This window comes from Urocitellus parryii, chromosome X (genome assembly GCF_045843805.1).
Source record: "Urocitellus parryii isolate mUroPar1 chromosome X, mUroPar1.hap1, whole genome shotgun sequence".
Classification (NCBI taxonomy): Eukaryota; Metazoa; Chordata; class Mammalia; order Rodentia; family Sciuridae; genus Urocitellus; species Urocitellus parryii.
In genome coordinates this window covers 34,097,874-34,169,962 of record NC_135547.1, presented here as the reverse complement: position 1 = coordinate 34,169,962, position 72,089 = coordinate 34,097,874, and the positions used below count along the sequence as shown (strand labels likewise).

The window sequence follows — 72,089 nt, the reverse complement described above, 5'->3', positions numbered from 1 at the left end:
AACTATGTAAGTACAGAATATAGACAGATATGTGCACAGAAATTTTGAGATTAGACTGCACTCCTAGTTAACAATAAGTTGAAATAGAACCAGATATTTTGAGAAGCATGTGGTTTCATAAGATAATTATAACTATACATTTTATTGTTAATACATATTTTTCCAATTATTTAAATAATCTATATTCTTTAATTCATAGGATGATTAAAATATATCTATTTGTTTATTTAATAGGAGTCTATTTTCTTCCAATCATTTTTCAATAGAAAACACATAATTTATACCTTTTTTACATGCATTTATCTGACACTATGCTTTTTTGGTTACAAATGTTTAAGATAAATATATTTTACTAGAAAAAATTTTCTTTCAAGAGATAATACAACCATCAAGTAATCTCTAATTCTCAAATTATTGTACAAAATTTTATAAGATTATAAACAAATATGATTCTGTCAACAGAAATGTCCAAGGGCTTTAACTATATTTTCATTGAGATATTTCTTCTTATCAAGGTACAATAATTTGCTTAGATGGTAAGATTTACAGAAATTCTTCCAAAGTGTAATTAAGAAATATTCTAAAAGGAGAAGATACTTCTACAGAGAGGAAGCACACATTGGAGGTCCTACGAAGAAGAAAGAAATCATCTTTGGGTAAAACATAAGTCTTTATATTCTAGACTTTAATGATAAAGGGATCTTCCTAAATAGGGAAATATTTATATCATTATCTAGACAGATTATTTAGAAAGTTAAAACAATTGAGAAACATTTTTATGTATAACTGTACTGGCTATATATATAGACTAATCAATTCTAGGATATTTCAGGCTATTTCCTTGACTTTGTTATGCTGATGTAAACTAAGATTTTTGTCTACATTCTGACATGACAGAGCTTATTAAAATATTAAGCTTATACCTTATAATTGTTGCTGTTTGAACAAGGACCAATTTTTAATGAATCGAATTCATACATCCTTAGTCAAACAATAAATGACTTAAATTCCAAAATTGACACTTCTCCTTGGAGGCTAAAATTGATTGATTAAGACATCAGTAATGATTACTGCTGATTCTTATATATTACTTCTGTTTGTTGGATGTTTGTGGGATTTGGGAGAATACTCTATTAGGACTGGTTGTCCTCCAAATTAAAGTCAAATGTTAGTTTTGAACAATAAATGTTACAAACTTTGTGGGAAATTTATTGTATTACATAAATTCTCTGATTGAATTTATAATCCATGAAACATTGTAAGACTTGTATATTGCTCCCTACACTGGGAAGTAACTTTAATCATATTTTTTAACACACAATTAAGAGTCACCTATTTAAAGATATGAGGATATTTTGAGACCTTGTCTCAGAAAGAGATTGAGAGTTCTTTTTAAATTGTCCGTTTGCATGTAACATCAAAATTGATCAACTAGTCTATGTACTAAAAAATTACAATGATCAATAAAAGGTATGTCATTTTCTTTTTAAATATTTAATTTCTAATTGTAGTTGGACACAATACCTTTATTTTATTTATTTATTTTTATGTGGTGCTGAGGATCGAACCCAGGGCCTTGTACATGCTAGGTGAGCACTCCACAACTGAGCCACAACCCCAGCCCCTGTCATTTTCATATGTAGCCTCAGCTACTATTAACAGAGATGGCTTTAAAAAATCACCTACTGGAAAGAAAGATCAAAGGGAACCTCTCAAACTTAATATAGACCAGAACAAATTCAGGGAGATTTTTGAGAAACCCAAATTCACATGTATTGTAATATTTCAAAATTTATGCCAGATGTCTAACCTTACACCTAGAGAGATATTATGCTACTACTTAGCTAAACTTTATAATTGAGGGCCACCTTAAAAACAGTTTTAAAGGAGGTTTACCTTAACCATGTCCCAATAATACAGAATAGGAACAAACCTGATAATCTGTCTAGAGCACACACAGCTCCCCAAAACAGATATCCAACAGGTAAGCAGAATCTCTAAAAACTAATTTTAGTAAGCCTTTACAAAAATCCTGTTTTGATAGAGAGATTCAAAAGACTGTATAGCACCCTGGATTTATAGGGGGCCACCCATTTTCAAAAGATAAGTTTATCATCCAGTTAGCCCTAGAATTTCCAAGGGATTTACAAAGGTTAATATAGTCCTAGCCAAGTTTGAATGTTACACCATAGTCAAATGGAGACCAAATGAAGAAAAGGAAAGACAAACATACAGGCAGAAAGAGATTAAAATGCTAATCTTACCCCCCCCAAAATAAACTTCCTGGTTAAAAATTTTACTCCTGTTCTAAGTTTTAAACAGATTTTGGAAGCCTCTAAACATTGAAACAGGGCCTTATTTCAAGTCTTGTCAACAGTTTGTCACTGAGGAAAATAACCCTAAAAATTGTTACCCCTAAAATATTAGCCAGACAGCCATAAATTAATCAGCTGGATAGCCAATAACTTCTTTCTTTTTTTTAAAACTTTATTTATTTATTCATATGTGGTGCTGAGGATCAAACCCAGGGCCTCGAATATGGTACGTGAGTGTTCTACCCCTAAGCCACAACCCCAGCCCAATAGTAACTTATTTCAATAAGAAATTTAATATTAGGGGCTGGGATTGTGGCTCAGCAGTAGTGCACTCGTCTGTCTAGCATGTGTGAGGCCCTGGGTTTGATCCTCAGCACCACCTAAAAATAAATAAACAAAATAAAGATATTGTGTCCAACTACTTCTAAAAAAATATTAAAAAAAAAAAGAAATTTGGGCTGGGGCTGTGGCTCAGCGGTACCGCACTTGCCTGGCATGTGTGAGGCACTGGATTAGATTCTGAGCACCACATATAAATAAATAAATAAAAATAAAGATCTATCAACAATTAAAAAAAAAAAAGAAATTTGGGCTGGGGCTGTGGCTCAGCGGTACCGCACTTGCCTGGCATGTGTGAGGCACTGGATTAGATTCTGAGCACCACATATAAATAAATAAATAAAAATAAAGATCTATCAACAATTAAAAAAAAAAAAGAAATTTAACATGATAGATCTTTTCTCACCTTTAATGAGATGATGCCCTACATACATTGATATTTTTAAAATTGGTAAAGCCATGAATTATACATAATTATTAGAGTTAATTTTACTACATTAAATAATGTTATTAAAGATGCTCATACAACTGTTTCTTTATATACAAAGATTGTTTTGACATAAAATCCCTAAAAATGTTATTGCTATCTCAATGTCATATAAAATTCTAAATTAGATCGCTGTCTTAAACAAAACTGTTGACTTGTCTTTACCCATTAATATTTGAGATGCTAACTCACCCTAATTAGGTCAACACTAAGTTTGATAATAATAACAACAGTTTTTCATAGATTGGTAAATAAAAGACTATTCATTTTTCTATTTCATTTTTTGTATTAATGGTAAAAAACAAAATATCTTCTCTAGACTTATTTAACTTGTATACTTCCTATTCTGGATATATGTTTATATATTTCTGATGCCCCTAGTAAAGTCCACAGCTGCTAAGTTAAAAACTCTGTCACTAGCCTTACCCCAAATTAAGATAATTATTTAAGTAAATCTAGAGCTAATTTCAAAGTACAAAGTTTTCATATATAATTTATTATATTTTCCATTTTTGATAATTCTATTAAAGTAAAAATCAAGTCATACAATTAATAAAAACTAAGTTTCTATTTACCATAGCCCCTTTAAGTGATTTTTGCCCAAATTCAAGACCAACTAAAGATGTTAAATCTTTTCTTATTATTTAAATACTTGATTTTAGCCTGCGACCCGCGCTGGCTTCATGAAAGAAAGTTCCAATCGTGAGAAACCGCTAGGGAGTAAAGAGACAAGACTCTAATTAGCTCCAGCCTCCAGCCACCTAATGCGGTAGCGGTAGCGAGGTTTACTGAAGAGGAGGGAGAGAGGGAGAGGGAGAGAGAGGAAGAGAGAGGGAGAGAGAGGGAGAGAGAGGGAGAGAGAGGAGAGAGAGAGAGAGAGAGAGAGAGAGAGAGAGAGAGAGAGAGAGAGAGAGAGAGAGAGAGAAAGAGAGAGAGAGAGAGAGAACGAGAATTTTATTGGGGAACAAAAAATAATTCTGAGGAAAATCCCATCCAATGAAGATTAAGGGGGGCAGCATCCCAAGGTCAGGGTGACTTGGGTCTTCTGGGTAATGGCCAGACAGGCCTCTGTACTGACAAGTCCTCGGACCTGGAGAAGGGTGGAGAAAGCTCTGACACAGCTGTGCCTAAGCGCCTCTCACCCAGCCAGGGAGGTAACTCAAACCACATGCGAGGATGGCCTCCCACACTTGGTATTCTATAATTTAAACTAATGATATTATGACTTATGCCAGCCTTTCATTCAGTGTTAATAAATTTAAAAGCAGGAAAATAGGACCCCATACGCACACCCTAGATCTTACAAAATATTTAAGATTTTTTCCCTTAAATTGTGATATTGAGAGTCTTACTGCTGTTGAACATGATTCGATAACTTAAATCAGATTTCAAAGGAGAGTTTAAACTTGTCATCATGAAAATGACTGAAAAAACTGGTACAGGAAGGTAAATTTCCAGCTGCAGAGTTTACAACCATGCAGCTTCATGAGTTTACCAGGTAAGTAAAAATTATGAAGAGACTCTGTGGATCTACTTCTCAGATCCACCTTTAATGAGCCTTGCAGTGTGGACTGGAAAGGCCACCCATAAAACTAGAGTGATTATACTGACTGTAATGGTCAGTTATACCTATATGTTGATCTTATGGTAAACAAGCTGTCTGGGAGTATCTTTTGAGAAAAAGATAGCATATGAGAAACCTAAACCAGCCAATCATGCTGGTCCTTAGAAATTAAGACTATATACCAAGACAATTGTCAAAATAGATTGTTGAAATAGATTTCTCCTATACAGGCCAGTTATTTACATAAAATATCTACCAATGTATTATTGCCCTAATCATTCTATAATAGAAATTGGCACTTTTCCTAAGTGGATTGGTTGTGCAAATGTCTTGCCAGTATAACAAAAGGTGTCTAGAAATAGTGGATATATTTTAGGCTGGTATCCTAGAATTACAAGAGGATGCCATAATTCCTAGAAACTTTAACCCTTCCTGAGATAGCATCCAAAAGGATGTTTGATGTTTGACTTCTGCCTTCAGAAGTTTTACATTAATAAAAGACCTATAAGACTCCTTAAATGTGAGAATTGAGAGAAAGGATGATTAAATATCCTGTAACCTATAAAATATGCAACTTGCCTAACTTTATCATTAGTTATAGTACAGAAAAAGGACATTGATTCTTCATCAACGTTCCTTTGTCCTATTGCCAGCTAGTATGCTTAAAGTTAACGGTTAGGCTTTGAAACAGGTGCATGCCATTAACCAGACCTAGGCAACTCTTGATCTTATGATCCTTCTATAATAAATAAATATTAATAAATAATAATATTATTCATTGTTTCTACAATTACAGCCTGTGGGAGGCCACTCTGAATGATTCGCATCTTCCGTCTTGGAGCAGAGAGGCTTTGACCGTCGCTGCATCTCGCAGTAACTTGGACACTGCCACTGTCCCGAAGTTTGAGGACATGTCTTCAGATGTAGACATCACCCTACAGCCCTTGGGTTGAATTACACTAACAACTCCCTTGTAACCCCGCCTCTTTTACCATTTTTGGATGGAACTTTCTAAGAATGAGGGTCCTCCCAATAAAAGCCTACTTCTGAACGGTGTTCTCTCTCTCTCTCTCCAGCCTCTGGTGACTTTCCTCGCTCTCCCATTTGGGGAGCTTGAGGCTGAGTGTGGAGGAGCCGTCCTGAAGCTTGTTTTAAGGTAAAGTGTATGTCTGCATTTTATTTGGTGTCCCTGGAAATTCACACGAGTGACCTTCAGTTCAGCTGCCCCCGCGGGCCAGGGGTAGCAACAGCCTTTATGGCTATGTTTTAAAACTTATGACAGCATGCAAATTTTCTTAATAATTTGACTTAAATTACTCCCAAGATCCTTCATAGATAAGTGCTGATAGAAGGACTGGAACTAAGTTAAATGCTCTAGAAGCCACTATAAAGAATAATGCAGATAAGCCCTCTGCTGTATGGTTTGAGGAAAGGCTTAAAAGCCATGCCAATTAAATATGTCTGTGTTACTAGGGCCAAACACAATGCTTCCCAATAAAATTGGGAAAAGATTAAGAATCTTCTGATGAGTATTTGGCAGAGTAATAATAATAACCTGATCTTTTAAAGTTAATTAAATGACTTTAATCCTAAAAAAAGTTCAAACATTCTATATGATATATTATTCAAATAATATTTTTGTGTGTGTGTGTGTGTGTGTGTGTGTGTGTGGTGCTGGGGATTAAACCCAGGGCCCAGGGCCTTTTGCATGTGAGACAAGCACTCTACCAACTGAGCTATATCTCCAGCCCAAATAATATGTTTTCTACTAATTCCTTTTGTGTCTCAGTAGTAGGTCAAGAAGACCTCGAACCAATAATCCAGTGACTGGAAGATATAATTCTCCAATTGCTTTTTTATATTAAGAAAGTGGAAATATGTCGGGAGCGCTCTGGAAATACACGTCCGTAAGTCCTGAGCAAGAACTACTGAACAATTATTGCGCCCCACAATAACTTGGGCTTTATGTACACAGGATAATGAGGTGTGGCTCCAGGAGTAGGCATCACCCATTGGGGTTGAGTTATACTCACCTGTTCCTCTGTAATCCTATCCCTTTGCCCTTTTTTGGGAATGTTCCAAGGAACCTCCCCTTGCGTGTCCCCTGTATAAGAATAAAGAATTCCAGTGGCTCTCTCTCTTTCCATGGACCCCTAAGTTTAGAGAGCCTTCCCCGGATTTTGAAAAGGTACTTTTGTGTGTTTGAGAGCTTTCTTCACCATTTTCTTAAGTTACTGGTGTTAGGTTGGTGGTGTCGATTTAGAACAAAGCAGCCCGCATGGGAAAGGAACATCAATCAGATGCCAGCAGAAAAGCCTGTCAATCAGCTAGATCTCCTAACACCTGTCAATCATCAGGACCCCCTGGCCAATCCTGGAGTTCAGCCAACTCCCCTGACCAACTCCAATGGGACAAGGGACCCTAAAAACACCTTTTCCTGTCCCAAGCCCTTCCCTTCCTGATATGTTACTCAAATAATATGTTATTTGTCAAGCTTCCACGTGGTTTCTCCTCAGACCCTTCTCCTGTCCACTCTGTCTGATGGAGTTCCGCGTGGGAGTGTATCTCAATAAAGCCTCTTTAGGCGGCCTTTTTCAATCTGCCTCTTTTGGTCACTGCCTGCCTCGCCTGATCTGGCAATTGGAATAGTTAAATTTGTGAACCCAGTATAGGTCACCAGCTAGGATAGATGGCCACAATATGGCATCCCCTGTGTGTTCATAATGGCAGAACTGGTGTGGTGCTGGAATCCTTGTTGGTGCACCTTGAACAAAGGTTGTCTTTTTTTTTTTTTTCAGCAGAGGGCAGAGGGAGTGGGCCTGTGGGAAGGGTATGTTAGCATTCGTTGAGCAATACTGCCATCCAGAGGAACTTTTGAGCAGGCCCTCCAAAATGGTGGTGGCCATGATGGCACCACCGTGGACTGCGTCCAGACTGCCTAAAAAAGGGAATGTGACTCTGGGCAGGTCCATGAAAGGTGTCTTGGAGATTCCTCAGGTTATGGATTCTAGGCAGAAGCCATAGGAAGATGAACCAAAGCCACAGGGGTTTGGGCAAGCGCCAAAGGCAGGCAGCCATTGTGGCAAGTGGGTGGGACACCTGAAGTCCAGGCTCAGGAATCCTGTAGCAGCCAAGAGGGGGAAACTCCCAAGAGCTCTGAACAATGTAGGAACACCATCGTTTGGCTTCCCTGAACCCAGACTCCCTTTGTGAAGCACTATTTCCCAGAAAGAAAACTAGGAGAGCTGGAGGACTGGCAAATGAGTTTCTATTGATGATAGTATTGTATCAAGAATGACAACCCCCCCCCCAAAAAAAAAATGAACAAATCAGATTAAATAAAAAAGTTAAAAAAAGGAATGACAGCCCACCCTTTCCCCTAGGTGTACTCCTTCTGCCTCCCAGGGACTCCTTAATACCTCCCCACTCTTCCACCCACCCTTGACCCCAGCATCTGTGCTCAACACCCCTTGGATGGAGGAACACATCTCAATACAGGCCACCACCACAGGCACAAAATATTTTCAGGGCTGTAAAAGGTCTATGTGTCAGAGGGAGGGGGTCAAGACATGAGACCATGACCTTTAGTGTAATGGTGGGCCCCTGGTCCCACTGGGGAAGAGAATTCCTGCTTCTTCTAACAGAAGGGTATACGAGGCAAACAGTCCAGGCACAGGATCCATCCAACCCCTATGCAAAGATCCCTCACAGAGGTGGCCTTCATAGGACTCCAGAGTATGGGTTTCTGGTGTCAGACCCACTGCCAATCACAATGGCTGTTTGTCTCTGCCCACTGCCTGCCTCTGGTGATTCCATAGCCCCAAATGGCCAAGGGTCACCTCCCTTGCCTCCTAAGGCCATTACACCTGCACATTCCTCCCTGCCCTTTCCTGACTCAGACCCACCTTGCAAGCCACTCCCTCCTAACCCATCCCCAAGAATCCCACTAGTATTGGTAGGATAGGCAAATGAGTTCCTCTTGATGGCAGTATTGCTTCACTAATGTTAAACTGTCTTTCCACTAGGTCCTTTCCCTCTCCCATTTGTTGAGCAAAAAAAAAAAAAAAAAAAAAAAAAAAAAAGCAAATTATTGTCCAAGTGGTTTCTAACATGATGGCAGCTAGCTACCATAGCCACCCCGGAGAAGCATAAGCCCATTCTGTCATTTTTCCCACACTGCAAGGTAGAAACAAACCTAAGGGCTGTTTGAGCAGGCCCTCTACACTTCACCTGCTTTCAAAACAAGAAGGGAGATCTACCCTAGCCTTGCATCTGACCTCCAACTTTCCTGACTATACCTTCTAGCACACGAAGTTTCGGGGAGACTGTAGGGAAAGGCTGGTCGCAGGAATCAGAGCTTGCAGTTGGAACCAAAGTTATCATGTGCCTTCTAGGTAAACATTGTGACTCACATGGAGCATGAGGGGCCATTTCCTCCCTGGGCTTAAGGGTGGCCTACAGACACACAAAAGCCAAATGTGTGGTGAAAACATGGTGGTTCTCTAGGGATGGTCAAGGGTAGGTTACAGGGGAGAGTACCACGTGCCCCTCAAGATATCCACTGCCATCTAACACTGGGCCTAGACTCACTAAGACCCTATACAACTCCCATCAGAAAGAGTACATGGGTGAACATATAGAGGCTTGACAGGCCTCCTGTTTGAAGATCAGGAGCCCTGGAGTAGACAGTTGAAGCAAATGCATGCTAGTGTCCCAACAGACCCCCTCAGTTTATATTCTCAAGAATGCTTCAGAAAACATCAAGTGGACTTTGACAGCCCACTTCTTGTGCCTGACACATAAAGCTAGGAGTACAATTAACACCTCTCTTCTCATCCCTTTTGTACTTCTCGAGTTTTCTTCCAGCCAAAGACTCTCTTTCTGCTTTCTTCCTTTCCTGGGACCAGACCAGGATCCCTTCACACCTAAGGAGGACACAGATCCTAGAAGGTTCAGACTTTAGAATAGACTGACACCCATTGAGGCCAACCCCAGGGAAGCCAGAGCTGATGTCCATATCACCAATGCCAATGCCACCACAGGACCCCTCCTGCACTTTACCTCCTTCCTCCAGCCTTCATCAAGTCACATTTTGACTTGGTCTTTTTTCTTCCTGGAAGGGCCAAACCCAGCATGGGAGCCATGGGCCATGGAGCCAACACATGTGTCCATCAAGCCAGAGTCTGTTTTCCTCCTCAGGATATGTGCCATGGGAAAAATAGCTAAGCCTGACATACACATCCCAGTGGATCTCCATTTAGGATGCATGGGTCACCCCACAACAACCCTTCGGGTCCTGTCTCCTTGGGTCCCACCAGAGAATCCAAGTATGCCCCTTACATTGAGGGGTCAGACTCTATAAGCTAACTTTCTCCTTCTACTGTCCACTCCTAAGAAAGAACACTACCCAACCTGTTGCCTCAAGAATGTCCTATGAGAGGTCCACAAAGAGTTGCAAAATCTCAGGTGCAGGGACCACTGACAAGGGACAATGTGCAAATATGCTCCCTCCTAGGACTCACTCCCCCCACCCAACAAGCAACACAAAGATCCTGGCAGCCAGGAGGAAATCCACGCGGCCGACCAGGTCGGATAAGGCCAGGGGAAAGGGCCACAGTCGGGCACGCTTGCACGCGCAGGGGTGCTGTCCAAGATGAGGAGGCCTGTGGATATAGAACGGGCACACCGGGCGTCCACTTGAGCTCCCGAAAAGGCGGGGGCGCGCAGGTGAAAGGCGCCACTGCCCGCCGCCCACGGCAGCGGGCCCCCCGAGGAAGCCCATCCCAAGTGTCACAAACGGGGCCCTCGCGGAGGGTGGAGCCCGAGCTTCCCTCTGGACCTTTCCTGCCTGCCTTCCCACTTTGAGGGCAGAGGGGCAGAGGAGGGCCGCCCTCCCCATCACTGCTGCCCAGCTTTCTCCCCTCCCCTGTGGCCCACCTGGCACCGCACAGAACCAGGCTGGCACCCAGGGGCTGGGCTCCCGGTGACACCCGGGCCAGGCTTCCTGGGGGCCCCTGGGTCTCTCCCCCAAGGTGACTGGGAGGGAGAAGTCCAACTAGCAGTCCCTGACCTGTGTGCTATCGCACAGGGCCTGCGGTGGGCAGGGGAACCGGTGGGGAATCGCCTCTGGTGCCACTGGCGCTCCCTCTGTGGACCCTGAGGAGATGAGCCCGCACTCGCCACGCATCTCCGGCCGCCCTGTCACCCCTTGGACCCGGGTGGGCATTCCTGCATGGTGGTGGGGAGGAGGGCCTGCAGGCTGGCTCTCTGCCCCAAGGGGACCTATTTCCTTCCTGCCTGCTCAGGCTAACCCACCCAAACTCCACGACCAACGGAGACCCCATGGGGGACGCCCTAATGCCTGCTGACCTGCCCGACCGACCCCCCCCCCCCCAACACACACACACACAGACACACACTCAGACCCCAGCTGACTTTCTCGAATCCCCTCCAGACCCACGCCTCTGATCCACTGGCCTGATCCCCTCAGCCACCAGGCCTCAAGGATGTAGGGGGTGGGAGGGGCTTAGGGGGTGGGGTCGCCCGGGATGGCCTGGAGGTTGGGTGGCGGTTGGTGGTCTCAGGGTTGCGGTTTGCGCCCTGGGGACGGCGGTGGCAGGGCCCAGGCTGAGGACCAGAGCCCGCCACACCCGCCCTCCCTCCCGCCTGAAAGGACACGCCCCGTCCCGAAGCCAGAAAGGGCTGCCCGGCCCCCAGGCCCGCACCCCTGGGATTCGTGGGACCCTCGGGAGAGGAGCAACCCGGATCCCTCACACAGGGAGCCGCCCCGGGACTCCTGATCCTGGGACTCCCGAGCGAGCGGCACCCGCCAGCCACAATGGCTGACCGCCTCCGTGGGCTGCCTGCCCTGGCGCTGGCGGTTGCGCTTGCGCAGTCCCCGGCGGCCACGGGGGCTCCTTCCTCCTGGCTTCTGCCTGGCCTCCAGAGCTGGAGGGACCTCCCAGGGAGGCCTTCCAAGCCCCTGCCCTGAGCCCAGTGTTCGTCGCTCCCCTCGATAGCCGGGGTCCCCGAGCGCCCCTTCCCCACTCGCCAGTTACCAAGATGGCACCCGCCATACTGGCGGGAAGGCAAACGGGTGCCTCTTGATGGCAGTGTTGCTCCACGAATGCCACCTGCCCTCGCTGCGGTCTGCTCCCTCCGCCCTTTGCTGAGTAAAAAACGCCAACCTGCTTCTGAGGGGAGGACAACATGGACTCTTAACATGGCGGCAGCGGCTCTGCCATCTTGTCCGCCCTGGGGAAGCCAGATTTCCCGGGTCGGTCTCCATCCCACATCCTGGGCTCCTGGGCTCCGGGGCTCTGACCCACAAGGCAGGGACCCGAGGGGATGCCCTCTGCCACGGCCTGTGGGAAAAGAAGGGAATGGATTCTCCCCCCCACCACACACACCCCAGCCAGTAGCCCTGACCCGCTGCAGTGGCCACACCTTCTGGCCTGGCACGCACTGCTTGGGAGAGTCCTCCAGGAAAGGCTGGGCTGAGGGCACTGCCCCCCCCTCCCCGCCCCTTGCTGCCAAGGCCAATGCCCGCCCTGGGTGGCTGGGGAGTTGGGGCTTGGAAGCATCATGAATGGCACACTCACAGGGCACACTCCACTCGGGGCCCTGTTCCAGCGTGCGCTCAAGGACAGACACAGACAACCACAGGAGTCAAGTCTGGGCTGACACGGTGGTACCCGGACCCATTTGCTCACACAGGCCCCCCACCCACCCAACTCCCAAACCCTGCCAGGGGTAGGTCCCTTGGGAGGATACCCAGATGCACTTTGATGGCAGACACAGACACAGACACACACACACAGTTCTCCTTGCCAAGTGGACTGGTCTCAGTGGGCGTCCCTCGCCAACTCCCACCAGGTATGCCTGGCTGGAAACCTAAGGGCCTCCCTCCTGTTTGCACACCCTGAACCCTGGGGAGGACAGCAGAATCCCACTTTGTGACTTCTTACCACCACCATCATCACCACCACCACCACCACCACCACCACCCCCCCATGTGCAGCTGTTGCTCCCACATCAAGTGCTACTGCCTGGAGCACTGTATCACTGGGAGTGCCCCCCATCGGGTGCTGAACACATAGGGACCCAACCTCTCTGCCCAGAGAGTAGCCTGGAAGAAGTATCCTGTGGAGAGTAGAAGCACATTATATATAGGCACCTGCCTGCCGGGCCTATTCCTGAGCTCAGACACACACACCCCCCCAAATCTCTCCCAGAAACCGCCCTTTCTATCTATGTATAGTCCTTCACTCTCTCCCCTCCCTCTCTCTCTGTTTCAGTTTCTCACTCTCTCCCCCCCCTACCTCTATCCTCTGCTCCCTCTGATTTCTCCATACCTTTCTCTATGATACTTCTCTCCTGAGATTCTCCTGGTCTTTCTGGATTTCTTCCCTTCCAGGGACCAGACCAGGACCCCTTCACCTCTAAGCAGGACACAGGCAGGGAAGGATCAGAGAGGCATTTAGAAGAGACAGCGAGGACCCTGGGTGCCAATCCAGGGAACCCGGATCCCACATTTCTGTTTTCCAAGCCAGTGCCAAGGCCAGCTTAGCACAACTGCTTGCACCTCTTCCTCTTTCCCCCAGCACCCCCCCATTTGGCCCCAAGTCACTGTTGAATTGGTCTTGTTCCTCCTGGGAAAGCCCACCCCCGGCACTGGAGCCATGGGGTCATGGTGTCAAAGCCTATGTCCACCCAGGGGGAGTCTGCTCTAGGAAAAACACACACTCCAGGTACCCGCATCCCAGTGGGTCCCAGTGGATCGTCCTCACTGGATGCCAGAGACACCCCACATCTCCCCTCGGGGCCCTCTTCTGTTACCTTGGCTCCCACCAGAGAACCCCAGCTTCCCTCTGGAGGGTTCGGACTCCACAAGGTCACTTCCTCGGTCTACTGTCCACCGCCGAGTCACTCACAAACACACACACACACACACACACACACACACACACACACACAAACACACACAAAGGCTCCTTGCCACCCGGCCCGCTCTCAGTGGGGGTCTCTCCCCAACTCCCATGAGGTGTGCCTGGCTGGACACCTAAAGGCCTCTTTGGACATCCCGATCCCTGGGGTGGACAGCGGAAGAGGATACGACTCTGTGACTTCTTACCACCACCACCTCCACCACCAGCACCAGCACCACCACAGCTCTTCATGTGCAGCTGTGGCTCCCGCCATCAAGTCCACAAACAAGAGTACAACACACCCGAACTTGTGTCCTCCAGAGAGTCCAGAGAGGTCCCTTGGCGCTCCCAGAGTTGCACCACCCTTGGGTGGGGGGGACCTACAGGGGCAAGGCGCAACTCTGCTCCCTCCTAGGAATCACTCCCCACCACTCCTCAAGCACCCACGCAAAGATCTCGGCAGCCAGGAGGAAACCCACCCTGCTGGCCAGACCTAGGTCCGCCCAGGTCGGAGAAGGCCAGGGGAAAGGGCCACAGTCGGGCACGCTTGCACGCGCCGGGGTGCTGTCCAAGATGAGGAGGCCTGTGGCTATAGAACGGGCACACCGGGCGTCCACTTGAGCTCCCGAAAAGGCGGGGGCGCGCAGGTGAAAGGCGCCACTGCCCGCCGCCCACGGCAGCGGGCCCCCCGAGGAAGCCCATCCCAAGTGTCACAAACGGGGCCCTCGCGGAGGGTGGAGCCCGAGCTTCCCTCTGGACCTTTCCTGCCTGCCTTCCCACTTTGAGGGCAGAGGGGCAGAGGAGGGCCGCCCTCCCCATCACTGCTGCCCAGCTTTCTCCCCTCCCCTGTGGCCCACCTGGCACCGCACAGAACCAGGCTGGCACCCAGGGGCTGGGCTCCCGGTGACACCCGGGCCAGGCTTCCTGGGGGCCCCTGGGTCTCTCCCCCAAGGTGACTGGGAGGGAGAAGTCCAACTAGCAGTCCCTGACCTGTGTGCTATCGCACAGGCCTGCGGTGGGCAGGGGAACCGGTGGGGAATCGCCTCTGGTGCCACTGGCGCTCCCTCTGTGGACCCTGAGGAGATGAGCCCGCACTCGCCACGCATCTCCGGCCGCCCTGTCACCCCTTGGACCCGGGTGGGCATTCCTGCATGGTGGTGGGGAGGAGGGCCTGCAGGCTGGCTCTCTGCCCCAAGGGGACCTATTTCCTTCCTGCCTGCTCAGGCTAACCCACCCAAACTCCACGACCAACGGAGACCCCATGGGGGACGCCCTAATGCCTGCTGACCTGCCCGACCGACCCCCCCCCCCACACACACACACACAGACACACACTCAGACCCCAGCTGACTTTCTCGAATCCCCTCCAGACCCACGCCTCTGATCCACTGGCCTGATCCCCTCAGCCACCAGGCCTCAAGGATGTAGGGGGTGGGAGGGGGCTTAGGGGGTGGGGTCGCCCGGGATGGCCTGGAGGTTGGGTGGCGGTTGGTGGTCTCAGGGTTTGCGGTTTGCGCCCTGGGGACGGCGGTGGCAGGGCCCAGGCTGAGGACCAGAGCCCGCCACACCCGCCCTCCCTCCCGCCTGAAAGGACACGCCCCGTCCCGAAGCCAGAAAGGGCTGCCCGGCCCCCAGGCCCGCACCCCTGGGATTCGTGGGACCCCTCGGGAGAGGAGCAACCCGGATCCCTCACACAGGGAGCCGCCCCGGGACTCCTGATCCTGGGACTCCCGAGCGAGCGGCACCCGCCAGCCACAATGGCTGACCGCCTCCGTGGGCTGCCTGCCCTGGCGCTGGCGGTTGCGCTTGCGCAGTCCCCGGCGGCCACGGGGGCTCCTTCCTCCTGGCTTCTGCCTGGCCTCCAGAGCTGGAGGGACCTCCCAGGGAGGCCTTCCAAGCCCCTGCCCTGAGCCCAGTGTTCGTCGCTCCCCTCGATAGCCGGGGTCCCCGAGCGCCCCTTCCCCACTCGCCAGTTACCAAGATGGCACCCGCCATACTGGCGGGAAGGCAAACGGGTGCCTCTTGATGGCAGTGTTGCTCCACGAATGCCACCTGCCCTCGCTGCGGTCTGCTCCCTCCGCCCTTTGCTGAGTAAAAAACGCCAACCTGCTTCTGAGGGGAGGACAACATGGACTCTTAACATGGCGGCAGCGGCTCTGCCATCTTGTCCGCCCTGGGGAAGCCAGATTTCCCGGGTCGGTCTCCATCCCACATCCTGGGCTCCTGGGCTCCGGGGCTCTGACCCACAAGGCAGGGACCCGAGGGGATGCCCTCTGCCACGGCCTGTGGGAAAAGAAGGGAATGGATTCTCCCCCCCACCACACACACCCCAGCCAGTAGCCCTGACCCGCTGCAGTGGCCACACCTTCTGGCCTGGCACGCACTGCTTGGGAGAGTCCTCCAGGAAAGGCTGGGCTGAGGGCACTGCCCCCCCCTCCCCGCCCCTTGCTGCCAAGGCCAATGCCCGCCCTGGGTGGCTGGGGAGTTGGGGCTTGGAAGCATCATGAATGGCACACTCACAGGGCACACTCCACTCGGGGCCCTGTTCCAGCGTGCGCTCAAGGACAGACACAGACAACCACAGGAGTCAAGTCTGGGCTGACACGGTGGTACCCGGACCCATTTGCTCACACAGGCCCCCCACCCACCCAACTCCCAAACCCTGCCAGGGGTAGGTCCCTTGGGAGGATACCCAGATGCACTTTGATGGCAGACACAGACACAGACACACACACACAGTTCTCCTTGCCAAGTGGACTGGTCTCAGTGGGCGTCCCTCGCCAACTCCCACCAGGTATGCCTGGCTGGAAACCTAAGGGCCTCCCTCCTGTTTGCACACCCTGAACCCTGGGGAGGACAGCAGAATCCCACTTTGTGACTTCTTACCACCACCATCATCACCACCACCACCACCACCACCACCACCCCCCCCATGTGCAGCTGTTGCTCCCACATCAAGTGCTACTGCCTGGAGCACTGTATCACTGGGAGTGCCCCCCATCGGGTGCTGAACACATAGGACCCAACCTCTCTGCCCAGAGAGTAGCCTGGAAGAAGTATCCTGTGGAGAGTAGAAGCACATTATATATAGGCACCTGCCTGCCGGGCCTATTCCTGAGCTCAGACACACACACCCCCCCAAATCTCTCCCAGAAACCGCCCTTTCTATCTATGTATAGTCCTTCACTCTCTCCCCTCCCTCTCTCTCTGTTTCAGTTTCTCACTCTCTCCCCCCCCTACCTCTATCCTCTGCTCCCTCTGATTTCTCCATACCTTTCTCTATGATACTTCTCTCCTGAGATTCTCCTGGTCTTTCTGGATTTCTTCCCTTCCAGGGACCAGACCAGGACCCCTTCACCTCTAAGCAGGACACAGGCAGGGAAGGATCAGAGAGGCATTTAGAAGAGACAGCGAGGACCCTGGGTGACCAATCCAGGGAACCCGGATCCCACATTTCTGTTTTCCAAGCCAGTGCCAAGGCCAGCTTAGCACAACTGCTTGCACCTCTTCCTCTTTCCCCCAGCACCCCCCCATTTGGCCCCAAGTCACTGTTGAATTGGTCTTGTTCCTCCTGGGAAAGCCCACCCCCGGCACTGGAGCCATGGGGTCATGGTGTCAAAGCCTATGTCCACCCAGGGGGAGTCTGCTCTAGGAAAAACACACACTCCAGGTACCCGCATCCCAGTGGGTCCCAGTGGATCGTCCTCACTGGATGCCAGAGACACCCCACATCTCCCCCTCGGGGCCCTCTTCTGTTACCTTGGCTCCCACCAGAGAACCCCAGCTTCCCTCTGGAGGGTTCGGACTCCACAAGGTCACTTCCTCGGTCTACTGTCCACCGCCGAGTCACTCACAAACACACACACACACACACACACACACACACACAAACACACACAAAGGCTCCTTGCCACCCGGCCCGCTCTCAGTGGGGGTCTCTCCCCAACTCCCATGAGGTGTGCCTGGCTGGACACCTAAAGGCCTCTTTGGACATCCCGATCCCTGGGGTGGACAGCGGAAGAGGATACGACTCTGTGACTTCTTACCACCACCACCTCCACCACCAGCACCAGCACCACCACAGCTCTTCATGTGCAGCTGTGGCTCCCGCCATCAAGTCCACAAACAAGAGTACAACACACCCGAACTTGTGTCCTCCAGAGAGTCCAGAGAGGTCCCTTGGCGCTCCAGAGTTGCACCACCCTTGGGGGGGGGGGACCTACAGGGGCAAGGCGCAACTCTGCTCCCTCCTAGGAATCACTCCCCACCACTCCTCAAGCACCCACGCAAAGATCTCGGCAGCCAGGAGGAAACCCACCCTGCTGGCCAGACCTAGGTCCGCCCAGGTCGGAGAAGGCCAGGGGAAAGGGCCACAGTCGGGCACGCTTGCACGCGCCGGGGTGCTGTCCAAGATGAGGAGGCCTGTGGCTATAGAACGGGCACACCGGGCGTCCACTTGAGCTCCCGAAAAGGCGGGGGCGCGCAGGTGAAAGGCGCCACTGCCCGCCGCCCACGGCAGCGGGCCCCCCGAGGAAGCCCATCCCAAGTGTCACAAACGGGGCCCTCGCGGAGGGTGGAGCCCGAGCTTCCCTCTGGACCTTTCCTGCCTGCCTTCCCACTTTGAGGGCAGAGGGGCAGAGGAGGGCCGCCCTCCCCATCACTGCTGCCCAGCTTTCTCCCCTCCCCTGTGGCCCACCTGGCACCGCACAGAACCAGGCTGGCACCCAGGGGCTGGGCTCCCGGTGACACCCGGGCCAGGCTTCCTGGGGGCCCCTGGGTCTCTCCCCCAAGGTGACTGGGAGGGAGAAGTCCAACTAGCAGTCCCTGACCTGTGTGCTATCGCACAGGCCTGCGGTGGGCAGGGGAACCGGTGGGGAATCGCCTCTGGTGCCACTGGCGCTCCCTCTGTGGACCCTGAGGAGATGAGCCCGCACTCGCCACGCATCTCCGGCCGCCCTGTCACCCCTTGGACCCGGGTGGGCATTCCTGCATGGTGGTGGGGAGGAGGGCCTGCAGGCTGGCTCTCTGCCCCAAGGGGACCTATTTCCTTCCTGCCTGCTCAGGCTAACCCACCCAAACTCCACGACCAACGGAGACCCCATGGGGGACGCCCTAATGCCTGCTGACCTGCCCGACCGACCCCCCCCCCCCACACACACACACAGACACACACTCAGACCCCAGCTGACTTTCTCGAATCCCCTCCAGACCCACGCCTCTGATCCACTGGCCTGATCCCCTCAGCCACCAGGCCTCAAGGATGTAGGGGGTGGGAGGGGGCTTAGGGGGTGGGGTCGCCCGGGATGGCCTGGAGGTTGGGTGGCGGTTGGTGGTCTCAGGGTTTGCGGTTTGCGCCCTGGGGACGGCGGTGGCAGGGCCCAGGCTGAGGACCAGAGCCAGCCACACCCGCCCTCCCTCCCGCCTGAAAGGACACGCCCCGTCCCGAAGCCAGAAAGGGCTGCCCGGCCCCCAGGCCCGCACCCCTGGGATTCGTGGGACCCCTCGGGAGAGGAGCAACCCGGATCCCTCACACAGGGAGCCGCCCCGGGACTCCTGATCCTGGGACTCCCGAGCGAGCGGCACCCGCCAGCCACAATGGCTGACCGCCTCCGTGGGCTGCCTGCCCTGGCGCTGGCGGTTGCGCTTGCGCAGTCCCCGGCGGCCACGGGGGCTCCTTCCTCCTGGCTTCTGCCTGGCCTCCAGAGCTGGAGGGACCTCCCAGGGAGGCCTTCCAAGCCCCTGCCCTGAGCCCAGTGTTCGTCGCTCCCCTCGATAGCCGGGGTCCCCGAGCGCCCCTTCCCCACTCGCCAGTTACCAAGATGGCACCCGCCATACTGGCGGGAAGGCAAACGGGTGCCTCTTGATGGCAGTGTTGCTCCACGAATGCCACCTGCCCTCGCTGCGGTCTGCTCCCTCCGCCCTTTGCTGAGTAAAAAACGCCAACCTGCTTCTGAGGGGAGGACAACATGGACTCTTAACATGGCGGCAGCGGCTCTGCCATCTTGTCCGCCCTGGGGAAGCCAGATTTCCCGGGTCGGTCTCCATCCCACATCCTGGGCTCCTGGGCTCCGGGGCTCTGACCCACAAGGCAGGGACCCGAGGGGATGCCCTCTGCCACGGCCTGTGGGAAAAGAAGGGAATGGATTCTCCCCCCCACCACACACACCCCAGCCAGTAGCCCTGACCCGCTGCAGTGGCCACACCTTCTGGCCTGGCACGCACTGCTTGGGAGAGTCCTCCAGGAAAGGCTGGGCTGAGGGCACCCTGTTTCTGCCAAGGCCAATGCCTGCCCTGGGGTGGGAGTCTGTAGGGAAGAATTGTGACTGGGATACTCACAGGGCACTCTCGGGGAATGCTTCCACCCTTGGCTCAAGGACAGACCAACAACCAGAGTAGCCAAGTGTGGGCTGAAACTGTGCCACCCGGACCCATTTGCTCAAGTAGTCCCTAACCCAATCCTCATACCTTACAATACACACACATACACACACACACACACACACACACACACAATTTTCCTTGCCACCAGGCCTGGTCTCAGTGGGGGTTCATCCCCAACTCCCACCAGGTTTGCCCGGCTGGACACCTAAAGGCCTCTTGGTTGGACACCCTGATCCCTGCGGTGGACAGTGGAAGCAGAATCCGACTCTGCGATATCTTACTTCTACCATCAACAGCCCAATTTCTCCATGTGCAGCTATGGCTGCCCCATCAAGGAGAAAACAAGAGTAAAAACACATCCCAACCTGTGGCTTTTCAGAGTTTCCTGAGAGGACCCTCAGCGCTCCAGACTTGCACCAATCTCTGGTTGTGGGACCATCCACAGGGCCAATGCGCCATTCTGCTCCCTCCTAGGAATCACTCCTTACCGCCCCACCCCCCAATAGATCTTTGCAGCCAGGAGGAAACTCATCTGGGTGGCCAACAACTTGCTATGACACAAGGGGGGCGCTGTCCAAGATGACCGTGCCTGTCCCTGTAGAACGGAGGGACTTGGTGCATGGGGCGTCCACTTGAGCTCCCGAAAGGGGGCGCCCAGGTGAAAGGAAACAGTGCCCACCACCCACTGCAGTGGGCCCCCGAGGAAGCCCATCCAGACTCATGCTGTATGCCACAAATGGAGCCCTGGAGGCGGGGATGCCCGAGTTTCATCTGGACATTTCCTGCCTGCCTTTCCACTTTGCAGGCCCAGGGTCACAGGATAACCACTCTCCCCATCATTGCTGCCCACTTTTGTCCTCTCTGCTTTGGTACACCACCCGCCACACCTCTTTGCCGCTCTAATATCCTTGACCCCTGGTGGGCATTCCAGGGTGTTGGGAGGTGGGAGAGACAGCCTGCAGGCCAGCTCCCTGACCCTGGGGTGCCCATTTCCTTCCTGTCTGCTCAGGGTAACCCACCCAAATTCCATGACCGTCGGAGATCCCAGGGGACACCCTAATGCCATTACCTCTCCCAACCCCCCACCAGTACCACACACCTCCACTGAGACCCCAGCAGACTTTCTCCAACCCCATGGGATAGAGGCACTCACCTCAGAGCCACTAGCCTTATCCACTCAGCCACCAGGCCCCAGGGATGTAAGGGGTGGGAGGGGGCTTAGGGGGTTGGGTCGCTGGGGATGGGCCAGTGGGGTCCCTGGGGATGGCCCGGAGCCTGGGTGGCAGTTTGTATTCCTGGGGTTTACGGTTTGAGTGGGGGTTACCCGGCTGGTCTGAGGACCCTATCCACCCTCCCCACTGCCTGAAAGCACATGTTCCCTTCCTAAGCCAGAAACGGATAAGGGGCATCCTGCACTGGTCACCAGGCAAGTACCCCTGGGATCCCTTAGACTCCTCAGGAAGGGAGTAATCTGGATCTCTCACATAGGGAGCCTCCTTGGGACTCCTGAGCCTGGGCCTCCTGTGTGGCACCTGCAAGCCACAATCAATGACTGCCTCTGTGGGCTGCCTCCTGTGGCACTTGCATAGCCCCTGGAGGCGACAAGGCACCTTCCTCCTGGCTTCTGCCTTGCCTCCAGAGCTGGAGGGACCTCTCAGGGAGGTCTTCTCTTCCCCTGCTCTTAGCCCAGTATATGCTCCCCTTGTAGTTGCGGTCCTGAGTGTCCTTTCCCCACCTGCCAGTGTCAAGATGGCACCCGCCATACTGGCGGGAAGGCAAATGAATTCCTCTTGATGGCAGTGTTGCTCCACGAATGCCAACTGCACTCCCTCCACCCTTCGCTGAGTACAAAATGCTAACTGGTGTCCAAGGGGACACCAACATTGACTCTAACATACAGTAGGCTCTGTCATCTTAGGTCTTCTTGTTAAACTAAAACCCCACCCCACACCTTCTTCTTCCTGTCTTTAGTCCAGGTCTCAGGCCTGCAAGACCTGGTCCCTGGACATTGTTTTCTTTACCTATCTCAGGGAATAGATGGAAAAGCTTTCCTCGCAGAAATCCCAGGTAGTGCGTTAGGGTTGAGCCTCCCTGGCTCCACCTTCTGGCTCTTGCTTCTTGGAAGGGCACATAATGTATGCATAAGCCAGAGTCTGCCCACCCAAATACATTGTGACTGGAATCTTCCATTGTTCAGTTGGTCCTATTTGCTTTAGCATCTTTGTCATCCTATAGTCCCATTGGGCATGTAAACAGTGTTCTCACATGCTTTTCTTTTCCCTTTGCTCTGTCATTTTCATACTAGTGTGGGTCAGAGTCATGTTCTACACCAAGAGCACTATTCTTTTTGATATTTGACCATTAATCAATCATTCCACAACCTATATCAAAATTTATGTAGTGTAAAATACTTGTGTCCATGTGATTTTAAGGGTTTTTTTTTTGGTTGTTATTTTTTCTTGAAAGGGAATGATATCTCAAGATATTACAGCTCTTTCAAATTACTTTGTATATCATAAGAAAGTGAAGGCTGGGTGTGCTGGGGACACCTTTGATTTCAGGTACTGTGAAGGCTTAGGCAGGAAGATTGAAAATTTATGGCTAATGTGGGTAAGTTACTAAGACCTTGTCTCCAAATTTAAAATTTTCAAAAAGGCGGGGGCTGTAGCTTAATGGTAAAGTACTTCGGGACATATTCCCATCAAATAAGTAAATAAATAAATAAACATAATAATTATAATAAAAATAAAAATAATTAAGGTAGAGTGAGAGAGCTATAGTGAGGAGGCATGGAGATATTGGTTTCATCTGATAGGCATGTGCACGTATCCTTTAGCACAAGCTCACTGTTCATATTCAACATTGTCCTCCCATTTTCACTGGCTTGATGAAGGGTCAGAGTATAGGGAGCTTGGAGTAAATATCAATAAGGAGGAAAAGAGGAAAAAGCAGAGTTGGGAGAGGTGCTGTACTCAACAGTAGTAATGCAACAATTGGAACAACGTGATTCCCCTCCCTGGTCTGTCACAGTGAATCTGCAAAGGTCCACTCTGTGGTAGATATTCTCATGGGGACCTAGGCCCAATTCTTTGACATTCTCTCCTGCACAACAATATGCTGATCTCACATTCTTGGGACTGATCTCAATAAACTTAGGTAGTCACACATTGCCTCGATTATCATCCATGTGACTCCAAATTTGATTCCCTCCATTTGGACCTCACTAAAGGGCCTTTTCTAGCACATATATTGGAATGTACAGAATAAGATTCCATTGTCCCTATTAATGGAATCCACATACTTTATCAATCTGTCCTTCTTCAGGGGAATGAACCACTGATGTTTTCATATGATCAAATAGACTCCTTTTGCAAAATAAAGGAAGAAATCAAAGAGCACTCACCCATAATGTCAGCATCTGAAGATGACCTGTATCCCAGTGGATTCCTTTCTCTCCCTGTACTGTTTACCCTGGAAGAGACATTGTATAATTCACCAAAGTATTAGGGAAACTGAGTTTGTTGTGGGCATATTTTGGGGCTTTGTGACATCATTCCAAACAGCATATTTATATTTTCATTTATTTATTTAGGTGTTGGTCATCACACTCAGGACCTTGTACATGTTAAACACATGCTCTACCACTGAACTGAAAATCCAGAAGTGTCTCTTTTTAATTATTTTTTATTAAGATGCAATTTTTAAATTTTTTTAACATTTATTTTTTAGTTGTAACTGGATACAATATCTTTATTTTATTTATTTATTTTTAGGTGGTGCTGAGGATGGAACCCAGGGCCTTGCACGTGCTAGGCGAGTGCTGACCCGCTGAGCCACAATCCCAGCCCCAAGACATAATATTTGTATGTGTTTATAGGATTCAGTAAAATAATTCAACAAGTATGTAATGTGTAATGATCAAAGTCAGGTCTTGACCTTTCTTTCTTTCTTTTTTTTTTTTTTTTTTTTGAGGAAAAGTGTAGTTTTTTTTAATGCAAGGTATAGAATTAAACCTAATCTTGAATTACACTATAGTTAAGTGGAGATATGGAATTCAAGTATAGCCAACTCTTAGGTCTTGACCTTTCTTGATTCTCAGTTCACTGTACAAGCTTTGGCCTGAGACCTAGAGAGCTGGAGTGAATGGAAACCAAGAGCTGTTCCTGCTTATTGCCTGTTCCTGCTCCTGGGGGAATGTGGCCAACAACGGAGATTTCTCTGAAGACAATGGGCCAGACGGTGGCTGCAATTGAGTATTGGGATCTGGAATGCTAAGAAGAGGCCTTGCTGGAGTCCAGTAACTCAGGGAGATGTCCCTGGAGCTTGTGAATGAGCATGAGACAACATGTCCAAAGCCCTATAACTGGACTCCTTGGCAGAGTCTTCTGCTAATGCTACTCACAGGGGAGCCCCTTCAAAGGAGTCATGATCAAATAAAGTTCTGATCCCTGTTTTATCCAGGACCCTGACTTTTGCCACCATCCTATTGCTCCCCAGGAAGCTACCTCAGGGAAGTAAGTCTGAGATTACTACAGAAGATCCTCTTGATGGCAATATTGCACCACAAATGACAACATGCCCTCCATGTCCTCTCCTATATCTTTTTCCTGTAACATTTTCCACTAAAAATAAATAAACAAATAAAGCAAGCAAGCCAACCAGTGTTCATCTTGGCTAAAAACTAAATGGCATTTACCAGATCTCTCATCTGGCCTTCCATGCTGCAAGCCTCTTCCCTGGATGGTAGTCTTAGGTTTCCTCCACTGGATCACAAATGTCCATTAAGTTAACTTAAGAATGTACCTAAACACATCCAACCACATTTCTTTAGCATGGAGGTTGATTCAGACCACAGGAAAGTCCTTGATTCTGGACACAGAGGTGGAATCAAATCTACCTACCACCTGTAGGGACCCTTCTGACTTGGGCATTTTCACAAATTGCTCCAAGTTTAGCTGGACCATAATATCACTTACTTATATGGAGCCACCAGGTTTTCCTCCTGTCCTAAGGACTCTTAACATGGAAATATCAATGAGAGTGGCCTTCTCAGATGCCTATACTTAAGCTAAGGCTTCATTCCTGCTGTCTTCTTACATGATGTGTCCCTTATCCATTTCTGCTGCATTACAATGGTCTACTCCTTCACAGGGTTGCTCTTGAATGCTTAACTAGGCCTTGCTTGGCTCCATGAGGAAAGAAGAGAAGCAATGGCTCAAGAATAAGCAGGGAAACTCAGAGACTCATCCCATCTTAAGCTATGAGTCAATGTCCCTGTGAAAGTAACAATACTACCCAAGACACTGGACCACAGGATACCCACAAGCCAGCCAAGACAATTGAGGAATAGTGAACATAATATTCAGACTTAAAAATCAAGACAATCTGAGGTAGCAATGCATAAGAGATAAATCTATTCCTTTTAGTGTTACCATACAGATTTATATTCCCCATGGAGAGCTTGAGAAGAAAGTATACAATGTTACCTAGCAACAGAGTAAACTCTATTTCTCAGACTAGGTTTTCTTTTGGATCTACATTGGCATGTTTTTCAGCTACAAAGAACAGAGGGAAAGACATGAAAACAAGGGTGACTGGCATTTCTAGAGCAACACTGCCATCAAGTGGAAGCTTTTAGCATGTTGCTTCCACCTCCTCCTCAAGTGTTCAGTGGGGAAAGCCTCTAATATAAGCAAAGGTAGATTGGGGCATTCAGAGAATTCTGGGACAGGCTCTTGCTTCTACACCACTTACCTCAGAGTCAGTATAGAAGCCACAGAGGTAGGCCTGCTCCCCAAGGACTGTGGGGTGACCAAGGCCTATCAGGCTCAGGAAGTGATAAAGGCCAGGCCTTGGTGGCTGCCATGTTTAACAACCATGAGACAAAACTACTTCAGGGCATTTGACTCCTTGATCCCTGGGCTTACAGCAGGAGCAAGGTTAACCAGTATGAGCCCTGTCCTAGTGTTATCAGAGCAGCAGGGAACCTGGAATCCAACATCCAGACAAGGAAAAGAAAAGCAGGGGTGGCCACCCTGTCACGGGTAGCCTATTGTGGAGAGAATAAAGACTTCCTGATTATTGAGTACTAGTTTGAGACAAAGAAGAATAAGGCAGGGCTGGGGATGTGGCTCAAGTGGTAGAGCGCTCGCCTGGCATGTGTGCGGCCCAGGTTCCATCCTTAGCACCACATACAAATAAAGATGTTGTGTCTGCCAAAAACTAAAAAATAAATATTAAAAAATTCTCTCTCTCTCTCTCTCTCTCTCTAAAAAAAAAAAAAGAAGAAGAATAAGGCAGATGCATTATAATTCAAGTTTTGTCTGCTTGTTCTTATTCCCTTCAAAGAAAGTCTGGGTCAGACTCCAAGGGATGCCATTCTGCACCTCTGCCACAGAGGAGAAAGGGCTCCCTACCAAGTCACCCTAAGAATGAGCCTAAACATATCCAAGCACAGCTTTATCTGTACCACTGGAGGTTGGGTGAGACCATAGTACCAACTTCAAGAAAAGATGAGTCTCCAAGAATGAGCCCAAGTAGCTAACTGGGCCTAATGTTCAAAATGGAGCCTGGTAGCCATTTGTTGACTGTGGAGTCACATAGTACTTTGTGTTTCTACAAGGACCATTAGCTAAACATGTGGCCTTTGCCTGGCCATGTTCCCATACCACTTGCAAAGATAAATAGCCTCTGGACCTGACCAATGAACTACATCTGCATTTATAGTAATATGTAAATGTTAACCAATCAGGAATGGGTTTAGTTACTTACCTATTTACATAAAACAAACCAATCAGGATTTAGCACAATTTTATCCTTTGTGTGCATAAGCCAACTAGAGTATGTACCTGGTTATTATATAGGTGGAACTTCATCTATATAAGCTAGCCACTTTGCTTTATTATCTAAGGCTGCCTCTCCCCATTTACAAACTGTTTTCTGTTAAAAATGTAAAATAAAATGTCTCTTTTTATTTTTTATCTTAAGCATTTTCCCTAGTGAGTTTTTTTTTTTAAAGAGAGAGTGAGAGAGGAGAGAGAGAGAGAGAGAGAGAATTTTTATTTACTTTTTAGTTCTCGGCAGACACAACATCTTTGTTGGTATGTGGTGCTGAGAATCGAACCCGGGCCGCACGCATGCCAGGCGAGCGCGCTACCGCTGAGCCACATCTCCAGCCCGTGAGTTTTTGTTGATAGTAAGTTTAATAACTTGATGCTGGGTACAAAGTTAGAACCAAGCTACCAACTGTCTCCCAAGGAACCTTCTGAATTGGGCATTCTCAGGAGTCACTGAAAGGCCTGCTTGACTATGAGGTCTCAGGCAGTCAGAAACAAAGGGCAGAGTGCCAGAGATATCAGGAATGGTGTAAAAGCAGATGAGAAACTGCCATTCCAAGAAAATGGGAGCACATGGCTCCTCTCCCATTGCTGTCTCCTGGTTTTCAAATACTATTGGTCCCACACTTAAGACCAGTCAGAAGAGAAGCCAGGGGGCACACTAGAGTCATGGGTCCTTGCATCTGACCCAGGTTCAATCAGTCATCTTCCATCAGAAGGCCTATAGTAGAAAACATGTAAGATGTATTGTGCTTCTGAGGACTCTAGTGTTTTAAAATGAAGTGATACATCAAAACATTACACTTCTTGGCCAGGTGTGGTGGTGCACACCTGTAATCCCAGTGGCTTGGGAGGCTGAGACAGGAGAATCACAAGTTCAAAGCCAGCCTCAGCAATAGCGAGGTACTAAGCAACTCAATAAGACCCTGTCTCTAAATAAATACAAAATTGGGCTGGGGATGAGGCTCAAGGGCCATGTGTCCCTGAGTTTAGTCCCCAGTACTTCCCCCGACCACAAAAATAAATAACTAAATAACTAAATAAAACACTACTCTTCTCTAAGTTCCCTGGTACATCAGAGATAGATTAAGGGCCATGGAAGAGATTGGCCTTAGGCTGTACAAGTGAATGAATATTGCCATCTTCAGTAAAGCATCCTCGTAAAAATCTAGCAAGAGCAAGCTCCCCATCCTGACTGATCTGGTGGATGGCCACAGTACAGAGAGCTGTATCAAACAGAGATCACAATATGATAGATGGCATAGGCATAGTGGGAAGGGAGCTACAGTCAATGTCAGAAAGGCAAAGGCCCAAAAGATCTGGCTCTCCTCCTGGGATGTCTGTTCTTTGTTTCTTGGGCATGCGGGGCACAGTCTTCTCTTTCCCAGGTTCAGGTAGGGAGCTCAAGTGTTCTTTCAGTAGTACATGGCCCCACTGGACCCAGGCACAAACCTTTTCCTCTCCCCACTACACTGTAGAACACATGTCTTAAGTTTCAGGGACTGATTCCAATCCCTTTAGGTGGACACGCATTCCCTGGATAATCATCCACGTGTCTCCTACTTTGGGTCTCACCACAGGGACCTCACTCAAGGGTCTTTTTAAATTAAACATGGCTGAAAATTCTGGAAGACAATACTATTGCCCCTATGCCAGAAATCTACCTACCCTGGCAGTGTCTCCTTGCCAAGGAGCACTGACATACCATAATAATTACAGTTTTTGTAGGATAAAATTGACAATTTTTTAAAGCAGAAGGAAGAGAACAAAGATAACTCACCATAATACCAGCACCCAGCAATGATCCAGGATCACAGTGGCCCTTTCTCTCTGTGTGCTATTCAACCTGCAACAAGACACCAGAATGTCCTTCACTTCATTTGGGACCACTAAAGTGATGATCAAAAGGTGGCATGGTACATCCCATCCAGCCAACCTAGAAAGTGTTTTCAGGCTACCATGTTGGTTTTGGGGTCAATTGTGATTTTTGAGGAAAGCATAGCAAGAAATCAAATCTATTCAACTTTGGGAATTTGTATGGATGCAACTTGGGGTTGTTTTTAAAAAAGATGCAGCACAAATAAAATAGTACTTTGTAGAGCCAGATGATACACTGTCCTATGATCTCATTTCTGTTGGGAACCAAAGCCATCTCCTTGGGTATATCCTTAGAGAGCTTCACTCCTCATCTCTGTATTTATATGATTACAGTTGACTAGCTATAAGAATATTATCACAAACCTGTTTCCTCCACCACCCTAAAATGGAGAACCAGCCCTCTACTGACCAGCAACTTATCTGGCTCATGTGTAGATGAAAGAAACCAGATATCTCCATTCTGGGTGCACAAAGATCTGCTGTACTGACTTTCTATGTAAGGGTGAACATGCAAGGATTGGCTATGTCTCATTCTACCAGGCCACTCATTTCTAGTTGGACAAGGACACTATGCCCATTGCACACACACTTTGTACACAACCTCACAACTAGTTGTATTTCTAAAAAACAGAGGAGGGAAAGTTGCATGTGATGGTGCACACTTGTAATTCCAGCAACTCAACAGGTTGAGGCAGGAGGATCACAAGTTCAAAGCCAGCCTCAGCAAGCTAGTGAGACCCTATCTGAACATAAAAAATTAGAGAGAGAAGAAAAAGAGAAATTTAATGTCCAGAGAATTGGGACACCATAAATACACAATGTTCCCAACCCCAGGAAAAGACATGGGCACCTTGTGCAGTTGTTGGAGGGGAAATGGAAAGGATCAGTAGGATGCTGCACAGATATGTAACAGCCAGGAGACAATTATTTTATGAAAACACTGAAATATAACATTCTATTTGTGAGCTTTGTGGGATCAAAGAGAAGGGCAAAAGTAGACATACCTCTATATTTGTTTATGGAAAATTATATCTGGTCTCATAATATGCAGGAGGGCTGGGAGACAAAGAGACAACATGAGAACAGTAACACTACAATGTTATGGGCTATCACTTTCATTGGGAGCAATCTCTATCCATAGTGGCATCTCTAAAGTGGTTGTAGGAGAAAAGAAATGAGAATATGCATACACACACACACGAAGGTAAGTGTGTATGTATACATTTGTGTATGCATTCATGTATGAAGGACCAAATACTGGGGTGTGTAAGTAGAGAACACAATAGGTTGCACATACAGCTTCCTAGAATGGGCAGAAGAGAGGCTTTGAGGGAAAAATAAAGGGAAAGTTCAGGTTTTTTCATCCTACCTCAAGTAACCATTGGACCCAAGATGACCTATCAAACCCTTGAAATAACTGCAATTGTACCCCGCAAAATGGCTCTTTTAACATATTTGGATTTAAATCCCCAAGGAGGCTAGGTATGATGGCATATGCCTGTAATCCCAGAGACAGCAGGATCGCTGGTTCAAAGCCAGCCTCATCAACCTCGAGGCACCAAGCAGCTCAGTGAGACCCTGTCTCTAAATAAAATACAAAATAGGGCTGGGGATGTGGCTCAGTGGTCAAGTGTCCCTGGGTTTAATCCCTAGTAACCCCCCCCCAACCCCCCAAGGAGATGATGTAGTGATTTATATATAGATGCACTTATTCCTTCAGATATTTCTTCATAGACATTTTTGCTTCCCTCAGAGAGTCTGAGAGGAAAGGACACTACCTCTTCTGGTACCCAACAACTTAAGAGGCAATTCTAGGGCTTGGATGGCTTTTGGGCCTGCCTTTATCTTTTTTTCATCTGCAAAGGGTGGAGTGAGAAGAGCAGAAAGCCAGGGTGGTTGGCATTTTTGAAGCAATAGTGCCATCAAGTGGAAACTTTATGAGCACAGTTTCCAGAACTTTGTTTCCAGAAGAAAAGTTTTCTGATATGAGAAAGGGTAGGTTTGATGTATGCAGGGAATTCTGGGACTGGCCCCAACCAACTCACTGAGTAACTTCAGAGTCACCATGAAAGCCATGAAGTCACACTGACCCACTAAAGAATTCTCAGCAGTTGGGCTTGCCAGGCTCTGGAGGAGGTGGGGTGACAGGTCTAGGTGACTGCCATGTTTGGCAATGAGAAACAAGGCTACTACAGGGCATTTGGCTCCTTGATCCTTGTCCTTGGTATAGAAGTCAGCCAGCAGGGCTGTGCTCTGGAGTCTCAGTATCTTGGGAAACCTGGGACTCAATTTTGCATCTAATAGAAGCAGGTCTAGCCAAGTAAAGGGGAAGCAAGAATGTCCACCTCATCAGGGGCATCCTCTTATAGAAAAGATGGAAACTATTGTTATGATTATAGAGTACAAGACTTAAAAAAACAAGAGTAGAGCAGGTGTATTACAGTTCAAGTTTCCTCTGCTTTAATCTAATTCAGGTCAAAGACAATCTGGGTTACACATCTTAATCATTCCACACATCTTTTCAAATATGGCAGGGGTGGCAACAATACCAACTAGGGACACATAATTCCAAAGGCACATCATTTTCCAGAATTTGGGGACCCAAGTCTGTTTTGTGCATGTGGTTATGGCTACTGAGTGTGTGACCCAGTTCTTCTCCTTAGGGAAGACACCTGGTTCACATACTCGGGGTGGGGGCAAGGGGCAGAGTTTATGATCTTTGAGTATGGCTATCCCACAGTGCAGCTCTAGATCAAAGAATGCACATAGAGGGGCTGGGGCTATAGCTCAGCGGTAGAGCACTTGCCTCCCACGTGTGAGGTACTGGGTTCAATCCTCAGCACCATATGAAATAAATAAATAAAGATATTTAAAAAAAGGAATGTACATAGAGACCACCATACTCACAACTTTGGGCTGGGACCTATAGATCTAAACTCTGCCCTGGGGCTTGTCAAATAAGGTTGGTCTGGCTCAGAAGGCTCTATACATTAAGATCACTTGACGACATTCTGAAAAGACAAGAGTATGAAATGAAGAGGGGACAGAGAGCACTTTTCAGCCTGTCTGAGAGAAAAGGAGAAAAGGAATACAGGGCTGGGCCTTTAGACTTGCCTTGGGAAAGCACCAACCAGGGAACACATCCTCAGTTAGGTAGGAGCTGACAAAGCACATATCTATACCAGATGTTCTCCAGAAATAGAAATCAGGGGTCCATAAGGAAGGGCTGTGTGCTCAGGAGTATGAATCTTGTTCCTACCCTTAGCAGACATGCCAGAATTATGGTAGATCTTGGAGAGATGGGTTAGGAAGATGGGAAGGAAAAGGGCTGGATGAATAGGGACGAACAGGGAAATACGACATACATAAGAAGGTAAGTAAGTGTGTGTATATACACATATGTGTGCATTCACCTGTGAGAGGATGAGTGAGTGTTTGAGTAGAGAATACAACCACTGTTCTAAATAGAGATGCAAAAGCAAAGGCTCTTGCTAAGTTTACCTGCTTCTCTGAGGCCACTGGGCCCTCCTCTTGACCCAAGAACCCCAAACATGGGGCAATTAATGGATAGCGAACTGCTGAGATCCATTAGAGGTGAGCCAGGACATCAATCTCTCTGTCTTCTCACTTGATTTGCCTCCAATTAGGGTCTTGCTTCTCTCTACTCCTGTGAAGTGCTGATGCTCTTCAGTCCTTAAGCAGGATGAGGTCACTGGTTAGGAATTGGTTAGATGAGGACAGAAGAAAAACAACAGCACAGCAATAAAAGGGAAAATCCAGGGACTCATCCCACCTTGAAGCATTAAGTCTATTTTCCCCATGAAAGCATTAGGACTTTATGCACAGTCACCTGATCCATATAATATCAATAGGTGAGCCGAGAAAACTGGGATGCTACGAACAAGACATTTGGACTGACATAAGGAGATGATATAGCAATGGTTTTCCAGGTACATCTATTTGTTTTGGTGTTTTCCCTTAGATATTAACATTCCCTATGGAAAGCCTGAAAAGGACACCATTTTGTAAGTATCTCACCTTAGTATTCCCAAATTTAGTGCCTAGATGGCTTTTTGGCCTGCATTCAAATTTTTGTCCACAAAGGATGGAGAGAGGGGCCTCAGGGCAAAGGTAGTTGGCATTTTTGAAGCAACAGTGTCATCAAATGGAAGGGTTTTGAGCACGGCTTCTAGCCTCTCTGTGTATTAGGTGTGGAAGGCCTCTGATATGAGGAAAGGTACGTTTCTAGCACTCAGAATTTGGGGACTGGCCTTAACCACTCCACCAGGATCCTCCACTGTCACTGTTGAAGCCATGGGGCTAGACTTTCTCACTGAGGAATCCTGTATGTTCAGGCCTAACAGGCTCAGGAGGAGGCAGGTGGGAGTGTGGAGACTGGAAGAGTTTGCGGAGTGTGGCAATGTTGACAGAAATGGTGGCTGCCAAGTATGGCAAAGGGAGCTGAACTACTGAAGGGCAGTTGGTTCCATGATCCTTGCCCTTGGTACAGAAGCAAGGTTGGCTAGTGGGGACCCTGCATGTGGGGTTTAGGACCACAAGCAACCCAGGACTCCATGTCACATCTGGAGGACCCAGGCCCAGCTAAGTAAAGGGGCATCAGGTTGTTACCCTGTTAGGGGCAGATTCTTACAGAGAAGATAGAAAGATGTCTTAATTGCTGGATACTAGATCAAGGCAAGGAAAAGTAAGGCAGGTACATTATGGTTCAACTTCTGTCAGCTTTACTCTTACATCAAAGAAAGTCTGGGTTATAGGCCTCAAGGGATGATCCTCTTCACATCTTCTCACATAGGATAAAGGGTACTGGAGATACCCATTTAGTATTGGTAAGTCCAGAGAAACATCATTCTCTGGAGTTGGAGAATCAGGTCTATTCTGGATGTATGCTTGTGATTTGAAATAGTCCAATAATGCCCTATTTCCCAATCTCTCAACATTGGATATAGTTCTTCTTATTGGGTAGTGTTTTAGTCAGTTTTTTTTTTTTTTTTTTTTTTTTTTTTTTTGCTGTTGTGACTAAAAGACCTGATAAGAACAATTTTAGAGGAAAAACTTTTTTGGGGGCTCATGGTTTCAGAGGTATTAGTATTAGCTAGTTCCATCCTTGGGGCTCAAGGTGAGGCAGAACATCATGGCGGAATAGTGTGGTGGAGGGAAGTAGCTCACATGATGAGAGAGAGAGAGAGAAAGAGAGAGAGAGAAGAGAGAGAGAAGAGAGAGATAGAGATAGATAAATGGATCTATCTATCTATATATAGATATATATATAGATATAGATATACACTCCACTCACCAGATACAAAAGATATATACCTTCCAGACACACCCTACCTCGCTTATAGTTACCACTCAGTTAAGCCCTATCAGGGGTTTAATTCATTGATTGGATTAAGACTCTCATAACCCAAGCATTTCATCTCTAAGCCTTCTTATATTGTCTTATGCAGGAGCTTTTGCGGGACACCTAATATCTAAACCATAACATGAAGACACTAGGCTTCTAGCCTCTCTGTGTATTAGGTGTGGAAGGCCTCTGATATGAGGAAAGGTAGGTTTCTATTCTGGCACTCACACATGGTAGGACCAAAGTGCTGTGGTCCAGCTACACCCCAGCCTTAACTCAGGCCAAAGGAGCAAATTGAGAACACCAACTCATGGCCTTAGGCTGGGGACTTATGAGAACTCATGGATCTAGACGCTACTGTCTGGGACTTGGCAAAGAAGCCTGCTTAGATCCAAAAGGCTCTTCCCATTTAAGACAATTTGGCAGCACTTCAGAACCTTCAGAAATGTGAAATGAAGGGGGACAAAGAACAGTTTTGTGCATACATCTGGGAGATAGATAGACAGAAACACACACGCACACACAAACAAAAACAACAAAAAAATAAGAAAGCAGTAGAGGGTCCTAGACCATGAGACTTTCTACCTGAGACCTAGACAAACACTAAACAGGGCACATAGCCCCAAGCAGGAAGGAGATGGGAAAAGGCAGCAGTTAACTCAGAAGCTCTCCAAAAGTAGGGTGTAGGGAGAATCAGTGTTGGCAAGGGAGGGCTATGTGCCGAGAAGTATGCACCTTATTCCTGGCTTTGGCAGGCAGTCATAACAGGTGGGGCATCTGAAGGATATCAGAAGGAAGAATGTTATTCTGGGTGTGAACACAGAAATAGCTACTAAAGGCTATGGAATCAGTGGGAGCTTCCAAACCCAATAGTAGTGAGCTTTATGCAGCATACTTGGATGTCTTCTTGATTATCAGATACAGGGGCATTCATGGGCTTGAAAACTTGAGAGCAATATTGAATATAAGGAAAACCATTCTTCCTTATTTTCCTGAGGATCCCAGGACACAGGGACACATGGAAAAGAAGCCAAGAAATGAGAAATTCACATAACAGAAGAAACAAACCAGTAAAAATCATTTAGAGGGGTAGAATCTAGAAAACTGAAGACAGAAACCTGCCAGAAGCTGGACAAACTAGAAGACAAGAGCTCATGCAGGGGCGCTGACCACACTGAACAGGCGTCCAACATGGCGGCGGCTCTGCCATTTTGGCCACTTAGGGAGAGCCAGGTGTCCACTTCTCCCCTCCTGCCGCCTGCAGGCAGGGAGGCCGGAGGATTCCCCCCACCCACCCCCAGATGCCCCAGCCAGTGCGCCTGGCCGGCGGGGGCGCCTCCGTGGCTTCCCCTCCTGGCCTGGCACCGGCTGCTTGGGGAGTCCTCGGGGAAAGGCTGGGCTGCTGGGCTTCCCGAAGCCCAGGTTGCGGCCAAGGCCTCTCCGCCTGCCCTCCGCTCCGGCTTTACCATTGTGCCTGGGACAGTGGCAGGGAGTACTCCGTGGCCGCTTCCACCTCGGGCTCCAGGACGGGCACGGACACGGACACCCACAGGAGCCAGTGTGTGCTGGAACTTTGTTGCCCCGGGGCCCATGTCCACACTGAGGGCTTGGTCTCTCCCTACCCCACCTCCAATGGTCCAAATGGATGTCCCTTAGGAGGGCACCCGGGTAAACCCCGGGGACAGGCAGGCACTCACACACACACACACATGCACGCGCGCGCGCACAGGCACACAGGGACACACCCGCACAGGGACTCCGCCACCTCCAGGCCAGCCTCCTCTCAGTGGGTCCTCCTCGCCAACTCCCACTGGCCCCACCACCTGGACCCCCAGAGGCCTCCTGTTTGAACGCCACCACGGCTGAGCTGGACAGCCCAGGCAGAAGCCGATGGCTCTGTCTTCTTACCACCACCACCACTAACTGCCTGCCTACCTGCCTCTCCCTCTCCCTCTCCTGTCCTCTCCCCCACCACCCCACTCCACCTCCCGACACCCCGTGCCCCCCTCTTCTCTCTCCACATCCCTCCCTCCCTTCTGTACTTCTCCTCGCTGCTCTGCACCCCAGCCTGAGAATCTCTTGTCTCCCTGGCCCAGGACCCCATCAGCCCTCAGCTGGACCCAGGCCATGGAAGGCTCCCAGGGGAGTTCAGAACAGACCGAGAGACCCCTGGAGGCCCACCCCAGGGAAGCCAGAGCCCATCACCAATGCCCTGGCCACCCTCGCACCACTGCCCGCACCCCCTCCCACTTTCCCCCCACCTCCCCACCAGGCCAGGCTATGGCTGGGTCCTGCTCCTTCTGGAGAGGCCCACCCAGGCCCTGGAGCCAGGGAGCCCAAGTCTCCTTTTCCGGGAAGGGCCAGACTCTCTTTCCTCAGCTGACTGTGTGCCTGTGGGCGCCCCGCACACAAGCAGAGGCGCCCGTCCTGCCCTCCGGAAGCCAGTGTGGGCCTGGGCGCGTTCTCCGCCTCCTTGCCTCCCCTTTCAGAGAGCCCGCGCCTGGCCCCAGAGGGCTCACACGCCCAAGGCTCAGGCGCTCCTTCCAGGGTCCACCCCTGGGAACCCAGGACACATGCCCACCTGTCCCTTCAAGCCAAGAGGCCCCTTGGCCTCCAGACTGGCACCCAACTGAACTCGGGCAGAGGGACCACCGCCGGGACATTGCGACACTCTGCCCTGTCTGGGGAATCCTGCCCTGCAACCCCGCCCCCCTCAACTGCCCAGCCACCAGGAAACACGCCCTGGTGGCCCGGGGACCCTGAAGTCGCGGTCCATTGAGGCGAGGGGGCGCCTGGCCGCTGTGGGGCACGCTGCCACTAGGAGCAACTGAGGGACATCTAGCTGCCCCTGAAGGGGCCCACTCCCTTCTGGACTGCGCTCCTGCCCTCTCTCACACTCAACCACCGGGACTCCAAGTGCAGCCAGGAAAGGTGCTGCGGGGGACAGGGAACGCCCGAACACCTTCTCACTTAGAACACCTCCCCTATGCCATCCCTGCGTCCCCAAGATGCACACAGACACCCGGGGCCCTAGGATCTGGGGGGGGGGAGATGTGGGGCGGCGTGTGGGGGGTGGTGGCGGTGTAGCGGGAGGGGGGGTCCCTCCTGTGAGATTTTTATTTATATATTTGGCGGGAGATATGAAGTGAAAATGTGAAAGCTCTTGTGGTTCAATGCATTCTTCCAAATGGAGCCGTTTCTTTATAGGTCATTCATTAAAGGAAATGTTCCTGGGAGCTCACACCTAGGTTCTTCAGACCGCGATTTAACCGCTCAGCTCAAACCGACCTAGCTCACTGTGGGTGGGGAGAACCCCGGTGGGGCGAAAGGATCTGCGATCCGAGATCAGAGATCAGCGGGGCAGCATCTCTTCCCTCTCGCTCTTTGCCCACCAGCTACCAGCCCACAGACGGGGAAGGCCAGAGGAATTCTCCTTGGCCCCTCTCTCTACACTTGTCAGGAAAACTAGGCAGCGGTAAAAACTAGGGGCACCCAAACACATGACCCGGGAGGTACACGTGGCCCTGCCTAGGCCACCGAGTCTTCTGATGCACTGGAGAAGACCTTACTGTGGACCTGCAGTTAAAAAAAAAAGGCACAGGAGACTTACTTGGGGGAGGCCTCGCGTCAGTGGGAAAGGCCTGACAGCTGGGATCTCGGCGCTGGGTCCAGTTGGACCCCACTGTGTCCTTTGTGGTAATCGATGACCGCAAGGACGTTTCCGTTTCCCCGAGGGCCAGGGGGTTATAGTCAATCTGGAAAGACAGGGGTTGATAATCCGATGCTTTGGAGTCGTTTGAGATCAATATAATCTCAAATTAAATTAATTAAAGATTTTCTTTTTTCATGATTAGAACTGGTAGCCAGTATATGATGTTAAAATTAATGAACTGGAAAGAGATTCAGAATCATGAAAACATTAAAAAAAAACTATATTGAACAAGGCTTAAAGGTAATTAAAACAGAACTATTGTATAAGATAGAATTTCTACATAGATTTTATGCTATGGCAGAGGAAAACAACTGATTAAAATGTCATTCATTTTGTTTTTGTCTGTGATACTCAAGGATGCCTCTTTTCTCCTTGGGGTATTGAAATTGAGCTGGTAAAAAAAAAGTCAGTTGAACATTGTTTTAATTTCTTTCTATAACATTTTCCATTTGGTTTTTTGGACACTGGAATTATAAGTTTTAACTGGCTTCTAAAAATTGAGGTTTAACACCATCTAGGGTTAACTGAACAAGATAGTTCAATTCCACACAGACTTTTGTGCACACAAATTTTTTTATAGAGAGAGATGAGAGGGAGGGAGAGAGAGAGAGAGAGAGAGAGAGAGAGAGAGAGAGAGAGAGAGAATTTTAATATTTATTTATTTTTTTTTTTAGTTCTTGGTGGACACAACATCTTTGTTGGTATGTGGTGCTGAGGATCGACCCAGGCTGCACGCATGCCAGGCGAGCGCGCTACCACCTGAGGCACATTCCCAGCCCGGCACACAAATTTTTTAAAAATATTTTTGTTAGTGTTATAGTTATAAATAACAGTGGGGTTCATCTTGACATATTCCTAAATGCATAATATAATTTCCTCCACTTCAATCAATGAGGACATAGTACAAAATGAAATCTGAAATGAAGCAGATACGGGATCCGCCTCCGCCTCCGCCCTGCCCCGCCTTGCGGTGCTGAGGTTGGAACCTAGGGTATTGTGCATTAAAGGCAAGAGCTCTCCACCACTCAGCTCCATCCCCAGCCAGGGATCAATTTTTTTTTTCCTACTGCAAAACCTATGCTAATTCTATGTTCACTACTACAAACGTTTTAATACCCTAGATATCTAACCGATTTTTATTTATTTATTTGGAGGGAGATGTGAAGTGAAAATGTGAAAGCTCTTGTGGTTCAATGCATTCTTCCAAATGGAGCCGTTTCTTTATAGGTCATTCATTAAAGGAAATGTTCCTGGGAGCTCACACCTAGGTTCTTCAGACCGCGGTTTAACCGCTCAGCTCAAACCGACCTAGCTCACTGTGGGTGGGGAGAACCCCGGTGGGGCGAAAGGATCTGCGATCCGAGATCAGAGATCAGCGGGGCAGCATCTCTTCCCTCTCGCTCTTTGTCCACCAGCTACCAGCCCACAGACGGGGAAGGCCAGAGGAATTCTCCTTGGCCCCTCTCTCTACACTTGTCAGGAAAACTAGGCAGCGGTAAAAACTAGGGGCACCCAAACACATGACCCGGGAGGTACACGTGGCCCTGCCTAGGCCACCGAGTCTTCTGATGCACTGGAGAAGACCTTACTGTGGACCTGCAGTTAAAAAAAAAAAGGCACAGGAGACTTACTTGGGGGAGGCCTCGCGTCAGTGGGAAAGGCCTGACAGCTGGGATCTCAGCGCTGGGTGCAGTTGGACCCCACTGTGTCCTTTGTGGTAATAGATGACCCCAAGGAGGTTTCCGTTTCCCCGAAGGCCAGGGGGTTATAGTCAATCTGGAAAGACAGGGGTTGATAATCCGATGTTTTGGAGTCGTTTGAGATCAATATAATCTCAAATTAAATTAATTAAAGATTTTCTTTTTTCATGATTAGAACTGGTAGCCAGTATATGATGTTAAAATAAGTGAACTGGAAAGAGATTCAGAATCTTGAAAACATTTTAAAAAACTATATTGAACAAGGCTTAAAGGTAATTAAAGCAGAACTATTGTATAAGATAGAATTTCTACATAGATTTTATGCTATGGCAGAGGAAAACAACTGATTAAAATGTCATTCATTTTGTTTTTGTTTGTGATACTCAAGGATGCTTCTTTTCTCCTTGGGGCATTGAAATTGAGCTGGTAAAAAAAGTCAGTTGAACATTGTTTTAATTTCTTTCTATAACATTTTCCATTTGGTTTTTTGGACACTGGAATTATAACTTTTAACTGGCTTCTAAAAATTGAGGTTTAACATCTAGGGTTAACTGAACAAGATAGTTCAATTCCACACAGACTTTTGTGCACACAATTTTTTTTAAAGAGAGAGATGAGAGAGAGAGAGAGAGAGAGAGAGAGAGAGAGAGAGAATTTTAATATTTATTTATTTTTTTTTTAGTTTTCGGCCGTCACAACATCTTTGTTTGTATGTGGTGCTGAGGATCGAACCCGGGCCGCACGCATGCCAGGCGAGCGCGCTACCGCCTGAGGCACATTCCCAGCCCGGCACACAAATTTTTTAAAAATAGTTTTGTTAGTGTTATAGTTATAAATAACAGTGGGGTTCATCTTGACATATTCCTAAATGCATAATATAATTTCCTCCACTTCAATCGATGAGGACATAGTACAAAATGAAATCTGAAATGAAGCAGATACAGGATCCACCTCCGCCTCCGCCCCGCCTTGCCATGCTGAGGATGGAACCTAGGGTATTGTGCATTAAAGGCAAGAGCTCTCCACCACTCAGCTCCATCCCCAGCCCGGGATCAATTTTTTTTTTCCTACTGCAAAACCTATGCTAATTCTATGTTCACTACTACAAACGTTTTAATACCCTAGATATCTAACCGATTTTTATTTATTTATTTGGCGGGAGATGTGAAGTGAAAATGTGAAAGCTCTTGTCGTTCAATGCATTCTTCCAAATGGAGCCGTTTCTTTATAGATCATTCATTAAAGGAAATGTTCCTGGGAGCTCACACCTAGGTTCTTCAGACCGCTCAAACTGTAATCTACAACAAATTGTAACTCAATATCTTTGCAAACGGTGTCATTGCTGGTATAATTTTTCCAAGGGCTTCTTGCATGGAGCCATAAGTTGGCGTGGTATTGTAGCTGCCTGCAGACCTGGACTGTGATTTACCTGGACTGTGAGTTATTCTATTGAGACACTGCTTTACCTAGACTGAAACAACAAACTGTAATCTACAACAAATTGTAACTCAATATCTTTGCAAACGGTGTCATTGCTGGTATAATTTTTCCAAGGGCTTCTTGCATGGAGCCATAAGTTGGCGTGGTATTGTAGCATTTTGTATCCTCCCTTTCTGTTTGTAGCAGGTTATTTATGGTGTTTGTGTAAAAACCACTATGGTCTTTATTTAAATTAAAAGGGGGAATTGTTAAGGTCTGTAAATAAGTCAAAAATAAAACCTTCCAAGAACATGGAACTGCATAGAATTGAGACTGCACACAGACATTTACAAGATGGAAGTGTTTTTTTTTTTTTTCATAAAGAATTAAGGTAAGGCAGTGGCACATGCCTACAAGTCTGGTAACATTGGGAGGGTAAGGTAGGACGGAATACTCAGGAATACTCAGCAACCTAGTGGGACCTTGCCTTTAAAAACAAAACAAAACAACAACAACAAAAGGACAAGGATATGAGGATGTCACTAGTAAGACACCTCAGGTATTTAATTCCCTGTACAAAGAAAAAGCAAAAACATAGGGGCTGGGTGCCGGGCAGGGCTAGAATGCTCGCCGAGGAGGTCCCTGAACCTGGGTTCGATCCTCAGCACCACATTAAAAATAAATAAAATAAAGGTATGGTGTCCATTTACAACTAATAAATAAATATTAAAAAAAGAAAAGAAAAAGAAAAAAACATAAACCATGGTAAAGCATGCAGTACAATGCAGGGTCAAGTCCCTGTATTTTCAGCTACACAGGAGGATTGCTTAAGCCCAGGAGTTCATCCAGCCTAACCAACACATAGCAAGACCCCTGCCTCAGAATAACCAACAAAATAAAATAATAACAAAACAACATTCAGAAAATGAAACAACCAACAATATGTGCTTTCCATAGAGCTGCAACTTTTATAATTTGTATGCTTATGAGTAATTTCTGATGAATGTGCTCTCATAATTAAAGATTTTCTTTTTTCATGATTAGAACTGGTAGCCAGTATATGATGTTAAAATAAATGAACTGGAAAGAGATTCAGAATCTTGAAAACATTTTAAAAAACTATATTGAACAAGGCTTAAAGGTAATTAAAACAGAACTATTGTATAAGATAGAATTTCTACATAGATTTTATGCTATGGCAGAGGAAAACAACTGATTAAAATGTCATTCATTTTGTTTTTGTCTGTGATACTCAAGGATGCCTCTTTTCTCCTTGGGGTATTGAAATTGAGCTGGTAAAAAAAAAGTCAGTTGAACATTGTTTTAATTTCTTTCTATAACATTTTCCATTTGGTTTTTTGGACACTGGAATTATAAGTTTTAACTGGCTTCTAAAAATTGAGGTTTAACACCATCTAGGGTTAACTGAACAAGATAGTTCAATTCCACACAGACTTTTGTGCACACAAAAAAATTTTTTTTAAAGAGAGAGATGAGAGCGAGAGAGAGAGAGAGAGAGAGAGAGAGAGAGAGAGAGAGAATTTTAATATTTATTTAATTTTTTAAGTTTTCGTCCGTCACAACATCTTTGTTTGTATGTGGTGCTGAGGATGGAACCCGGGCTGCACGTATGCCAGGCCAGCGCGTTACCGCCTGAGGCACATTCCCAGCCTGGCACACAAATTTTTTAAAAATAGTTTTGTTAGTGTTATAGGTATAAATAACAGTGGGGTTCATCTTGACATATTCCTAAATGCATAATATAATTTCCTCCACTTCAATCGATGAGGACATAGTACAAAATGAAATCTGAAATGAAGCAGATACGGGATCCGCCTCCGCCTCCGCCCCGCCCAGCCTCGCCATGCTGAGGTTGGAACCTAGGGTATTGTGCATGCTAGGCAAGAGCTCTCCACCACTCAGCTCCATCCCCAGCCCGGGTCAATTTTTTTTTTCCTACTGCAAAACCTATGCTAATTCTATGTTCACTACTACAAACGTTTTAATACCCTAGATATCTAACCGATTTTTATTTATTTATTTGGAGGGAGATGTGAAGTGAAAATGTGAAAGCTCTTGTGGTTCAATGCATTCTTCCAAATGGAGCCGTTTCTTTATAGGTCATTCATTAAAGGAAATGTTCCTGGGAGCTCACACCTAGGTTCTTCAGACCGCGGTTTAACCGCTCAGCTCAAACCGACCTAGCTCACTGTGGGTGGGGAGAACCCCGGTGGGGCGAAAGGATCTGCGATCCGAGATCAGAGATCAGCGGGGCAGCATCTCTTCCCTCTCGCTCTTTGCCCACCAGCTACCAGCCCACAGACGGGGAAGGCCAGAGGAATTCTCCTTGGCCCCTCTCTCTACACTTGTCAGGAAAACTAGGCAGCGGTAAAAACTAGGGGCACCCAAACACAAGACCCGGGAGGTACACGTGGCCCTGCCTAGGCCACCGAGTCTTCTGATGCACTGGAGAAGACCTTACTGTGGACCTGCAGTTAAAAAAAAAAGGCAAAGGAGACTTACTTGGGGGAGGCCTCGCGTCAGTGGGAAAGGCCTGACAGCTGGGATCTCGGCGCTGGGTCCAGTTGGACCCCACTGTGTCCTTTGTGGTAATCGATGACCCCAAGGACGTTTCCGTTTCCCTGGAGGGCCAGGGGGCTGTAGGCTAGCTGGAAGGAGAGGCGCTGGGAATTCGGGTTTCAGATGTTGGCCCCGCCTAGGGGCGGAGTGGAACATCGTAAGATACTTCCTGATGCTGATGCCCGAAGGGAGAGGAGAGGGGCGCCTGGGAAAGTCAGGTGGGAACTATGTTTTAGTTGCTATTTCCTCAGGAGAACCTATTTGTCTCCTTTGAGTAAGGCGCTTGTTTGGAAGAGGGCAAAGGATGACTAACGACTGGGGTTGTGTCTCCGTGGTAAAACGCACAAGCGTAAGGTACTGGGTTGGATCCCCAGCCTCATGTTAAAACCAACCACCAAAACAACAACAAAAACCACCTAAATAAACAAAATAAAGGTATTGTGTCCATGTGCAACTAAAAACATTAAAAAAATGACCAAAGGAACAACAAAACTGAAGATTTACTATTCAACATCCACAAAAATATTTGGAGCTTTCACATTTTCACTTCACATAGCCCCCCAAATAAGTAAATAAATTAATAGATCTAGGGTATTCAGATGTTAGTAGTAGTGAAGATAGAATTAGCATAGGTCTTGCAATAGGAAAAAAAAATTTTGATCCTGGGCTGGGGATGAAGCTGAGTGGTGGAGAGCTTTTGCCTAGCATGCACAATACCCTAGGTTCCATCCTTAGCATGGTGAGGTTTCCTGTATCTGCTTCATTTCAGATTTCATTTTGTACTATGTCCTTATCTACTGAAGTGGAGGAAATTATATTATGTATTTAGGAATATGTCAAGATGAACCCCTCTATTATGTATACTACAACACTAACAAAAATATTTTTAAAAAATATTTGAAGGAAAAAATGTTCAAATAAATACCTTTTCACTGGGATTGGTACAAATCTGTAATCCCAGCAACTCGGTAGGCTGAGGCAGAAGGATCTGAAGTTTGAGAAGAGCCTCATCAATTAGTGAGATCCTGTCTCAATAAAGGAGGGTTAGAGGTTTGCTGGCTATGTAGTTCAGTGTTAGGGTTCAATCCCTAGTACCACAAAAAGTACCCTTTCAAATTCTAAGTTCATGATTCATTTTCCTAAGGTCATTAAAGCTCTAATTGGTCCCTCCTTGACTGTGAAGCTAGTTCCCAAAACTAGGCACTCCCAGCATTATTACTCCCTGCTCCTTATGGGACCTGCGCCTTTTTTGAGGCCTTCCAGGGCTGCTGCAGGTGATGTGAAACCACCTGACCAATTTGTCTATCTTCCTTTATTTTGAAAAAGTAATAACTCGTCTTCCACGTATAAGTTTATATAAGAAAATGGAAGATAGCCTACTATGATCCCCACACTGAGAAGAGGATTGTTGAATTGAGGCCTGTATCCTCCCAGCACTTTGATCTGTAAGAAGAGTATGTGTGGTGGAGGGAGGGAGAGAAATGCAAATAAAGATTCCATTTTTTTTCCACACTAGAACAGTTAATTTTATTTGTTCTTATTGTAAGTACTAAAATGAGCCTGGGCTTTATCCTGTAGCCCATATCGCATATTAAAGAAGCAGTAAACTGACCCATGTACATGGATGCAGACTAAAGGCTCAGGTTTTCAATTTCTATACCCTGGAGCTGGTAGTCACAGGTCTTTTAGGTCCTTCTGGATGTCCCGCAGGGTATGTGCACTTTTCTTTTTTTTTTTTTTTTTGGATTTATAAGTATTTTATTCTTGAGAAATGACCAAAAGTGCAGCACATCAAAAAACTGGGACTAGTTTTAACAATCTGAAAACTTTAAATTCTAGATTTACAGGTTTTGAAACTAACTTCCAAACAAAATAGGATAAAAGTAACACAGATGCATACTACACTGCCAAAGCAGCCCATACATGCCAAGACATCTTCAGAGCAAGTCCCTTTGTAATTATTCCTTGATGAGTCTTAAGGTCATTTTTCATCTGCCACCAACAGGCACCTTTAAAAACAACAAATGACCTACTGGGAAGATGGCTCTTAGGCATCTGCCCTGCCGGCTCACCTGTCCTCGCACACCCCAGTCCCAGGGCAGTGCGGGCTCAGCTGGCGTGGGCCGGCCCCTCCCACTCAGCCTCACTGCCTGCTGGGCCTCGGGTCACACTTGTCCCGGGTGCCCCGCTTTCTTGGGGGGGAGTACCCCACCGAGCCTCGAGTGTGCAAGCTGTGCTTGTAGGGATGGCTTCTGTGCTTCTTCGGGTTTGCTTCTTTCTGGTCCTGGCTTTTCGCAGGTTCCTTATTGCCTTCTTTTTGTTCATGCTCTTGCTCTTTATGGGAAGGCAATGTGTTCTTGATTGAGTTGATTAAGAATCTTTTATTTGTGCCAGCAAGAGGACACTTCATCTAACCCATAGGTCCCATTGTTTCTGCTCTAGTTTTCCCACGCTTTGCCTCCTTTAGCAGTTCTTCTATTGCTTTCCTCTCCAGCTCCTGGTCCTCTTCCATCGCTGGGGCGGTTTCCGGGATCCTCAGGTGGTGCTGGCGGAACGGAGGCTCTGCCCCATATCGCGAAACGTGAGGCGAAGCAGGAAGGAAGCTGTGCACTTTTCTTGAGGTAAGCAACCTCATCATCCTTCAGCTTCTGGTTGATAACACTGATTAATCCCCCAGCATTGAGGACACATGGAAGGCTCAGGAAGACTTCATTCTCAATGCCATACATGCTCTTTACCATGGTTGATACTGGGTGAATTCTGGATAGATTTTAAACATGGATTCAATAAGGTCAGCCCAATAGCCCAGTTGGTGTTTCCTTTTTTCTTGATGACTTCATAGGCACTTTCAACAACCATCTTATGCACTTTCTTCTAGTTTTCACTATCATTGTCTGTTCCCATTTCTGGATTTAGTTTCTGGAGAAAAACACCAGCCACATTCACTCCACTTTACACAGCCACACTTGAGTTGCCATGTTCTCCCAGAATCCATCCGTGACAGCTGCTGGGATGAATGCCAAGTTTCTTAGCCATAAGATAGCAAAATCTAGCAGAATCCAGATTACACCCACTTCCAATCACATGGTGCTTGGGTAATCCACTTAGTTTCCAGGTAACATATGTAAGAATGTCCACTGGGTTGGAAACCACAATTATGATGCAATCGGGACTGTACTTGACAATTTAAGGAATAATGAATTTGAAGACATTGACATTTCTCTGCACAAGATTGAGACAACTCTCCCCCTCCTGCTGATGGACTCCTGCAGTTACTACCACGATCTTAGAATTGGCAGTCACAGAGTAATCTTTATCTGCCACAATTTTAGGTGTTTGAAGAAACAAGCTTCCATACTGCAGATCCATCATTTCTCATTTGAGCTTATCTTCCAAAACATCCACCAGGGGAAGTTCATCAGCCAGAGACTTTCCCAGAATGCTGATAGCACACGCCATACCAACTTGACCAACACCCAGTACAGTGATCTTATTGTTTGGGACTGTCACTTCTTCTTCTGCAACTGGTGCAGTGAGTTTTTCCTTGAGGGTTGCCATTCATACTCTGAGACCGCAGAGCCTTCTTTCGAAGACAGTGTCAGCTGCGTGTCTCCTCGGGCGCCGGATCTCAAAGATTCCATTTATTTATTTATTATTTATTTTTAAACATCAGAAATTTATTGGTTGCTCAAAACATTACATTGATCTTGACATATCATATATCATACATTTGTTTCAAATGGGGTATGAATTCTTAATGTGTACAGATTGCAGGATCATGTTGATTATACAGCCACGTTTATACATACTGCCAAACAAGTGTCTGTTGTATTCTGCTGCCCTTCCTATCCCCTTCCTACCCCCCTCCCCTCCCCTCCCCTCCCCTCCCTCTACCCCATCCATCTACCATAACTCATTTCTCTCACTCTCTCTTATTTTTTTTCCTCCCCTTCACCTCACATCCTCTTATATGTATTTTTGTATAACAATGCGGGTCTCCTTCCTTCTTCCGTGCAATTCCCCCTCTCTCTCCCATTCCCTCCCACCTCTCATCCCTGTTTGATGGTAATCTTCTTCTCATGCCCTTCCTCCCTGTTCTGTTTTGAGTGGCCCCCCTTATATCAAAAAAGACATTCGCATTTGTTTTTAAGGGATTGGCTGACTTCACTTAGTATAATCTGCTCTAATGCCATCCATTTCCCTGCAAATGCCATGATTTTGTTGTTTTTTATTGCTGAGTAATATTCCATTGTGTATAAATGCCACATTTTTTAATCCATTCATCTATTGAAGGGCATCTAGGTTGGTTCCACATTCTAGCTATTGTGAATTGTGCTGTTATGAACATTGATGATGCTGTATCCCTGTAGTATGCTCTTTTTAGGTCTTTTGGGAATAGTCCGAGAAGGGGAATAGCTGGATCGAATGGTGGTTCCATTCCCAGCTTTCCGAGGAATCAAAGATTCCATTTTTTAAACCATAATGTAGAAAGCTCTCTAGGCCCTGTTAGCCTAGGGCTATTTGATTACTAAACAATTGACCTCCAAGATATTTTTGTTGATCTTTTTTATTTCTATGAACAAAGTAGTCCTTGATTTTCACTATTTTTTTTTAAATTTTATTTTTAGGCTGTACTGGGAATTGAATCCAGGCCTTAGTGCAGGGTAGGCAAGCGCTTTAACACTGAGCTAAATCCCCAGCCAATTTCTTCCCTTCCTTTCTCCCTCCCCGCCTTCCTTTGTTAATTTCAAGACAAGATGGTCTCTAAGTTGCCCATGCTGATCTGGAACTTGTGGTCCTCCTGCCTCAGTCTCTTGAGTAGCTAGGATTACAGGACAGCGCCACTCCGCCAGGTTCCCCACTTTATATTTCTTTTTTTTTTTTAAAGAAAAATAATTTCCACAAATGCAGATACCTTACAAGAGAAAATGGAAGTCATGCCTGCTCATGTCCTGTGTAACCATTTTTAAGAAACCCATGGCCTCTGCATCAACCTGGAAGGCAGCACAACTGGGCATTGACTGCCAGTAACTCCTCCTTACATCCTGCCTCCAAGCCTCACCCACCCAATTCTCCAGCTGATGACCATCTGAAACCCATACCCCAAGACTACCTGCTAGCTGCTACTTCCAGCCTTAGGCTCAGCTCTATTTGTAGCCCTTTTTCCTTACCTATTCCCTTGCTGTTTGGGCAAAGGTTGGAGGAAATTATCAGAGCAAAAGAAGGAGGAAAATGAAGGCCTTGAGATTATTACTCCTGCCAGGTAACTTTTCACATTTCAGGTAAATACCAGAAATCTCACGAATCCCAGCTGCTTTCTGTTGGTGAGGGGTAGGTTGAGGAAGAGGTTGAAAACTTCACCTTGTAGGAGGTAGGAAGGGAAAGAGCTTCCAATTCCTCCCACAAGGAATCATACTGCAAAGACCTGGGCTGTGAAACTCAGGGCCTCTTTTCTGGAATTTCTCCCTGTCTCCCCCCTGCCCCCACCGTCCTGCTTTTTGTAGGCTATTCCCCTACAAAAAGAACCAAGTCAAAGCCATTTTTCTGTCTCCATTCCCTGAACTGACATAGATTCAGTTAACTGCTCATTGTGCTAGAAAACAGATTCACAGAGGTTAAATGACTTTGCCGAGGTGAATCATGGTGAATTCACTGTGTAGTGCTCCCAGGATGCCAATCTTTTTGCTTTCTCCATGCAAGAAAAAGTACTCATCATCACTAGTCATTAAAGAAATACAAATCAAAACTATAAACCACTTCACAGCTGCTAGGATAGCTAGAATAAGCTAGAATAGAAAACAAGTGTGGTAAGATAGTGGTGAAATTTTGGAATTCTCATATACTGCTGTGGGAAATAAAAATGATGTAGGCACTGGGGAAAGCAGTTTGGTGCTTCCATTAAAAGTTAATGAGTTACCACATGATCTCAATCCTAGTTATACAGCCAAGAAAATTGAAAGTGGATATTCAAACAAAAACTTGAATATTTATGGCAGCATTATTCATAAGGCCAAAAAACAGAAACAACACAAATTCCCATCAACAGATGAGTGTTTAAACAAAATGTGGTATGTTAATACTATGAATTATTATTTTGGGCTGAGGATATAGCTCAATAGTACAGCATTGCCTGGTGTGAGAGTGGTCCTGAATTTGATTCCCAGTACCACACACAAATCACCATGAATTATTATTTAGCCATAACAGGGATAGATTTATGACACAACACGGATTAACCATGAAATAGTATAATATGTTAGAGACAGTAGACACAGCATATAGCATGATGGTATTCGCATGAAATATTCATGTGAATATCCAATATTTAATGAAACAAACAATATTTGTTTTGTGTATAGGCAAACCTAAAAAGTGGTTTAGTAGTTGCCAGAAGCCAGGAGAGAAAGGAATGAGGAATGACTGATAATAGATATAGTCTTTCTTTTGGAGGTGATAAAAAATGATCTAAAATTGGTTGTAGTAATAGATGTACAATTTTGTGAATATGTTAAAAAAACAATGATATGTCTACATTTTTCAAGAACAAATGATATGGTATGTGAATTATATATCAATAATAAAGATAAGATAATTAACACATAGATTTGTTAAAATTTAGGGAAAAGATTGATGGGAAATTTCACAATGTGGGTAAATCAGTGTGAGAATTCTGTGGCTTATGGATTACTATTTACAGCAAAAGTATACAAAGTATATGTTTTGAATGCAACATATGGAACTGGAGTACAAAGCATCTACTATGATTATTCTTGCCCAAAATTGCACCTTGATTAAACCAAATCCATAGATTGAACTGCAAGATCTTCTGTTCATTAAGGAACATATTTTGCACAAGGATGCAAAATATTCTGTAGTGAAATGTAAGAAAGTGAATATTTACAGGACAAATAATAAACCAGTCTCTCATCATAGGCATGGCAAATAAGGGGGCTGTTATGTATTAAAGGAGGAATGGGAGATATTTGAATAAACACTATTTATAATACTTCTTTGGGTTCTAATAAGGTCAAATCAAATTTAAGAGGTATATTTATTTCAAACAGGGAAATTGGATGTTTGTGTTTCATGTACCATTGGACAATAATTGTAATTTTTGTCTGATTCAGTGAGAGTATTTTTTTTTTCTAAAATCCATATGTATGTTATTGTTGGGTTGGTGGTGGTGACTTGGCGGCGATTTGGTGGCGACTTAGTGGGGACTTGGTGGCGACTTAGAACAAAGCAGCCCCTTCAGGAAAGGAACATCAATCAGGTGCCAATGGAAACGCCGAACGCCTGTCAATCATCAGGACCCTCTGGCCAATCCTGGAGTTCAGCCAACTCCCCTGACCAACTCCAACGAGACAAGGGACCCTAAAAACACCTTTTCCTGTCCCAAGCCCTTCCCTTCCTGCTGTAAGCCCCATAAAAGTCCAGTCCGGTCGGGCTTCCATGCGGTTTCTCCTAAGACCCTTCCCCTGTCCCCTCTGTGGGTCTGATCGAGTTCCGCCCTGGAGTGGTATCTCAATAAAGCCTCGTTCAGCGGCCCTTTTAAATCTGCCTCCTTTGGTCGCTGCCTGCCTTGCTTGATCTGACAGTTATAATAGACACTATGGATTGCATAGTCTTTTAGATTTCATACATGAAGGCATATGAAACTTGGAATATACTTTGAAACACACCAATGAAAAATAGCAAATGAAACATAATTGGTTGAATATTCATTACTGTTGAAGCTTGGTGGGTACGTGGAATTTTCCATATGTTGTTTTATTGGCTTTGTTTTAAAGTATCTATGATAAGGAGTGAACAAGAACAGTTGAGAGTAATAATTTGGATACATTACTGAGAAATATGAATGAAAATAACAAAACTGAAAGAGTCAATTATTAGCGGGTCATGATGGAAGTCACCTGTAATTTCAGCTACTTATGAGGCTGAGGCAGGAGGATCAAAAGTTCAAGGCTAGCCTGAGCAATATAGCAAGACTCTCTCTCAAAAATAAAAAAGTAGGGGCTGGAGATGTGGCTCAGCGGTAGCTCGCTCGCCTGGCATGCGTGCGGCCCGGGTTCGATCCTCAGCACCACATACCAACAAGGATGTTGTGTCCGCCGAGAACTAAAAAATAAATATTAAAAATTCTCCCTCTCTCTCTCTCTCTCCTCTCTCACTCTCTCTTTAAAAAAAAAAAAAATAAATAAATAAAAAAGTAGGGCTGGGGGTGTTGGTTGGGTATGTCTCCATGTAGGACTAGAGTCAGATAATTCTTTTCAAGAATTGTAAAATTATTCAACACTTTTTGAGGAGTATGCTATTAATTTTTAATGATAACTCATACCAGAGTGTAAATATGTGGAAGGAAATTCTGAAAGAAGCACACTGTAGGGCTGGGGATATAGCTCCATTGGTAGAGTGCTTGCCTCGTATGCACAAGGCCCTGGGTTCAATCCCTAGAAAAAAAAAAAAAAGAAAGAAAAAGAAGCACACTATAGTGTTAATAAGGTCATATCTGGGAATGATATGAACATTTAGGTTTTTGGCCAAATGTGACTTTCATTAATTCCTTCAACAAACATTTACTAACCTACTGTGTGTGAGATATCTTCTTCATGCTGAAAGTAGAGCCATAAAAGAAACAAAAGAGTCACTACTCAAATGGGCTTCATGTTCCAGTAAGGGAGACTAAGAAAATAGTCAATAAGATACCAATACAACCAATAAGATATCGACATCATGATGGATATACATGAGCTATATAGCAGACTAAGCAGGGAAAGGGGACCCTGAGGTGAGAGTGTGAAATTTGTACCTTCAAGTAAATTGTACATTGAAGGCCTGACTGAGAAGGCTACACTAGAGGAAAGACCTGAGGTAGGCGAAAAAGTTGGAGATCTGAGGAAGAAAGTTGCAATGACAGGCACTGCCTGTACTGCCTACTGATTTTCTCCTTTAAATTTATTATTGATAAATAGCAATGTTCTTCTGAAGAGATGCTGTTTGTTGTTATTGTTTGGCAGTGGAGATTGGCCAGGATAAGGTCAAAATTTCCACGAAGGTTCACACTATGAGGGCATGGCTTAAGGCCCTGGATACTCTGAACAAATTGAGGCTATAGCCACATGTAGTAAGTGTGTGTTTCTATAAAATGAATCTTTTTGGAATGCATGTATAAGCAGATCCTTCCATTAGCCTCTCACTTATGTAGCTTACTGTGGTGTGTGTGTGTGTGTGTGTGTGTGTGTGTGTGTGTGTTTGTGTGTGTGTGAGTGTGTGTGAGTGTGGTGCTAGGGGTGAAACCTAGGGCCTCCTGAATGTTAGGGAAGTATTCTACCACTGAGATGCCCCTTCAGCCCATCATTTACAGCTGCTGTAGTAACAGTACTGTACAAAACCCAAACTTGTTTGATACCTGGTGCCAGGATGGTAACTATTATTGGGATCAATAAGCTATGAGTGGGAGGGCATATCTGTATTTGTAGATGTAGGGTCAACAGGCTATTTATTTCATTGACTTTAGGGACAATGACTTAAGTGAGCAGAAAAGGCTGATCAGTGTCTTTGACCATAAACCTGAAGGCCTGGAGAATACAGCATGAAGTCACTAAGTGGTCACAATGGATTACATCACAATGAACTCCTTGCTATAAAACCCAGATCACTGTGGGACTGAGGTTATTTCTCCTGAGGGTCTGTAGTGGCAAGTAGGGTTCTGAGTGGTGGTGGTGGTTAAATAGTTAAAAAAAATACTGGGCTTTTTGAAAAATGCTGAATTTATACTTTGGAAAATTAGTTTACATCTGTGGCTCAGGTATTCAATAATACTTGTTTTATTTTTCAGGTCACAGTACATTGTAAGCACACCACAGTGTGATTTATAGCTAGTGCTACCCGGCAGAAGTTTGGACTCACTTCAAGCGCATAGGAAAGCTGGATGCTGATTTCACAGCATCCTATAGGTATGTGATACAATTCTCAGTTGTATTTTTGATTGTTGTACCACTTCTATACAATAGGCTCCTCTTTAAAGGTAGGTCTCTCACTGGACTTTCTTTGTTGGTATAGGCATTGTATCCATGTATACTCAATAGCTGTTAATTATTATTATGATGATGATTGTGAGAATCTTCTCTGTGCAATGGGAAAGGTCAACTTAAGTTGGTAAGTTCCAGCACTCCCAAACCAGCTTAAGCTCAAAGCCATTATTTAACTAGAGATGAATTCCTTGATTTTTAGAAGCAAGACTTTCTGATGTGTCTTAATCCACTTTGTACTGCTTCCATGGAGGGTTGGTAGGAATAGTGTGTCCATTAGGCTTCAATCAGTACCTTAGCTTTGTTCTTTTCTAAAAAAACATTTTAATATTTACTTCTTTTACTTGTACACAATATCTTTGTTTTATTTCTTTTTTTATGTGGTGCTGAGGATTGAACCCAGGGCCTCACAAGTACTAGGCAAGTGCTCTATCACTGAGCCACAACCCCAGCCCCTTTAGCTTTGTTCTTAGTGCTCAACACAGAGCAAAGAAAGACAGGGTTATTTCAGTACCCTAAGACCTTTAAATGCTATCACAGTAGCCTGATGAAGCCTTAGAGCTAGGAAAGAATTGAGGTGATCTGTGTGTCCTATGAATTGCTGGTGAAAGGTCCTCTATCATCCTACATTGTACTCTCTGAAGGCTGATCTGAGACTTGTGAAATGTACTCTCTTCTAGGTAAGTAGTTTTACTTATACCTAACTGAAATAGCTATTGTGAGGGATCAAGCATGAACTCATTTGTCATGTCTTTAAGGGGAGAAACCTAGAGCTGTCCAATTCCTGTAACATATTCTCTTCTCCATAGCACACACAGAACAGGCTTAAAGTAATATTTAAAAGTGAGTAGCTTATTTATGATAATACCATTCTTTTGTGATTTTAATTGCAACATATACTTATTGTAGATGATTTTTGAAAGCTTAGTTAGTTTGATGAGGGAACTACCTTCAAATTTTTATATTGGTTTATACTTTCTTATGGATCACAAGGTTGACACACACTCTTCACACTCTTGATGACTTGGGTTAGCTGGCCTAAGGTTCAGCCATTACTGGCCTTTAGTACTTTACTTTGTGCCATGTCCTTATGATTCTGTTCTGTTAAAACCATTAGTGTAAGGTGAGGTAAGGGGCCAGGTGATAAGAGGGTGGTCAGCATCATAAAGCCATTATGACCTCATCAACTTGTCATCTCTGATATTGAGCCAATCATTTTACTTAGTTTCAGTTTCTTCAGCTAATAGGAGAGTCAAATAAATAAGTGTTTCTTAAAATATTATGACCAAGAAGCTGAAGAATGGTGTGGAAATTTTATTTTATAAAAGTACATGTTGACCTACACACAAAAATTCAAGAATTTTAAAGAAACCATTCTTAGTTTTCAATATCCAAACTCAAGTGGCTTGGTGTTTCTTTTAGTTTTACACATATGTGAGTCCAGTGTCATCTATTGTTCAAATCATTTCAGTTCCCTGCCTAAAACTCTCTAATGTTTTTTCTTTAAATTAGAATTTAAAATAACAATACACCACAGCCAACAATCAATAAGATCTGGTTATACTTCCATCATCACTCACTGTTTTCCTCCTTAGCTACTTTGCCCTAGCCACAAAGGTGTGTGTGTGTGTGTGTATATATATATATATATATATATATATATATATATATATATATAATATAAAATTTGGTACCCAGGGGCACTGAACTATTGAGTCACATCCCCAGACCTTTTTATATTTTATTTTGAGACAGGGCCTTGCTAAGTTGCTGAAGTTGATCTCACACTTGAAATCCTCCTGTCTCAACCTCTCAAGTATAGGGGTGTACACCTGTAATCCCAGCAACTCAGGGGGCTGAGGCAGGAAGATCACAAGTTTGAGGCCAACTTCAGTGACTTAGCAAGGTCCTGTTTTAAAACAAAAAGATAAAAGGGTTGGGGATATAGCTAGTGTTAGAGCAGCACCACTGGATTCAATCCCCAGCACTGAAAAAAAATTCTAGCCTGAAAAATGATAAATTTCCTAATATATATTTTTTCAATTTTCAAGAGAGTCTTGTGTCAACTAGCAAACATTGAGAGAAGTATTAAACAAAAAGGAGTACAATTTTCAAAAGGTAAGGCTATATTAGTATTAGATATATTTGGTTTTCAGATAATTTAATCTTATCACATATCCTTTCCTTTCTTTTTTAGAAGACCTTTTTAAAAATTTTTTGGTACCAAGGATTGAACCCAGGGGTACTTAATCACTCAGATACATCCACAACCCTTTTTATTTTTTTATTTTGAGAGAGGGTCCTGCCAAGTTGCTGAGGCTGGCTTTGAGCTTGTGATCCTCCTGCCTCAGATTCCCAAGTCACTGGGATTACAGGTGTGAACCACCACACTTGGCAGTAGTTCTAAGTTCTGATCTCAGTATCAGATCCCATGTATAGTAGTAAAGCCAGACAAACTTACATTGGAGGACACCATCTTTTCAGTGAACTAGCACACAAGGTCATTCGCTGACCATGAATGCCCTGAGGTGGGTTTAAAATTTATACTAAGTAAGAGAGTACAGAAGACTTGGATCAGCTAATATGAAACATTTCTCAGGGACTTCAGTATTAATGAATAAAACAAGAGTATTTCAAATTTGAGTCCAAATATTTATTAACCAGTTTGCTTTACCCACTCTTCCTTCAGACTTGGATTTGAAAGACTTATAATTTCTAAAGGTCAGATATATATTTAACTGAATCAATAGTGAAAGCACTTTGGGGGACATCAAATCATTTTATTGAGGGGTTTGTGGGTAGAGAGGATGGGGTTGAAGAGGACAAGGATATCTGATGGCTTTGTCAGGGCCAGATCTCCCCTGGCTCACCAACACTGAAAAGCTGGAAACACTTGTTGTTCCACATACTCAAAAGTCAATTTGAGACAAGGAGATGTATCAAGGAGAAACAGAAGGAACATCTTTGGGATTTGTGTGTAGCCTTCTAGAATCAAAAGGTAACATTGACAACCAAGGGCAAGGAAGATGTTAACAATATCTCTCTTTAATTGAACTTAAATAGTGTTCGCTCTAAGTGTCATGGCTATAGTCCTGAGAACTCATGAAATGAAAAATGTTCCATTTATTTCACCTATTATTTTGTCTAAAGTTTTCTGGAAACTACACTATTTAAAAAAAATTTTGGGGGCCTGGGGCTGTGGCTCAGCAGTATAGTGCTCACCTAGCACGTGCAAGGCACTAGGTTTGATCCTCAGCACCACATAAAAATAAATAAAATAAAGATATTGTGTCCAACTACAACTGAAAAAATTTGTAGTTGTAGATGGACAGAATGTCTTTATTTTATTTGTTTATTTTTATGTGGTGCTGAGGATTGAACCCAGTGCCTCACGCGTGCTAAGCAAGTGCTCTGCCACTGAGCTATAGCCCCAGCCCTTGGAAACTACATTGTTAACTATGCATTTATGGTGATGATTATTGCAGAATGAAGAATTTAAAGCCTAAATATAAAAACAAGAAGCGATGCCAAAAAAGAAAGAAAAATCGAAGAACTTGGAACAGAATTCCAGTAACACCAAACCCAGGTATTCTGACATGATGTAAAGGAATATATGATGAGAACCAGGCTTTCTGGCAATTTTACCTTTAACTTTATTTATTTGTAGTGCTGGGGATTGAACCCAAGGCCTTGTGCATTCGAGGCAAGCACTCTACCAACTGAGCTATATCGCCAGCCCCCCTTTAACTTTAAATAACTCTACAAATTTGATTTTCCAAGGCAAATCATTTCCATGTAGGGAAAAGACTCAAGTATTAGTTTATTAAACTGCACTAGATATTTTGTGACAGAATATATTACACAAGTAAAGTGTTTTTAAGAGCAAGATATTGTGATTATTTGAAAAGTCAGGCCTGCTGTTGTAACTGTCAGGTTTATTCAGAGAAACAGAACCAATAGGATACGTGTGTGTGTGTGTGTGTGTGTGTGTGTGTTTGTGTGTGTGTGTTGTTCCATAATTTAAAGACCATGCTGTAAAGTAAATAATACTTAAATACTATGATATAGTCAGTGCATCTTAAGTTACCTGATGAGAGAATACATACACACACACACACACACACACACACACACACACACACTCTCACATATGAGATAAGGTTAAGGTCAAATGCTAAGATCTGCAAAGTGACTCAGGAAGCTAGAGGCCTAGGAAATCCTGGATGCTTTAGTTCCAGACTGGCTTTAATATGCCTGAGAATCAGGAAAGCCAATAGTGTAGTTCCCATCTGAAGGTCTGAATGGCCTAGACCCAGGATGAGCCAATGTTTCAGTTTGAGACCAGAGGTTGGAGAAAAGCTGATGCCCCAGTTTGAAGGCAGTCAGGACTGCAGGACTTTCTCGTACTAGGGGAGAATCTTTTTTTTTTTTGTTTTTCTATTTAGACCTTCAATTGATTAGACGAGGCCCACCCCACATTAGGGAGAACAATCTGCTTTACTCAGTATACTAATTTAAATGTTGATTTCATCCCAAAATACTCAGAATAATGTATAACCACATATCCTGGTATTCTATAGCCAAGTCAAGTTTACATAAAATTAAGCATCCCAAGTCCATCCCTTATTAATTTGGTACCTATATACATATCTTTAATATTTAATTTCCAAATAAAGATAATAACAAGGTCATAATTCTACCTAAAATTGTATAAATATTCTCTTTATAAACAAAAAACATGAAATTCTTTCACAAAAAAGGAGGTAAAATCTTTCAGTCATATTTACTCTTTTCCTTGATGTTCCATAATTTGAATACCATGATTTAACATGAATAATACTTAAATACTATGATACAAAGTATAAGTACATCTTAAATCACCTGATAAGGAAATAAGAGGGACAAAAACAAAGAAATTCGAGATACACACACACACACACACACACACTTAAAACGAATGCCTGGGAACCTCACAGCTCAGTCAATTTGACACATAAAATTAATCATCACAACTATATTTCCTTTCATGAAGAAAATCTTCACTCATCTAAATGATCCTCAAAGCTTTTGAGGACCTCTGTAATATAACTACAATAAGGTCAAACCTGTAAACTTTACATTTCTACCTATATTCAGTTTGATTAAAGCTCCCATGCATACTTAAAAATTTCACCAGGTAGTCTACACTTCAGAACTGCTCAAGTATTTTCCCCAGGACAGCTTATATATTGGGAATATATAGAAAATGGGAATATATAGAAAATGAAGATTCATCTTAAAACATTGTATGTACAAGGCTCAGGCCACATAGAATTCATCTTTGTGCATATTTATCATAAAGTCTAATTTCTCAGAGCCAGGTGCAGTGACACACACCTGTAATCCCAGCGATTTGGGAAGCTGAGGCAGGAGGATCGTGAGTAAAACCAGCCTCAGCAGTTAGTGAGGCCCTAGAAACACGCTGCTCAAAATAAAATATAAAAAGGGCTGGGGATGTGGCTCAGTGATTAAGTGTCCTTGGATTCATTCTCTGGTACCAAGAAAAAGTCTAATTTTTCAATTGATTTACTGTGGTACCAGGGATTATACTCAGAACCTTGCACATGCTAGGCTAGCACTCTATCACTGAGCTACATCCCCAGCCTTATAATTTTTCATTATTTTAGAATAGTATTTAACAAGGCCTTTGAGGATGCCAACTTTCCTTGCATTAAATTTTTAGCAAAAGTAGTTATTGTGAAGAGCTTGAAATGCTTATCAGTATAATTCTTTTACAATTACTAGTATTTCTTTTACTATTGATAAATTAATAAAAGCATATAACCTTAAAAATGATCACAAACATTCACTGTTATGTATACTGGGCTCTGTATATTATTGAAACAATTCCAACATTCAAGCATGTTTTTTTATCACTTATGTTATAGGAATCTGGATCCACAGGTTCATCATTGCTTCCAGGATTTCTTACATTGCATCTACTGGCAGATGGAAAGCAGAAGAGTTTCTCCTTGTCCAACTTGTTTATCTGGAATAAATGGGAAACCAGCCTTACCACTACTACCTTTGTTTGAGGACCTCCTTATCTAATACCACCTTTGTTGAAGGACCTCATGATCCAGAATCATTGCTTGTTCTAACTTATGAAACGAATCTGAAATAAATGTCTAAACCCCAAACTCTATGAAAAGATTTTTGAATTGCTTGACTTGAGAATTGGTTGATCAAAGGCAAAACTTTGACTACAGTTTGGGGCATTTTTCTAGTCATTGGTGATCTTTCATGTGTGGACAACTGTGTAGTTGTGTACAGGTTAATGTTAGAGAATATGACTGCTGACACTTTATTTTCTTTGTCATCTCATTGTCTTATGTTCTTTTCTCAGTATAGTATGTCAATAAGTGGAAACTCCATGGAGAATATGGAATTCATATAGAAGGCAAAAGGGAATCCATAATGTTGTATAAGAGCAATTATATCAATTTCCTAGAGGTGCCCTAAGAAATTACCACAAAGTATTACCACAATCTAATTGGATTTAAAAAAATATTTTTTAGTTATAGTTGGACACAATATCTTTATTTTGTTTATTTTTATGTGGTGCTGGGGATCGAACCCAGTGCCTCACACATGACAGGCACTCTACCATTGAGCTACAACCCCAGCCCATAGACCTTTATTTATATGCAGTGCTGAGAAATGAACCCAGTGCCTCACACATGCCAGGCAAGTGCCAACCACTGAGCCCCAGCTCCAACCCTGGGCTTTGATATGGTGCATTAAAAAGTGCCTTTTCCCTGTATATTTACTTAATTACCATCAGTGTTTTTAAAAATGTTTAAAGGTAAACATAGTTCCCATTAACTATGAACTAACTTTCTAATAAAAAATCACTTACCCAGCCCACCATATGGGGAAATGATTCATCCATGTATATTTCTTTTTTAAAATTTTTTTAACTTTTAAATTTTTTTTAATTTTTATTATTAGTTGTTCACAACATTACAAAGCTCTTGACATATCATATTTCATACATTAGAATCAAGTGGGTTATGAACTCCCATTTTTACCCCAAATACAGATTGCAGAATCACATCAGTTACACATCCACATTTTTACATACTGCCATATTAGTGACTGTTGTATTCTGCTACCTTTCCTATCCTCTACTATCCCCCCTCCCCTCCCCTCCCATCTTCTCTCTCTACCCCATCTACTGTAATTCATTTCCCTCCATGTTTGTTATCCCATTCCCCTCACAACCTCTTATATGTAATTTTGTATAACAATGAGGGTCTCCCTCCATTTCCATGCAATTTCCCTTTTTTTCTCCCTTTCCCTCCCACCTCATGTCTCTGTTTAATGTTAATCTTTTCTTCCTGCTCTTCCTCCCTGCTCTGTTCTTAGTTGCTCTCATTATATCAAAGAAGACATTTGGTATTTGTTTTTTAGGGATTGGCTAGCTTCACTAAGCATAATCTCCTATAAAGGAAAAGTAGAATGACAATTTCATATTTAAAATTAATTTGTTCTAATTTGTTATACATGAAAGCAGAATGCATTTCAGTTCATAGTACACAAGTGGAGCACAATTTTTCATTTTTCTGGTTGTACACAAAGTAGAGTCACCATTCGTATCTTCATACATGTACCTAGGGTAATGATGTCCATCTCATTCCACCACCTTTCCTACCCCCATATCCCCTCCCTCCACTTTCCTCCCCTTTGCCCTATCCAAAGTTCCTCCATGCTCCCCCACCCCACCCCCATTATGGATCAGCATCCACACATCAGAGAAAACATCCAGCCTTTGTTTTTTGGGATTGACTTACTTCACTTAGCATGATATTCTCCAATTCCATCCATTTACCTTCAAATGCCATAATTTCATTCTCTTAATGCTGAGTAATATTCCATTGTGTATATATACCAGTTTCTTTATCCATTCATCCATTGAAGGGCATTCAGGTTGGTTCCACAATTTAGTTATTGTGAATTGTGCTCCATGGATGGAGCTGCACAATTTCATTTTTTGGTTTAATTTATCATTTAAGTATATCTAGCATCAGGAAGATCTCATGAATGAATGCCATATTTGTTGACTGTTCAGTTTATGTAGCTTTGTTGTATAATTTGTAACAGCAATTCTATTTCCTTGCCATCGTGCTTCATTGATTTTCATTCTCTGGACAGCCTTTCTGGGATCTGTTCTAATTAAGCACAGTTCTCAGGATACTCTCTTTCCTTTGAATTCAAGTACACATTTCTGCCCTCCTGCTTACAACCACTCAACAAATTTATCTTAGCTGCATTTCATGGTGTTCTTTACTAAGATAATGAACATTTGTATATTTTTTTTTCCTGCAGGAAAAACATAGTTTTTCGCTTTTAAATTCCTTGGTATTATAAAATCATATCATGTCAGAGTTGATGTTGTGAGGTAGTGTCCCCCTTCTCCACATGGGATGTTATCTAGCAGGAAAAGGGTGTAAGCTTGGCAAGGTAGTGTTTCCTCACCTTCTCAACTAGAGAATAAGAGACCGATTTTGGAAGGCAAATATAGAGAATTCTTACAATTTTATGCTGCCTCATCATCCACTTTAAATATGTTTCTTATACTAAAAATAAGGCTTCATCATCCTTAATAACAGTTTTCAATACTATATTTCCTCCAAGTTTCTAATGTGGTTGATATGAATATTTACCTCATAAACTGCATCATGGTGGCCAACTTCCTATAGGACAGCTAGATTATGACCTCCTTGACTCATCCCTCTTACCCCCTACTCCACATGGACTGTGCATATATGCCATAGTGACCACTACTTAATTATAGCATGACCCCCACAAAACTTGTGCTTCATTCCTTTAAATACAATAATCACAACACTACCCAGGAAACCTGCTTGGGTAATGCCCAATAAAATATTGGCCTATGGGTTGGCCCCCCTCTCTCTCTCTGCCCCCCTACCCTCACCTACTAGTTGAGAATACATGTCAGTTTATAATAAAAATGAGGCTCATTTGTTGACTAGAGCCTCCAGTTCTGAGACTGAAATTTGAAATGTATTGGTTTTGAGGTCCTGTACTTTATTAGGAATATTCTTTCAAAGAGATAGGAAGAAGTAACTTTCCATTAACCTCTGTCATGTATGATGGTTATCAGGGCCATCTGCATAGTCTATGAAATCCCACTTTTGTTCATGGAGTTAATTCCAAAGGGCTTTCCAGGTAGTCAAGGAGTCTGGGGGAGGGGTAACTTCCTCCAGTACTCAACATCTATGTTGCTGAGACTGGCTTGAATTCCTGAGCTCAAGTGATCTTCCTGCCTTAGCCTCCCCAGTAGCTGGGATTACAGGTTTGTGCCACCACACCTGGACATCTTTATTTTTTTTAAAGAAAAAATCTGTAGACTGGCTTGTATTTATTGATAACTATTTTTTTTCTTCTCTCTTTGGACACTTACCTGATGATCTCCTGGTGGTGTCAAGTGATCCTTCTTGTAATTGGGGGCCTCTGACTTCTTCCTGTTTGATAGTAAGCAGCCAACACCCTCTTACAGTGTCCCAATTGACCTCATCTGGTTTGGATCATCCCCCACTAGTTCATTGGTGGTAGGATCATTTGGCAAGGCCCCAATCCCTACCAAGCATGAGACTAGGACTTTAACATGTTGATGAGCTGCTGCTTTCAACAGAGTTCAGGGACCCTAGATAGACATTTATATTTCTTTGACACTTTGCCAATTTCCCAAGGGGTCTTGGGAGAGGAGGGGAAGGAAATATTTTAGCTCTTAGTTTGAGTCATCAAGTTCTTTGACACCACAGGCCAGGGGTTAGACCCTCAATAACATATAGGGTAGAAGAATGAAGAAGGCAGAAGCAGGAGGAGGTTCACAATATAGAGATGGCAGGCCTTCATCATATTTCCCTCTGAGTGGCAGCATTGATTTTTGGTTATAAGCTTATTCCCCTTGTTGGGGTTAGGATGTAAATAGTTTGGATATGACCCATTCACTTAGTGGTCACAAGGGGAAGTCTTCTTCTCTTGCTACAAAAATTAATGTCAGCAAAACCAGCTAAGAGCATCACCTAGGTTGGAAGCAACAATCTTATAATCTGATCCACCCTCCTTGACGCCTCATTGCCCAATCTGTGAAGGACTATCTCCACTTGAAGCAAGCCTGCTTATGGTGTCTCTCATAAAGTGTTGCTGTTGCCATTATCAGAATAAATTCTCTTGAACAAAGCAAAGCAACCTAGCACTTCTAGAGTCTAACAAGGATACTTGATCTGTTGATGCTCCTGATTGACTGGAATAGAACACCCTAGAGAGGAAAGTGGTTGCGTAGAAGGTGGGCAAACAGAGCATCCCTAATTTTTTTTTGGTTAAACATTAGAAAGATTAATTTATCATGGGGACATAAGGAGAAAGAGATGGAGAATAAAACTTAATTAATTGTTGAAATACACAATTTCCTCAAAATTGGTGTCCAATGGGGACACCGAAAGGGACATAACTGGTTGGTTCAGAATGACAGCTTACTCCTGCTAAGATGCACCAACTGACAGGAATTTCTACAGATTCTAAAATCCATAATCTGTTAACAGCCATACTGGACTCAGTGCAAATTTTCTGTGGCTAGAACCCCCCGAGTCATCCTCCAAGGGAGGCTGATTATGCACTTGCAATGCGGATAGAGATGGGGGGATAGAAACTCAGCCTTGTGATGAGTACAAGGATACCCCCTATTGTCAACTATGTTGGAGCACCTAATGCTTTAATATCTGGCAAACCAGACAGCAATTTATTTTTTCCCAAAGGGTCTTATTGCCCCTCCCCTCCAGAGCCCCTGGGGCTGAGAGCCTTGTTCAGAAACATGATTTTTGATGTTAATTCTTGCCCTACAGGAGTCTTCTTAATGAAGTCAGGAGGCCAACCTTGTATTACACAATATTGTAATAGTTCAGTGGGTCTCTAAATTTTACAAACATCATAGTCCCAATGAACCCCTCAACTCTTTCCAACCCAAAGGAGGCTACACTAAGCCATGAATCGCAAGAGAACTTCCAAAAGGGAAGCACCACTAAATTCCTAGCTGCTTTCCAACATTTCATTGAGAATTCAGATATGATGCCAACTGCTTTAGAACATATCGATGTGGTTGCTCCCCATGAATGGGACCAGCACTCTGATGCCCAGCTCTTGTTTACAGAGGCACCCTATCTGGATAGGCCACTCCACCCAAGATTCCCCATAAATAGACTCTAGTAGGCTCTGTGCTGGGCCATAAGAACCCAAACAAACTTAGGCTGTGTTGCAGCCTCTCTTCAGTGAGGGGGCGGGATGTCTTTGAGCTCAACCTTGGGAGTGAGTTTCTGTCTCCCATCTTTTTGTAGTTGTTTTTAAAGAGAAGGTTTTTGCTAGGTTGCCCAGGCAGGCCTTGAACTCCTGGGCCCAAGTGTTCCTGTGCTCCAGCTTCCTGAGTAGCTGAGAGTACTGGTATATGCCACTGGGCCCAGTTCTATTGGCTGTATTTATTCACTTTGTGAGAGACATCTTTGGGGTCCTGGCCTCAGAAACTTTGCACTAAATGCAGTAGGGTCTTTAAATAGATTAGGGATTGTAGGTCTTTAGAAATTGCAGCAAGAGGGCTGGGGATGTAGCTCAGTGGTAAAACCCTTGCCTAGCAAGTGTGAGGCCTTGGGTTCAATCCTCAACATCACAAAAAACAGAACAATCAAACAAAGAAACAAACTAAAAACCGAAATAGAAATTCCTGTCAGTTTGACTCTACTTAGAAGGGATAAATAGTAGACACATCATCAATTTCTAAGGGTCCCTGGAAGTATGTGTCAGGCCCAATGAAGACATTCTGCTGCCCTGTTACACAGAAAAGAACATTCCACTACATCTGCTTCAAGGACACCCCCTATTGTCAACTATGTTGGGGCACCTAATGCTTTAACATCTGGCAAACCAGACAGCAATTTATTTTTTCCCAAAGGGTCTTATTGCCCCTCCAGAGCCCCTGGGGCTGAGGGCCTTGTTCAGAAACCTGAGCACCACCCCTCCCTCCCTAAGAAGGATAACCTCTCAAACATGAATGCCATTGAGAAATGAGCTTCCACAATTTACCCTGCGTAAAGATAGGAAGACATTCTTTCATTTCTGTCTTCTGAAGCCTAAATTGATCTTGTAGTAGCATGGAAATTCAACAGGAATATATATGGAGAGTGTCAAAGAATGTATTGTTCTGGAATAAAAAGGGATATCCTTTTATTTCAGCTTTATCAAAGGCAAGATTATGAGAATCTCAAGACAACGCCTGTGATCTAAGCAGATGCCTCCCTCTAGTGGGGATGTTTGATAAAGCAAAACATATCTGGTGCAAAAGTCTTATTCCATTCTGGCTGCTATAGGGAATGTCCTAGAATGGGTAATTTATAAACAACAGAGATTGCTCACACTTCTAGAAGGTAGGCAGTCCAAAAATCAAGCTGCGGTTTGACTTGGTGCTTGATGAAGACTTGTTTCCTGCTTTGAAGATGACACCTTCTTGCTGGATCTTCACATAGTAAAAAGGGCCTTTTTTACTTACCATCAAGCCTCTTTTATAAGTTTATTAATCCCATTCATGAGGGCAGAAGCCTCATAACCTAAGCAACTCCCCAAGACCAGAACTCTTAACACTGTAACATTGGGGATTTAGTTTACTGTGGGGGCACAAAACATTCAAACTATAGCATTGTTTCTTAAATAAATTGTAATCGTTGTAGGGAAAATTTTTTGTGTGCTTCATTGGAAAACCATGCATTATTCAGAGCACAATTTGTTACCTTATTCTGATTATTTGGATTATACTAGGGTTCTCAAGAGAAACAGAGCATATAAACGTAAATTTATTTTTTATCCTGAGAATTGAACCCAGGGGCACTTAACCAATGAGCCACATCAATAGACTATTTTTGTTATTTTGAGTCAGGGTCTTGCTAAGTTGCTTAAGGCCTTGCTAAGTTGCTGACGCTGGCCTCAAACTTGTAATCTTTCTGCTTCAGTCACCTGAGTTGATGAGATTCCAGGTGTGTGCCATCACACCTGGCTCTATATCATTATTTTTTCGTTTTCATGGTGCTGGGGATTGAACCCAGGGCCTTGAGTGTGTGAGGCCAGCACTCTACCAACTGAGCTATATCCCTAGCTGTCTATATTATTTTTTTAAAATAAGAAATTGGCTTACACAATTATTTGCTCATCTGGTGGAGTGTTGTCGCTTGGCCTCTGCCACCCTGGGATCCATTGCCTTGACCTTTTCCAACTTAGTGATTGTAGTTCTTGTAAGATCTGGACTACAGAGAAGAATGCTGATAGAGCCCTTCAAGTCTGCTGGGGCTCCTAATAGGTTTATTTCTCACAGGTTCTGTGAAATGTATGTCTTTTGGGCCCTGGGTAAGCACTTCTCAAATGACAAATCTACTCTCCCCAACATTTCAAACCAATCTTCCTAAGCCTTCAAATTCTAAACCAAGGCAAGGATGCCATTTTTACCTTGTTTACTGTGGATAACATGTATTTTTTAAAAATACTTTTTAGTTATAGACACAATATCTTTATTTTCCTTACTTATTTTTATGGGCCGATTAAGATTGAATTCAGTGCCTCACATGTTCGAGGCAAGCACTCTGCCACTGAGCCACAACCCCAGGCCTGGATAATCTCCTGATCTATGTTTTAGCTAACCAATCAACCAAACTGTTAAACACTTTTTCATTCTTCAAGATACACCTTTAAAAGCACATTCTCTGCTTAGTGAGCCCAAATAAATTCAGTCTGGTCGAATTTCATGTTCTTTTCCCATTTTTCTACATACTAGTAGTATCTATTCCTACAAATGTTCCTCAGATTTTGGTCTCTATAAATCAAGTAGATATTTTATAGTGTTGTATCCCTCATTATGGGTAAATGTCATACATATGTGCATATATATATATGTAGGCATACACACACATATATGACTCACAAAACCCAAAAGGAAAAAAAACCCACAACCTGATGGAAAAATGGGCAGTTGATCTGAATAGTCATTTTCCCAAAGAAGACATCAAAATGGTTAACATTTGTAAAATGCTCAATATCACTGATCCTCAAGGAAATGCAAATGAAAACCATAATGACATATCCCCTCCCATCTGTCAGGATGTTGGGATAGCTATTATCCAAAAGATGAGTGATGGCAAGCATTGGGGAGTGTGTGGACAAAAGTGAATCCTTATACACTATGGTAGGAATGTAAACCAATAGGGCCATTATGGAAAACATTATGAAGTTTCTTCAAAATACTTAAAATAGAATGACCATATCATCCCATAGTTCCTCTTCTGGGTATACACCCCCCCCCCCACCACACACACATGCAATCAGTGTTCGAGGGGGTGGGGAGAGAGACCTGCACTCATATGCATTGAGGCACTATTCACAATATTCAAGATACAGAAACATTAATGTCCGTCAATAGGTGAGTAGTTACAGAAAATGTGGGATATACACAATGGACTTTATTTAGCTTTAACAAAGAACGAGATCATAGCACTTGCAACAACATGTATGAACCTGGAGGACATCATGCTAAGAGAAATAAGAAGACACAGGAAGACAAATAGGGCATCATATCACTTATGTGTGAATTCTAAAAATCTTAGAGATATGAAAAGTGAGGCTAGAATGCCGGGTACCCAATTTAGAGATGTAGGGGACATGGGGAGATATGAGTTAAAGTGTCTAGAGAAATAATGTACAGCATAATGACTATAGTTAATTCCATTGTATTATATAGTGGGAATATTCCAGAAGTGTGGCTTTCGGGTGCCCTCAACACATGCATGTGCACACACGTGTATGCACATGCACATACAAGGTGACTCTCCCGAGAACTGGATGTGTTAATTTGACCATACTGCTCATTTCAGTAAGCATACGTACAGCAAAGCATCATGCTGCATACCTTTATTTAAAAAAACTAAAAATAACTCAAATAGGTCAAATATTATAACATAAAAGCAAAAGCTATAATCTTCTTGGAAGAAAACATATTTTGAAATTTTCATCACTTTGGATTAGGTAATGGACTGTCAGTTATAACACTAGGAGCACAAGGAACAAAATGAAAAATAGAGAAATTAGACTTCATCAATGTTAAACACTTTTGTGCTCCAGAGGGTGCTATCTTTAAAGAAGAAGACAAACCCACAGAATGGAAGAAAATATTTGCTAATATCTTACCTGACAAGGGAATTATATGCATCATATATAAAGTCAAGAGCAAAAGGCAAAAAATCACAAATGAAAGGCAAAATATTTGAATAGACACTATTCCATGAAAGATATGGAAATAGCCGATAGGTACATGGAAAGACAGTAACTTCATCAATCAGTAGTGAAATGCAAGTCAAGTTCAAAATGAGATAATCTCTAACACTAACTTATATACTCACAATAAAATAACTAGATGATAACATGCATAGCCAAGGATGTGGAGAATTGGGAACCCTTACACATTGCTGGTAGGAAGGCATATGGTGTATCTTCTTTGGAAAAGGGTCTGGAAGTTTCTTCAAACCTTTTAACATGGAGTTCCCTATTGCCTAGCAACTAGACTCCTACATACACACCCAAAAGAATTGAAAACTTAGGTCTCTACAGAAATTGGTACAGGAATGTTCAGAGCAACATTATCCATAATAACTCAAATCCAAGAAGTCAAAACAAGTCAAATGTCTATCAACTGATGAATGGATGAACATAATGTATTATACCCATTCAATAGAATATTATTTGGCAAGAAAATATGAATCATATATCAGCCTTCATAAAACATTATGCTAAGTGAAAGAACCAGAAACAAAAACTCACACATTGTATGCTCCTATAAATTATATGAAATATCCAGAATAGGCAAATCCATAATATAAAGTTGCAAGTAGCTGGGCAGGTGAGTGTGGAATGAGTTCTAATTGGCACTGGAGTTGTTTTTGCTTTCATAAATCTTTCCTGAAATTACAGAATGAGGATGGTTCCACAGCCTTGTGAGTATAATAAAACTCACCCCTTTAAAGGGTAACATTTCTGTTGTAGTCATTTTAATAAAAATGAGGCACATTCAACTCTGATTATCACAAAATATTTTATGAAACAGAACATTTTAGCAAAAAATATAAAGAAGAATTTAAGATATCCTCATGTAGACAAAAACTGAGAAGAGTTATTGCTATTAGACCTGTCTTATAAGACAACTAAAGGAAGTCTTCCCGCTGAAGGGACACTGGGTTGATACATGAGAAATCTACATGAAGAAATTAAGGTCACCAGCAAGGGTAACTGCATATGTAACAAGAAAAATTGTAAATACGTGGTTTGTTTATCTCTTTTTCTCCTAATTGATTGAAAAGAGAACTTTTTTAAAAAAGCAAAACATAATTATGTGTTGATAAGCGTAGAGTGCATAACATCAATGTTTATTCATTTAATAACAGCATAAAGGGAAATGACTGACAAAATGATGCTATGTGTCTGAACAAAGACACTACAGTTCTTTCCACCTTTATATGTATCTATAATGTTCCAATTAATGATAAAGAATGGAAGAAATAGAAGTAGACCAATAGAGGATTGAGAGTAGGGATAGGGTAGAGGAGAGGGTAAGAGGAGGCACCTGTACTAAAATGGAGTAAATTAAATTCTATGATGTTTATATATGTCAAAATGAATGTCCAATTATATATGTCCAATTATTATGTATAACTATAGTGGAGTAATAAAAGCATTAAAATAAAATGAAATAAGATATAAAACAACAGCATCATCTTCTGAGAAGTGTTTGTTCAGTTCCTTGGCCCACACCAAGAAAACAATTAATGCAATCAATAAATGGGCCAAGCAAGTGAACAGGCATTTCTCAGAAGATGATGTACAATCAATCAACAAATATATGAAAAAATGTTCAACATCTCTAGCAATTAAAGAAATGCAAATCAAAACTACTCTAAGATTTCTCACTCTAGTCAGAATTTCAGCTATTAAGAATACCAGCAAGGGTGGTGAGTGCGCTAGGACAGTGACGGCTTGAGGTGCCTCGCTGGGGCAGACTTGGCTTTCGAAGCATGAGTGTAAGCTGAGGTTGCCACTGGGCTGGTCTTATGCAGTGCTGGCCACCGGGAACCAGGAGGTGGAGCAAACATGAATGTTGGAGTTGCCCACAGTGAAGTGAATCCAAATACCTGTGTAATGAACAACTGGGGTATGTGGCTGACATATGCATTAGGAGTTGGCTTGCTCCATATTGTCTTTTTATTTATTTATTTATTTATTATTAGTTGTTCAAAACATTACAAAGCTCTTGGCATATCATATTTTATACATTTGATTCAAGTGGATTATGAACTCCCATTTTTACCCCATATACAGATTGCAGAATCATATCAGTTACATGAACTCCCATTTTTACCCCATATACAGATTGCAGAATCATATCAGTTACACATCCACGTTTTTACATACTGCCATACTAGTGTATGCTTCCATATTGTCTTACTCAGCATTCCTTTCTTTAGTGTTCCTATTGCTTGGACCTTAACAAATATTATACATAATCTGGGGATGTATGTATTTTTGCATGCAGTAAAAGGAACACCTTTTGAAACTCCTGACCAAGGTAAAGCAAGGCTCCTAACATCTTCATGGAAGTTTTTCACAATTTCTCCAACAATTCTATATTTTCTGACAAGTTTCTAAACAAAGTATGATTCAACTTACTTCATCCTAACACAGCTTCTCTTCTGAGTGTGCTTATTCCCCAAATGCCACAACTACATGATGTTCGGATCTTTGGAATTAATAGGTATTGAAATGTTTCAAACTGAACAAAATTTTTACAGCTACCGAGTTTCCTGTAAAGAAGGAGTAGTTGGTAAACTGTACGGTTTCTGTGATAATGTGAAATGAGAGGTATCTACATCAGAGGACCACTTGCTGTTTCTTCATATGCTGTCTTGAAGTACAGAATTCTACTAAATGATGCCTCTGTTTAATACATCTGGTATATTTTGGAAGAAAGGCTTTATAGGCAGGCTGGGCAGGCCCAGTGTATAAGTTAATTGCAGTACAGTAAAGGTATAGTAGATAAATCCAAGGAAGTAATACATTTGTAAGAAACTAGGGCCAGCTTAATTATAATGATGGGCATGACATGAGGAAAAGAAAATTTCCAGTCTTTCAGTGACAATTAGTTTAGGCAGACTTAACATGTAAATCGGAATCATCTCTATAAGTTTATTATAGATTACTTTTATTACCATATATATTTCTCTTATATAAGAGGATATATACCTTCTTCTTTTGTACAAACCAGTTTCTTATGAGTTATCTTATGAGTGTGGGGTTTTTTGTTTTTGTTTTTTGCTGGCTCAGTGTTATGTGTTGATAGATGAAATTATTTTTGCATTTATTATATTATATAGTTTGTGAAGGTCCACCTTCATGAATGGAAGATAGCATCTGAGT

At 44.4% G+C, this 72,089-nt stretch overlaps 3 pseudogenes; 1 reads left to right on the top strand and 2 right to left on the bottom strand.

Moving 5' to 3' along the window:
- Positions 1-45,177: 45,177 nt before the first annotated feature.
- Positions 45,178-47,061, bottom strand: LOC113177844 (L-lactate dehydrogenase B chain-like; annotated as a pseudogene).
- LOC113177845 (protein POLR1D-like) lies at positions 45,286-46,100 on the bottom strand (annotated as a pseudogene).
- A 23,705-nt stretch (positions 47,062-70,766) lies between the features above and the next one.
- LOC113177846 (ORM1-like protein 1) lies at positions 70,767-71,434 on the top strand (annotated as a pseudogene).
- Positions 71,435-72,089: the final 655 nt, after the last annotated feature.